This window comes from Pinus tabuliformis, chromosome 5_1 (genome assembly GCF_031772625.1).
Source record: "Pinus tabuliformis cultivar Carrire ecotype Pingquan chromosome 5_1, CPIR1, whole genome shotgun sequence".
Taxonomy (NCBI): domain Eukaryota; kingdom Viridiplantae; phylum Streptophyta; class Pinopsida; order Pinales; family Pinaceae; genus Pinus; species Pinus tabuliformis.
Genome location: NC_142305.1, coordinates 246,003,787 through 246,075,875, shown reverse-complemented (window position 1 = coordinate 246,075,875; position 72,089 = coordinate 246,003,787). Strand labels below are relative to the sequence as shown.

The 72,089-nt window shown below is 37.3% G+C and overlaps 1 protein-coding gene across 1 annotated transcript; it reads right to left on the bottom strand.

Moving 5' to 3' along the window:
• Positions 1–12,885: 12,885 nt before the first annotated feature.
• Positions 12,886–65,912, bottom strand: AREB3 (ABA-responsive element binding protein 3). Its single transcript, XM_089432052.1, has 3 exons — positions 64,070–65,912; positions 63,821–63,892; positions 12,886–13,212 (listed from the first exon to the last, which is right to left on the bottom strand). Exons 1-3 carry the CDS (start codon positions 65,009–65,011, stop codon positions 13,132–13,134), a joined length of 1,095 nt encoding a protein of 364 aa, XP_089288178.1. The 5' UTR covers positions 65,012–65,912; the 3' UTR covers positions 12,886–13,131.
• Positions 65,913–72,089: the final 6,177 nt, after the last annotated feature.

Here is a 72,089-nt window from a genome sequence, read left to right as displayed (position 1 = left end):
ATTTTCAACAATAGTTTTATGGAATTTTGTATCAAAGACCAAGTAATTTATGTAGCAAAAGTCTGGTAAGCAAACTCTCTCAATACTAATCTATCAAGACAAACTTTCGGAAACATTTGAGGAATTGCACGACAACCATATATTCTGATGTATGAAAAATTTTCATGTAAAGACCAATCAATTTCACTGAAGCTACTTTGGCAGTTTTCTGCATTGATAATTTCTTTGTTTAAACAAGCCCAGAGGCTCTACTTTGTTCACTTTCTAAAAATAACCAGAAACATATTTTGAAATTAAATTTTATATTGTGTTCTTCTTTGCATTACCTTCCAATGATCCATGCTCAATTTTTGTCTTGAAGCTAAAAGCTATAGCTCTTAAAAGTTACTTCTACTCATTTTTTACATCTTTCTCACTAGTATTGTCAAGCCCAAAATCCAAATTCACCCACCTATAAAAAAAAATATATAGTGATAATCAAGAAAGAATTTATATCAAGCATTGATAATGCTTTTAGTTGTAAGTACATAGCAACTTTTATATCAGGTACCCAAGGGAAGCAGTGCAATTGGTGATGGTCATGTTATGAAGTACTATGTAAAGTATGATATCCAAGATTCAAATCCGCCCATTTAGCTCATGAGCCATGTGTTGGGGCACGTGTGCTTTCACATAGGGGTTAGAGTGGTAGCAATCGGAATCATCCCCATGTCAAGTGATTACAAGCCTAACCTAGTTGTTGATTCCTCTAGTCAACAAAAATTAAAAATTAAAAACCAAGATAAAATTATAAATAAATACTTTTATATTAGCAATTAAATACACCAATCATTTTATACATCAATTTGGAATTGTCAACTTTAACATTTTTTAAAAATTGCCAAAATGCCTCGAGAAAGAGTCAATTTAACCATATTTTTACACTTCCACTTCAAACCCCTTCGAATCTCATTAAATAGCCAATTGGCACTATTCATAATCTTGACTATTCAAAATTCACCAACAACAAAGATGCTAGCAATTAGTACCATCATCTTTGAAAATTGTTAATTGTCTTTTTTAAGGATTCCATAACAAAATATATATTATTAATCTCACTAACACTATTGTGGTCCTCACCACTACTGACTTACTCTAAAATTTTAACTCATTATGACCATTTATGCTCGTTATTGGCAAAAAGAGATTTTTTTCTCCAATGTTTTTTAAAGCAAAATTTTCTCCTACTGATGTGGAATCTTAATGGTATGGAACTAATGATATGATAAGAGCTCTTACATGCCAATGTCTAATCTAGCCACATCAACCATTACTCCTACAATGTCACTTTACCTTTCTCACACTCAATCTCTTTATATGTTGTGGTGGTTACTTTAGATATATATATATGTGTGTGTGTGTGTGTGTGGTTACTATATATATATATATATATATATATATATCATGTGGGGGGAGCGAGGATCCTTAAGCCTTATTGTGCCTTTGAATTCTTCAAGGTGGAAAAAATCTCAAGAAAAAAGTGACTATGGGGCTCCCTTTTTTATCCTTAGTGCACATGTAGAACCAATGGAAATGCAAATTGGACACATGGCACACATCCATTAGTTGTAGAGCGTGAACATGTCGATTTTTAACACCATGTCATGCCTTCACAATTTCAAAACCACCTAGGGTGCATGGGGCATGCTTAGCAATTATAGAGGGAAAAATGTGGTTTCAAATCCCACTCTTCAAGCCTCCACAATACTATTACCACCATTTAAAAATTGCCTTTAACTCTTCCACTAGGAATTTACCTTTTGTTGCATGGCTACCACCTACATGCCCAACTCCACCTTGGCTCCACAATGTTGGATCTCGGTGTCCACATTGAAGTTATAGGTTTTATCCATAGTTTCAAAGGTCACTTGACCTCAAACCACCTCATTAATAGTGTGAAAATAATAACCATCATAATTTTTTGTCATATCCTTCCAATCATAACATAGTTTATGAGAACCCTTGCAAGTTCTAACTTTTTAGAAGTCATATTTAATGGTTGTTTTTACCTTGTTTCAACAACTTTCTTTTGGAATGTAGTTAGAACCCTTACAAGTTCTAACTTTTTAGAAGTCATATTTAGTGGTTGTTTTTACCTCATTTCAACAACTTTCTTTCGGAATGTAGTTAAAAGTACAAATTTTTTAGAACAATGACCTTGCCAACTGATACATTGTGGACAGAAACCTTGTGGTCACCTACTAAATCAAAAAGTGATGCTTCTAATGGCACCCATTTTTTTGAAGTTATAATTATCACTTGATTGAAACCTTAGCCTTGATAACTTCAATCGTTGTAAACAAAAACCTTAAAATTGACTTTCGAATCAAATAGTTGGGTTTTTTTCAATGTTTAAATTACACCATATTTGAAATCATTGTTTTAAAATCATTATTGTTGTAAATAAATACCTTAAAAATATGCATTATTATAACTAGAAACATTTTAAAAAATGAAAATTGCAATTCAAAAATAGGATATATATATATATATATATATATATATATATATATATATATATATATATATATATATATATATATATATATATAGCCTGAGGCTTTGATCAATCACTAGTAACAGAGGCAAATAAGGAAGGGAATTGCTCCGAAATATATCTCAACAGGAACATCGAGCCTCTTTATGACGTCACTCTGGCACCCAGAGTAGCAATTTAAGAACCAGTGGATGAAGCGGTAGTTACTTTCGATAAACTGCCTTCGACCTCCAGGTAAGCGAGTGCTTATATGTCCTCTTCCTTTCACCCATATCTTGCTTGTTGCGAGTGCTTATCCAAAAGTGGGTCCGTGAACGTACCTCAACCTATCGAGTGGATCGGTTGTTGGCTCCGCAGTACACCTTCATTAAGGGTGTGAATGGATTTAAAACATTCTTTCCTCCATATATATATATATATATATATATATACACACATTAAAAACAAATTAAAAATATATAATATAAGTAAATGCATAAACAAATTAGAATAAAAGCAATGACAAAAAAATTACACAATACAAATTCAAAAAATAAAAATAGACAAACCAAACAAATTGATAAGGGTTTTGATTCCCAAAATCACCCCTCCCACAGTGCTCACTCTCTGCACCTCTCTATCTCCTCCCCTACCACCCGACTATTCCCTCATCCTCCTCTCTCTCCCCCCCCCCAGCCTCCAAATTGTTTATCAAAAATGTTAAGTGTATATCAAAAATATTGAATCACATAGAGGCATGTTTGCTCAACATTTTACAAGTTATGGGTGCGCTATGGACACCTTCACTAGAGTGGACTTATGCAAAGCAAATCCTAAAATTAGAGCTAGTTTTTAGAACATGGTCAAGATTGTTTATAGAAAATCAAAATTATTGTGGGTGTATGCAACTAACAGTGGTTAAAATATGACAACCTAGACTAAATCCATGGGATCCATGTACCCTAGTAATGCCTTCTCTACTAGGCTAAGCAGCTAGAAGGCATATCTCAATTGTTTGTATATGTTATCTGCAAACATTCAACTATTATCTTGGCAACACAATGGCATGCCGGAGCAACAAGATCTAGGGCACTCTCTATTTCGGTTCCAATTCATTAAAGGATGAAGTCTGATCCAAGACATCTCACATAGCTTAATCACTTGTCACACCTAGTTTGTATATAATGAAGAAATATGACAAGGTGCTAGTTATGAAAATCTCTTATCTCAAGGTTAATGAAAGCATATAAGTTTATAAATAATTGTAGTAGTTTATATTTGTTGTGTTCTACCTTGCACAACAGATATATACTAATAGATTTATTTGACACAATTTTTTAATGTATCAAACCAATTATCAAACAACCCACCATGAACTTGTCCTAAAACAAGAGCTCATTCGAAGAGGAAAATGGAACATAATTTCAAATCCAAATGTTGGCAACCATATGAGCTCCCACTCTTGGATGATGAATATGATCAATGTTCAAAAGATTCACCCACAACAAAGGTAGAGAAAAGTAACAATCAATAATTAGAAAATGATAGTGATTACTTAAATTAGACATCAAAGGTCCAAGAAAAGAATGAATTCAACCCTGAACACCAAATTGGTTTACCCTTTCATAGAAGATGGCTAATAATGAAGTCTCATTAGGAGGAATGGAATGAAATGGATCAACAAATATTTTTACCTTCCATCTTCTTTATATTAACGGATCAACAAATAGTTGTACCTTCCATCTTATATTAATTATCTAACAAAATTGTCTAAATCTTATTGTAAAATTATGATATTAGTATCTTCTCCACATCCTCGCGCACTTAATGGAGCAGTGGGACAAAAAGTAAACTCGTTTCCAACCTTTTGCGAAGTTTTTGATTCCCAAAATTAAGATTAAGCTTCGTATTTGAGACCATTGTATAACCTCCACAATACTTTTTGATATTTGTAATGGATTCGCATATGGTACTAACTACTCATATTTGAATTATCATGCACTAACAATTTTCATTAAGGTTACAATCACAAGGATTAATGGAAGGAACAATTTCCATCAAAGTTACAATCACAAGGTCAAAAAAAGGATTGTTTAAAACCCAAAAAAATAGATGTCCTAAATACATATAAAATCAAAACCATATGTAAGATATCCAAACTTTAATCTCCCTAATCTAAAACATCAAAAAATTCATATGCCGCCTCTATATCTCTTTTGGAAATCTCTGACTTATGTTCCATGTGTTGAAATATGTAACTAGGTTTTGTCTTCATAATGACGTGTAATCATGATTTCGTGTAATTGATGTAAAGAAGAAAAATAAACTTATTTTGTAATGCTTGAGTCATGGGTTTCATGATCAAGGAATTTTATTTTATAGGTGAAGCTCCCATTGTGAGCTATTAGGTTTGGTTATAAAGTGATAAAGTCCATTAAGTCAATGTCAAGTATTGTAGACCCATTTGGGCATGTTACATGTGTATTTGAGTCATTGCAAAAAGTCTAAAGATCCTCCAAGACCAAGTCAAAGCACCTCCAACAAGTCGACCTTCAATAAAGCAATCAACCATCACTAAAGATCAAGTCAACCTAGAAGCATTATCAAGTCAGCCTCAAGTCATGGTCAAGAAGCCTATATAAGGAGGCACTCGGCCTCTCTTAAGGACACACACTCACTTGTCACTCGAGCACAAAGAAGAAGAAAGGATGTGAGATAAAGGAGGACGAAAGAAGACAAGAAGATCGAAGTTTTGGGATCAATTTTGGGTTGCTTCTCTCCACACGTGTGAAGAGATCTAGGGTCTCCATCTGCTGCAGAAAGGCCGAGTTGCAGTCACACCAAAGTGTCAAAGATTGGTGTCAACAAGGTCTAGTTTGAAGGACAAATTCACCAGGAAAGAGGAGGAGGCATAGCAAAGGCAAAGGAAGATAGATCTCTCCATTATCTTCTCTTTAATGTGATCTAGGGTTTCTGAAGCTAGGTCTGAAAGTCACAGAAATTGCAAGTAAGCCAAAATTTCAGTACGGAAGGACGAAGTTGCAGTGCCAATGTCCTTGAGATCGAAGTTAAAGTCAAGGAAGAAGTTGCTTTGACTTGAGGATTGATTTGGGTATTGGAGGATTCTTGGTCAACGGTTTAGGTCTTGGAATTCATCAATTGAAGGTTCTATAAGAAGAAGAATTAGTTTGGATTTTCCTCTCATGTTTGGAGAGGTTTTGGCCCTCGTTGATCACCTGTGTCTTGTGTCCTTTGTCTCGTTGTTCTTTATGATTTTGGTAGTTGTTTAATGAAGAATAACACATAATACTAATCAAGTTAAGAATAACATAATTTAAAAAAAAAAAAAGTAAAAAGGCTTCACAAGCAGTTATCATTACTAGAGAAATCCCCTCTTGACTCTGCCCCAGATTTCTCAAAATGGTATCAGAGCTAAGGTGACAAAAGCAAGGAAGAGAAGTTCAACAAGGGACATTGAAACATTCAAGCACTGAAATTCTCGCAGATCTAGAAGATCATCTCATCCTAAAAGCACTTTAAAATCAAGATCTACTAGGAAGTTTCAAAACCATTAAAGTGATTTCGAGGTCTAAAATGTGTCTCCTAAGAAAAATGTACAACCAAAATAAACTTTATAAGAACCAATAAGATTCAAAATGATGATGTCAACCATGGGGGATGATTCACCATATTTGGAGTAAAAAAGTAAGAAGATTAAAAAATAATGCAATAATAAAACAACTTTTTCAGCTTGTATTTTCAACTTATCTCTCCAAGGTTTTACTCAAATTTCGAGCTAATTCTTCATCCAAGGAGTATCCATGTTACATACTTTCGATGGACCCTTCTACACTAAAAATAAGAAATACATAAAAAAACGTTATTGCGATCACATTTTTCATGTATTTCTCATTTTTCATGTGGCAGGGTCCATCAAAAGTATGCAACATGGGTACTCATTGGATGAGGAATCAAAATTTACATCCAATGAGTTTTGTCACTTGAAATTTGAGAAACCCATAGGGAGATAAGTTGAAAATACGAGTTGAAAAAAATAGTTTTTTATTTTTTCCTTCTAAAATCTGATGATGTAATCTAATATTATTTTATTATTTTCACTATTATTTTATAATTTCCTTAGGAGACTCATTTTAAACCTCAAAACTCCCCTAATGCCTAAATCAAGGAAGAAGTCTACACCTGAAGAAGTCTTGGGATCCTCACTCAAGTCATCATCAAAGAAAAGACTGCAAAGACCCTACCTCTACTCAAGTTGAAGAATCTTAAAATCAAAGTAACTTGAAGTATACTCATCCAAGAAAAGCAAGATCAAGGCCATTGTCAGAATCATCAAGAAGGACATTGTCATCGTCATCAAAAGTTTGAAGGTGATCTCCCTCTCTTTGGAGTCAAGGATCACTCTTTGAAGAAAACTATCTTCATCAAGGAGAAGGTTTATATTATCTATATCATCATCAAATTCAAGAAGTAACAAGTTGAAGGAGCATCTTCACAAGTAAGTATATTTATGTCTACATCTGAATTTGTCAAAATATTTTTTTGCAAGGAAAGCAACAAGTTGGTTGGGGTTTCAAACTTTCTTGCATGGAAGAAGAGGACAGATTTGAATCTCATTGAAAATGAGGTCATGGAACATGTTAAGGGCTCAATCACCAAACCTCCAAAAGAAAATGTTCAAGCACTTGCAAGATATATGAAAGGGGAAGTAAGAGCTCAAAGGATTCTCATAGAATCCATCAAAGATCCCCTCATTCCATATGTATCTAAACTCAAAACTTCAAAAGAAATATATGACAAATTGGTAGAGTTGTTTTCCGTAAGCACTGCGGGAGAAGTAGTCTCGCTAAGACAAGAAATTTACAAGCTAGAGATATCAAAAGAAAAAGGAGCAGCCTCATATTTTATGAGGATATTTGAAATGAGGGATCAACTTCAAAATCTAGGAGAAATAACATTTGACAAAGAGATAACCACCATAGTACTAAATGCACTGCCGAAGGAATGGGGTAACTTTATATCAAGCATTTATGGGAAAAAGGAAGCTACTTCATTTAGGGATCTATGGTCACTATGCAAGATTGAAGAAACCAGGTTGAAGGCAAAAATTGATGTAGGATCAAAAGAGCAAACTCAAGCATATGTTGTTATGGCAAAGAGAAAGGGAAGTTTGGGAAATTTGGTCCTCATAAAAGAAAGAACATAGCAAAGGTTCAGTGTTATGGACGTCAAGAATATGGGCATTACAAGAGAGATGTCAAAAATATGGACATTACAAGAGAGATTGTCATAAGCTCAAGAATACCAATAACAAAAAGGGAAGAGAAGAAACTCGTATCACCAAAGAAGTAGAGAAAGTTGAAAAGAAGAAATCCAAGAAAGATGAAGTAAAAGATCTCTACTATGATTGAAATAGTCTTCCTCACCTAGTTGTTTTCAAATTTTCATGTTGTAACATATGGCTAGTATAAGTCACTAAAGAGCATAATAGGATGCATCATGGCATCATAGAAGCATTAAAAGCAAGAGCTCGTGACGTCATCATAGAGAAGCATGAAACATCGCTAAAATAGAAGTCTATGAAAGGATATAGCTCTTGGTAACCTCATTAGTAGCACAAGTGGTACTTATGAGAAGAAGAAAAAGACATCTAGTACAAAATTCATCATACATCAATCAAAATGAAACATTTGGTGGATAAGGTACTCGAGATCCTCTATTAGAATCTCCATTGTAAGGTTCACCAATTAAAAGGAAGCAAGTGTTTCATTAAGAATTCCAACTTGTAAGAATTCATGGGATGGTGGAACGATGTCAAAATAAGTGAAGCGAGTCAAGGAATTAGAGTTCTTTCAATCAAGGAAGTCTATATGACCTAAAGTAAAATGAGGTATGTAAGCTTGTATTTAAACTAAAGTCATCTCATATGGTTGCAAGTAACTTGGATAAATGCTCTATCTCGAGAGCATTATCAAAAGAAATGATCTCCTCCTTTGAAAGGATGCAGCAAGGCATGGTTCACATATTGACAAGATGAAATCAACATAATATGTACTCATATGAAATATGAGGTGGTTAACAAAATTGGAGGAACTCTGGTTGGAAGTTCCTGGACAGGAAATATGTGAAGAAAGAAAGTATGCAACTGTGGAAAAGGCAATCAAAATCAAAGCACAAAAAGATTTGAAAAAGAAAAAGACCCTCGACAATATATATATCTTTTGGGGATGCATTAATATGTATGCAAGACGCTGATGCAAACAGAGATATGTCATGATGAAAGACCATCACAAAGGTAATTTTGATTTATTGTTCATTTCTTAATTTTTTTAATAATATATGGATGGGCTTATGCAAGGTTGTTAAGCGAAGAATTGTGGATGCCTTCCACAACTAATGCCCATGTGGCAAGATGAAAGATCCTTAAGGAGACATGGCATGAAGAAAGCCCAGATATGGACTAATAGATCACTTTCCAATGAAAGAAATGATGACATGACTAACATGACTCATGGATGAAAGTGATGGATGAATTGTGCCCTGCAAAGAAGTCTTAAAAGATGTAGACTCTATGACAAAGAAGTAATTCATGACATCAAAGGAAGGAGTTCTACAAGCGACTAGTGATGCCATAATCTCCACCTGAGGAGTTGTTGGAAGCACGTCCCTGGTCAAGAGGGAGCTTAGTCAAGTCCCTAGTTAAGAGGGAGCTTGGGTACATTCCTTTTATGGAATGGGTTGGTCTTCCCTACTCTACTTCATGTGTCATGCACTAGACCAAGACTAACAGCAATAAATCTTAGTGAAGGCCATGCGGAGAGATAGACACGTCATTCTTCTCTCCACCTGTGAAGATAGAATGGAGGTTTGGCTAAGCATATAGAATCCAATACTCTTTGAAGATGTGGTAGGGCATCCAAGATAAGAGTAGTCGTAGACGACTGATATTCTTTGAGGACGGGGAATCCAAGATAAGAATAGTACTAGTGTAACATACTCTGAGAGAACCCGGATAGAGTATCTTCTAAGAGAGACAATGATGGTGTCTATAAATCATTAGTCTCACCAACATTGTGCTCTGATCTTGTGGAGAGAGAGAGTTGTTACTCAAGGCCTTGCAATGTGACAATGTTGGAAGATATGATGCTAACCAAATGGGTTACCAATCTGACTCTTCTTATGAGAATTCTTCAGATTGAGGAGTGTTGAAATATGTAACTAGGCTCGGTCTTCATAATGACGTGTAATCATGATTTTATGTAACTGATATAAAGAAAAAAAATAAAATTATTTTGTAATGTTTGAGTCATGGGTTTCATGATCAAAGAATTTTACTTTTTAGGTGAAGCTCCCATTGTGAACTATTAGGTCTGGTCATAAAGTCTATTGAGTCAATGTCAAGTGTTGTAGACCCATTTGGGCATGTTACATATATTTTTGAGTCATTGCAAAAAGTCTAAAGATCCTCCAAGACCAAGTCAAAGCACCTCCAACAAGTTGGCCTTCAATAAAGCAATCAACCATCACTAAAGATCAAGTCGGCCTAAAAGCATTGCCAAGTGGGCCTCAAGTCATGGTCAAGAAACCTATACAAGCAGGGACTCGGCCTCTCTCAAGGACACACACTCACTTGTCACTCGAGCACAAGGGAAGAAGAAAGGATGGGAGATAGAGGAAGAAAGAAGCCTCTCTCAAGGACACACACTCACTTGTCACTCGAGCACAAAGGAAGAAGAAAGGATGGGAGATAGAGGAGTATGAAAGAAGACAAGATAATCAAAGGTCGCAGATCAGTTTTGGGTTGCTTCTCTCCACATGTGCAAAGGGATCTAGAGTCTCCATTTGCTGCAGAAAGGTCGAGTTGCAGTCACACCAAAGTGTCAAAGATTGGTGTCAAAAATGTCTAGTTTGAAGGACGAATTCACCAAGAAAGGGAAGGAGGCATAGCGAAGTCAAAGGAAAATAGATCTCTCCATTATCTCCTCTCTTATGTGATCTAGGGTTTCTAAAGCTAGGGCCGAAAGTTGCAGAAATTGCAGGGAAGCCAAAATTGCAACAAGGAAGAAGTAAGTCAAGGAAGAAGTTGCTTTGACTTGAGGATTGATTTGGTCTTGGAATATTCTTGGTCAATGTTATAGGTCTTCGAATTTGTCAACTGAAGTTTCTATAAGAAGAAAAATTCATTTGGGTTTTCCTTTCAAGATTTGAGGTTTTGGCTATGGCTGATTTCCTACACCTTGTGAACTTTGTCTCATTGTTCATGATTTTGGTAGTTATTTGATGAAAAAGAACATATAGTAATAATCAAATTAAGAAAAACATAATTAAGAAAAGTCAAAAGACTTCACAAGCGATTATCATTACTAAAGAAATCACCTCTTAACTTTGCCCTAGATTTCTCAACACCATATACCCATATGTATTATAAAAAACTCAACACCATATGCCCATATGTATTATCAAAAACCTCAACACCATATGCCCATATGTATTATCAAAAACCTCCCACCATATATATTATCAAAAAAACTCAACACCATATTACCCACATATACTATTAAAAAATTCATATTTCTCAACACCATATGCCGATTTGTATTATCAAAAACCTCAACACCATATGTATTATCAAAAACCTCAACACCATATGCCCATATGTATTATCAAAAAAACTCAAAACCATATTGCCCACATGTATTATCAAATAATTCATACCACTTTGGAAATCTCTAACTACGACTATCTTCCATATGCCCATACATATTAACTTTCATACACGATATAAACTCTAACAATGTGATCAAAAATCTTTTCTAATAATATTACAATTCAGTTTTTAATATATTTTATAGACATAAAAAGGCCGACTTAAAAACAATTAAAAATATATCTAAAGCTAAAAGCATGGACAACTTTATTGTAAAGCGTAATCCCTAACTAAATAGGGAATATAACAATTGCACATAATTCCCTAATAAAGTAAATTTAATTTAATCTAGTCTCATCTAATTTAGATTGTCCTTTCGACAAAATGGTAAAGATTTTTTCGACTATCCAACCAAACCCAAGGGTTTTGTTTGCTAGATGAAATCTTCCAGGGACGCAGCTTTGCTGATCCCAGCATGGTTTCCACGGAGTTACCATATTTAAGGAGATCATCCAGTGCAAACTAGACGCCCTTGATTGGTCTTTAATCCCTAACAGTTATATATGTATAAGCATGTAGGTTTTTCTGGAACCCAAGTTATTATGCACTTAATCCGAAGCCACAAGGATGTTTAATTCTTAAACAGGTACATATTTTGTTTTCGTATCTAGGTCACTATGCACTTTTTCCAATCTCACAGGGTGCTGCAACAGGCAGTGAATAGCTGCCAAAGCAATCGGAGGCAATCATGTAACAATCCCAATTCCGCTTGCAATATGAACCGAATCATGGCAGTCTCATTGAAATACACACGATCTTTAAAATTGCCTGCCACCAAATAACCTAGAAGATTCTTCCATCTTTGAAAACTAGAAAAGCATGAATCGTGAGGCCCGCAAACTCACAGAATTCCTAATTAATACAATGGAAATATGAACCCAGAAGCATCGCAGCATGATATATTCCATAGACTCAAATTCCAGAAAAGATGCATATTATTTATTGCTTCAAAGACAATATGCCTAATTTTGTAATTGTTATTGCTTCGAAAACAATAGGCCTATTTTCGTAATTGTGGAAATATAACATCTCCGGCATGAATTATTGACCGTCTAATCTTAATATATGATCTTCAATCTTCCACTGTTTCGGCCGAAGATAGTTATCAAAGAAAGAAAATAATATATTTACGAATCTTTCATCATTCTAATTATCACTCTAATTTCGCAAACATACTAGTGTAGCATGCAGGCTAATAATTAACAGCATGCAAACAAACAAATTCCAAGTCACAAAACAATGTTCACTGAGATATGAGATAATACTTGAAATGCCCGATAGCCACACAAAGAACGAACAAGAATAACTTTCCCGTCTGTACAAATTTGAGTTTCAATGAATACATGAGACTAAACTAAAAAAAAGAAGGTTATCACAACAAACGGAAGTCGAACCATTCAAAATGCTACAAAGTACACACAATAATGTGTGCTTACAAACAACTTTATTTAGTTTTCATAAAAACATAAAAAGAGCCATGACCGATCAATCTGTGGCCACAAAATTTCCTGAAACGTCACGCTGAATTACCCCAATGTAGGTCATTCTGGACCACAGCAGACCCGAAAACAAATTTACAGTGGCACGCAAGGCCTTCGTAGCTATATACTTCATGGCTTCAAAACCAAAGGCTCCTCTTACTTGATGAAAACTGACAACGTATAGCTTTCTTTGGATGTGCTATCCTAAACTGTATGTCTCCACAATTGTCTTCAATATAGAAGCAGCTAAGCCCCTCCTAAGTCATCATAAGTTAAAAACCTCATCTTCCAATACACTAAACTATCTAGCTTATCAGTTTGGAATAGAGATACAAAATTACAGATAGATTAGCGAAACTGTGCCACAAAACCTCTTCAAAATTAGAAGCATGATTGTCTACAACTCCACTTCAAAAAGGAGCTGAACCAGTCCTTCGAAGGGTGTGCTTTGGTTGTGGTGGAGGTACAGAAGGCAGCAATTTCTCCAAGAACTGTCACAACAAAGACAAATTCATTAGTTGCAAGTAACAACCGGACTTAGAAAAACATGCAAAAGGAATAAAAAGGAAAGAAAAGAAGAAAGATAGAATGATAATTTCCTCCTAAACCGATAAACGTTAATGTTTCCAATTAACCGGAGAGGAAAAAAAACATGACAGAAAGCGAGAGTGTAGGCTTCCACTTCAACAGGCCCGTAAGGATTCTAACAAGAAAGCCAGATGTTAGAAGTGTAACCATGCACAATTGCATCTATATCACCAATTTGTAGGTTTCAAATAATAATAGCGCACCTATATCACTAGTTTGTAAGTTCAACCAATTTATTTCTCTGCCTTGAATACATAATAAACAATGAAGTCAAAGATTTTATTTATGTTCAGAACTCATCTGGCAAGCTGACCCGGCATGTGGAATCTCTCTAATTCCAAAAGTTACTTCACCACCCGACTAGTGTGTTTCCAATTCCTAGACAAAAATTCGTTTCAACAACTATCTTTTCACTTTCTGCGTGCACATGTCCCAACATGAAATTTTGAATGAAGCTGGCATAAAAATAGGTTAAAGAGCCAATTTGTGGCATTTTTATATTAATCAAGACACAGCTGTTTTTGACATTGGCATATATTTACTTGATATGTAGCCATAGAAATAGAGGAAATATCAAATATCTCCATTTCATAGGCTGGGTTACACTCTTCTAAAGATGGAGATTCTGTCAGAAAATGCATTTAAGGGAGGAGGAGAATAATGAAACGACTTTCTTGATGTTTTAAAAAGTTCATCATCCAGATTGTGGGTGTTTTTTTTACAATTGAACTGCACAGGATTCTGACGTTTTTGTTCCATGCCTAAAGTTTAAACACTAATTGGTGAGGGTTGTTCAATCATGAAAATGATTATGGAACTTTGAAGTTTGAACCCTTCAAAACCAATGTCTTTAGTTGGGAATTATCTTCTCAAACAGAGACTTTGGAACCTCTTTAGATACTTTATTGGGACCCCTTCATATACTTGACTAAACAGAGGCTTTGGAACCTCTTTAGATACTTTATTGGGACCCCTTCATATACTTGATTAAGCCAAACAAATGTCTTCCAAGTTTTGTAGTGATGACTCCAGAAATACAACGACCTCTTGTAGACTATATAATGCCCATACTTATCATGTTTGCACACAATCACTAATAAAGATAATCGGTGTATAAAGTATAGACATGGAATTATTACTGAGGAAATGAAACGATTGCCTCAATATTTCAAAAAGTTTATCCTCACCATTGTAGATGTTTGGTTTATGACTGAACTGCACAGGATTCTCTTCTTGTTTTTGTTCCATCCCCAAGCACTGATTGAAGGTTGTTCAATCATGAGAATAATAATAGAGTCTAGAACCCTTCAAACCAATCTATACTCATCAAACATGGAATGTTTAAGAGCCAGATGCTATGTAGAAACACTTTATTGACCGTTAGACAATAGATGTAACTAACTTTGATAAGGCCCAATAATGCTTATAGCCAAGTCTAAATGGTCTATAGATTGGAACTACCTTCTCAAATAGGCTTTATTATCCCTTTATATACTTGATTAAGTCAAACAAATGTCTTCCAAGATTAGAAGAGATAACTCTACACTAATGCGACCTCTTGTAGCCTATATAAAGCCCATTCATATCATGTTTGCAAAACAATGATTAATAAAGATAACCGGCATATAAGCTATAGGAAAGGAAGTGTTACTAAGGAAATGAAATGCCTGTCTCGAGGATTGAGAAAGTTATCCCCAATATTGAGGATGTTTTGTTTACGAAATTATAATTGAGGTTCACAGGGTTCTGCTGTTTTTGTCATCAGCCTAAACAGTGACCGGTGAAGGTTGTTCAATTGCAAAAATAATTATGGAGCTTTGAAACCTTCAAATCCAAAGTATACCCATCACACATGAGATTTGTAAGAGCCAAATGATATGTAAAAATACTTGACTGGCCATCATATATTTGAATGAATGTAACTAACCTTGCTGTGCTCAACAATGCTCGGGTAGGGCTATATGGTCTTTACCTTCTCAAGCAGGCTTTTGCAGTCCTTTATATAATTGATTAAGGCAAACATATGTCTTCCAAGTGATGACTCTAGACTTACGGTGACATCTTACAGGCTATAAAAAGTTCATTCTCATCATGTGTGCCACTCAATCATTAATAAAGATAATCAGCATATAAGGTATAAACAGTGAAGTGTGTTACGAAGGCAGTCTTGATGAGGAGGGAGTTGAAGACGTTGAAGTCATTCAATAATTGAATGGTGCTAAAGTATAATACTAAGGTTCAAGGTTAAATTTTATAATGATATCGTTGAAGTTGTTCAAGGAAACTCTGTCATAGAAGTGCCCTCTGCAGTTAGAACCTCCATGAGGAATGACAACACACAACTGCACTCACACCTGGAACTCCCAAATGGATAATTGTTTTTCCTCAAGAATGGAAGGCAATCCTCATTCTTGTTTTTCTTAGATGATGTAGGCACCATTGCCACACCAACATTGGCATCTCTTTCTAATTCTTTCCTCTTAGATGCAGTCACTCCTAAACATGCTCCAACTCCACGAGATGGTATGTCCAACAAATGTGCTTTCACACAGAAATAGGTGCTTCTGAATTGGGTGTTGCAAAAGTTGCATGTCCAAAGAACATTGCCTCCTCCCTTTAACTTGATATCTGACCCTTGATCTCTTGTAATATACTTCCACAAGGGATATTTACTTTCTTGAGCTTGTTGTCTTGCTAAATTGATGTTTCTCTCAACATTTGAAGTTGTTGTTGCAGCCCCACTTCCAACAGATGGAACACTGGCAGACCCTGATGAAATTTAAAGAGGGTAGGGGCAGTACCAAAGGGGACATTCCTCCCCTTCTTTTGCCCCTTCCCTGCTGCACTTGATTGAGCCATGACTGCTGTGAAAATAAAGAAAAAAGCACCGCTGTAAAGTTGTGCATATTAGCTAAATGAACAGGAAAACTGTTGAAGCAAAATCAAAAAAAAAAAAAAATCCACTTGTAGCTTGAATCACCTCCAAAACATGTCTATCTCTTTTGTTGGTCGCTCCCACGGTCCCACAACACCCAAACAGTGAATGCAAATGGACAAATGCAGCCCAATTCGGCTTTTATCAAGCCCGTGGGTCGCTTTTTGGCTAACACATGTCTGGAAATCATGATTCATTGTGGGCACGAATCCCCAAACTCTAACACACATCAAATCGTGTCCTACACGATGGATTCGCAACACGCGAGGGGGGGGCCCAAATCCGCTGACTTAGCCTCTCACAGGATTACTTTTACTTCAAGGAGGAAGTTGTGAACACCAAAGCTCATACTTGGGGGTTCAAATTTTACGTAAAGCTCTACAACATCGAATCAATAAGGGATACAACTCCCTCGCCCCCCTCAAAAAACAATGTTTATGTCACCATCTATCAAGCCTATAGACATGCATGGTTTGGAGGTTTAAGGGCCTAGCCTGCTCGATTTGAATTGGACCTAGACAGACAAAGTTCAGCCCCTCATGCTTTACCACATTATTAGAAGCAAGAGGACAATACCACAACCCCTCATTCACGCAGTGTTTGTAGCCCACCCATTCAGGATCAAGGTTGTCTCCAAATTGGTCGAGCTTTTGCATGGTCACTAGAGCTTAGTTGGCTCAACAATATGTAAGGACTAAAATCCATCCCTGCATACTTACTCATTAAAGAACATTACTCAATCCACACCTCTCGTGCAAACATATTGTTGGTTTTTAAAGGTATCATGTTTCCTTCGATTTCCTTCGATTGGTATATTGATTGGACCAATTCCCCACCCCCCTCAAGTACTCCTTTAGATGTTATCAATCATCTTATGTCAATTAAGCAACAATTGAACAATATTATGAAAGGGGATATATACAAGCTTGAAGTAATACATCTAATAACTTGGATCAACCCCCTAACCTGGCCCCAAGGCAGGGTGTGTTGAAACTCGAGATGGCCTTCTACACAAAGCAATCCATGGACCTAAGGGTTAAACACCCTACATGCTTCAATATTAGATTCATGGGTTGAAGATCCTTTTGTGCTAGTTTCAAGTTGGCTCCCATCAACTCCAAGTGGACATCAGCATTAAAGTAAACTGCAGATAGAACATAAACATAAATCGCAGAAGACAAGCCAAGACAAGAGGACACAATATGTGGCGCTAGCCAGGGACAAACCCCAATGTGGGGAAACCCTTGATCAATTCTTCTTATATGTTCTTCAATAGTTTAGCAGAGATAGAGAGAGATAGTACATTTACAACAAAAGTCAACACTTTGACTTATCTAGATAAGAGCATACATCATCTCTAAGAAGATGATACATGAGATCAGTTGAAGACATGTTGCTTCAACTAATTCTCCAAGGTGACTCCTTCACCTATCATTGTGCTGCATCTCGTCATCATGTTGCACCTCACCGTGCTGCACCATGTTGCACCCATCATCACAATGTTGGACATTATGACCATGTTGTACGCATCATACTGTTGCACCTTATGATGCACTGTTGTCCCAGTGTTTAGCACTATTGTACCTTGTGCCACTGTTGCACCATGTTGTCACCCATGTGCTTGCTACACCATTGTTGCTTCGTGTACTTGTTGCACCAAGTACCATATTATTGTCCCAATGTGCTTGCAGCACTATGCTTGATGCACTTGGTTGTTGTTGTTGTCCCATGTACCATACTATTATAGCACCATGAACTTGTTGCACTAAATACTAGCTGTCCCATGTACCATACCACTATGTACAGCCACCAATTTGGCTCCCACAAACTGCCCAAAAATCTGGTCCAAATTGATCCTCAACACCTACAAGAAATGTCATAGACAACATACCTTAGCTCACTGATTTGAGGTCTGATTTGTTTGTTGCAACTTAGGTTTCGTTAGGGCATATCACAATCCCTTTGCCAACCTTCTTTTCCACCCAAATTTGCTCCAAGGTAATGTGGTTGCCCTTCTTGGTGGGGATGACACCCTTCACAATAGTCCTGGGCGGTTCTAGCCTTTACAAGGTCCACGGCCAGCCCTCACAGCAAGCTTCCATAGATTTGCAACAAACTAGTTAAGGGTTTGCCAATCCTCTAAACAATTGATGTCGCTGGCCTTCCTTGCAATAATTCGGTCACCTGAGATGGCCTAAGACAGCCCTTCAAACCTTCCCTGGAATGCTGCTTTAGCTACAGCCTAGTCATCCCTTTACTCGGCCTGTTACAAGAGAGAACAGTCCTCAAATACATCCATTGCTTGGCCTCCTTCATCTCCTCCTCATCACGCTGTCCAGAATCTCCTCGGCCTTCTTAATAGCCTCCAAAAACCACGCTATTCAGTCCTCTTTTTGCTATGACTAAAACAGAAAATGTTTAGGGTGGTTGAACAACATTTAGGGCAGCTTCGATCTAGACAGCGTATAGCCTTGTGTACCATAAGGGTTGCCCTCCATGTAACCTACCACATTAGGATGTAGAGCCTTCTCTTCATTGCATGCATCTAGATCTAGGGCATGCCTTCTCTATGACAGCGTTGAGCTAGGGCATCCTCTCCTTAGGGCTGCATAGATTCTTAAGCTCTTCCTCCCACCAAAACCCAAAGACAAGTGGAGAGGAAGAGAACATAAGAAGTGTGTGTGAGAAATGACTCTCAAGTCATCTCCTTTTATACAAAAACGTTGAGCACATGTGGGGTTTATTTGGTTGTTGGCCAACCTTGAAGAATTCTCTTATAACACAAATAAATTCATAACTCCATGAATACTTATCGGAATCAGATGATCTTTAGATCAATCCTACACCTCTCGATGAAAGGGATCCAAAAAAAATATCAGTTGCCATAAATAAGATGACCCACATGGAGTTTGGCCCTAGTTGCCAATTTTAACACAAGATCTACTACCTATGCCACTTGTAGGACACCGAGACAAATTCTTACCTTGTAGTTGCACGCCCTTAGTACTATGACATACACAAATGATACAACTATTTTTTCAATGTCTCAAAATTCCTTCCCCATTTTCTTTAGAGTACCCAAGCCAACTATGTCTAGCCCTACATGCCAAAGGCTCTTAGACCAAGGATTATTCTTACTTTACCCACCCCTCAATTGGATATTTTCCAAAGGATCACATCCTCTCTTTTATGCACCCAATAGACAAGGGAACCAAGAGGCATGTGGACAGCAACACCACATCAATTCCAAATATGTCAATCCATGAGGAGACATCAACCCTCTATTTGACAAGGTGTTTGTGTCTAAGCAAATCCTAAGTAAGATCACAAAAAACCAACAAACAATCTACCTCTTTTAAATCTCAACAGCAAGAAACCACTTCTAGATAATGAGATGCTCCATGAACCCACTCTGCCAACATCACTAACCCTTCCAAATCCTCAAGCCAATGCTCTATCAAAATAGTTTCTCCTCAACCTCAAAGATTAGGAGAAATACACACACGACAATGGATGACTCAACAAGAAGCTACCTCCCCTTCTTAAACTTGTTGGAAAATTAGAAAGGCATTAAAGATTTTCTAGATCTTGATAATTACTTGTGATGTTTTTTATTATTACGATTTTTTATAACTTCTTTCTTTAGATCTGTTAGCTCTGCTACATATTTCATCGTTTGGAGGACCAAATATCAGCTCGTCTGTGTGTTTTTGCACAAAAGGGGCTCACGGCAGTCTGTTTCCTTCTTCCCCCGCATTTTCCTCATAATCTCTCAGTCCTCGCTATCTCTGTTTTCCTCTAAAGCCTGGTCAAACCCGCTTTCCCTCAGGTCCCCGGGCGCAAAGTTTCGATCCATGAGACCGTGACCACGCACTTTTCCTAAGCCTTTTTTCCCTCATCGCAGCTTGCCGCAGGTCTTTCATAAGCCATGTCTTAACAATCGTTGATTTCCGATCACCGATTTCCCCTTCGGACACGATATGACTTTAAATGGCAGCTATTTCTTTTATCGGGTCCGTGGCCTAATCGCTTATCGCGATATCGCATTATCACAGATCGGGGTGATCAAAGGGGTAAGGCCTTCACATTTTGCGATATGAGATTGCAATCGCATCGCATCGCTGCATCACAATTTAACATCGGCGCAGACAGTATGTATTGCGATAGCGATATAGCGATGCAATGTGGACCGTCGATCGTGCGCACGGATCGACGGCCCACATCGCATCTCTGTATCACATCGATGAAACCAAAGGGAGCCTTGATGCCTTGCGATGCGATAAGACCCGAACCCGATATCATTCATTGCTCCTATTTATAAACTTTCAAGTCCACAAGTCCGCCTCCGATAGTGTATTTGCCTTTTAACTCAGTCTTTCTGCCTTCTGCGTTTCCCGACAGTGTTTTCCTTCATCCGCCGTCTATCCACGCGATCCAACGGCTGAGAATTGTTCCCCTTTCTTGCCATCCATCCGCCTCGCAGTCTCCGCGTCCAGTGCCTGCCCTGTGCATTTCCACGCAGTTATTCTTCAACCGCTGCCTTCAATTCACAATATGGCCAAGAAGGAAACAGGACACCGCCGATCAGTTCAGAGCATTCAATGGTTACGGTTTCATTTGTATTTCACGCCACCTGCTCAAAGGAGGACCACAGAGCACCAGAGAGGGTCAAATCCATTTAAACACAGCCAGATTTGTATCAGAGGCCCATTTTCAAATATAAATGAGATTGGTGACCATTTATGGGCTCCTCCACACAGGGGTAGCAGAGATATTTTGTAATGTAACACCATATATACCCAGAACAGAGATGTAATAGATTGATGAGTGTTAGATGAAGAGAACCCTGTTGTAAGGTTCAACTTCTGGAGACTGTAACTACTTTGTAACCTGCAGTGTCTGGTCTTCATTGCCAGCTAATACAAGATGGGCTCCTCCACACAGGGGTAGCAGAGATATTTTGTAATGTAACACCATATATACCCAGAACAAAGATGTAATAGATTGATGAGTGTTAGATGAAGAGAACCCTGTTGTAAGGTTCAACTTCTGGAGACTGTAACTACTTTGTAACCTGCAGCGTCTGGTCTTCATTGCCAGCTAATACAAGCTTCTTTTGCTATTTATTGCTCACTTTCCACTTCTCTTTCTTGTTCCAGGCTGTGCCTGTTTGCATTTGTTCTATTGCTGTGAATGTTTAGCATCAGAGGGGCTGTCATCCCACCTCTGTGTTAGGATTTAGCATGTATCATAGAACATGTGTGCAGGTTTCTGTTGCTTAATGCATAGAGAGCTGTCATCCTATCTGTGCATTAGAAACTAGATTTACAGACCTCTTAACTGGTTGCAGCCGGCCATCACAAGGTCCTGTGCATCTGCTGGTGTGGTCAGTCTTCTCCATTATCACCTTATCCTCAAACTGTGAGTAATAGTTGGTTAAAAGCCTTGTAGTCTGGAGGTGTTCACCCACGTCTGGGGTCAATCATAGTAGAAGTGGTTATCTGGCTTGAATATGCATCGTTTGTTTCATTCATCCACCATTTATCCAACTATATTTGGTTGAATTTGTAATGTTCCCGAGCATCACTGATATGCAACCTAGGTGAGTTTCTTGGGGTGATAACAAGATTATCCAGCAATTACCAAGAGCAGTAGCACATAAAACAATGAATACAAGATGTAGGCACATGCTAGGGCAAAACACCCCTAGAGGGGAAAACACAATCAAAGTAATTCTTCCTTTCAATAGTATTTTTTGAGACTCTTCACCCTAGACCTTGACCAGACCTTCCCTCCACACCAAGTCAACCTTCAGAAGAGTGACCTCTTTCCCAACGACTTCGACAATGCAGCAACTTGCAACAGCGAACAACTTCCGGCAACAATTCAACTTGGAAGACTTCGGTCTCCCAATCCAGAGCACGAAACAGAGAGAGACCACCACCAAAATTTCGATTTTCCTTGACTCCTTAGACTTCCCCAAACTTGCAGTCACTTTGGCTTCTCGGCAACAGAGTTTCCCAGCTTCCCACTTTGCACTTCTTCCCAGCAAACAGATTTTCGCACTTCTGCCCAGTAGAGAGAGAATGAGAAGTGATGCACCAAATGAATTCGATGTCCTTCCTTTTATAAACTTCTTGTGGGGTCTATTAGAGTCTTAGGCCGACTTGATCTTCCCTTAGGCCGACATGGTGTGGAGATTCCATAATTCATATTTTACTCAATACTAAACCTTTTTACATGATTCAAAAGCCCAAGAAGGGTCTCTTTAAATGTACAATAATTCTATAGACTCAAAATAAATCCTAGAAGTCCTCAATGGGGACTTTGAACTAAAACATGGTGACCCAAGCATAAAACCCATGCTTTAATAAGTCACAACAATAATAATAATAATTGTTTTCTTTATTCTTTTGACAAGTACATTACATTAATGACTCAAGTACATTATTGAAGACCGAACATAGTTACTTTTTCCAACAAAACCTTCATTGAAAGCATCTTTCCTCCTCTTCCAGAACTTTGGTTCCTAGCAATAATGGTGTCTACATTCCAACCTTCTATCTGCTTTTAGTCGTTAGATCTTAGACTATGTTGCCAGGAAATGTTGGTTTGGGGACGGGTGCCTCACTTTTTGAAACAAGGTACGTGGGTTCGTCGAGACTCGAGGGTATATTATATAATATATACAGATAATGAAATCTTTTGACTTACAACAAGAAAAATAAATCATTTAAAGACTTAAACATGAACATTCACTTTGAAATTTCAAATTTGATATCAAGTGGAAATTGCAATTTACATATTGATGTGAATCATGATAATAGATATTAGAATCATAAGTATATGTCCATTGTCATACTACATTCAAAATTTGCCCTAAGGCATTTCCAAACATGAAATAGAAATTTCAAATTTTCAAAATTCCAAAAAAAGTGAAACTGAACAATGAACAAGATTAGGCTTCCTTAAGCCATGTCATCAGTATCCATGTCATCAACATCACTAAGATCTTCAGTCAACAGGCTCTCTAGGGAGGGATCACTCTCATTTGGAGCCTCCTGCTCATCCATTGTAACTGGAAATCAACTTATATCATTTTAAAATCTCTTAACAAGTAAAATGCAAGTGTACAAGAAACCCTATCAAATTAAGGCAAGTCAAAGGCAACACTTAAACTAGGAGGATCAGTGTATATAATGTTTAAACTTTAACAAATATGGAGGAAAGTCAGTAGATAGACAAAAGCAAGGATGATGAAGAAGGAAAAAGACATGACTTAACATCCATGGCAATAAACAGTCTAAAACATGAAAACAATCACTGCCAAAAACTCAACTATTAACAAGAAATTGAAAGGGTTATCACAATCCAACTCTGAAAATTTTAAATAAGCATACAGCTAAATTCAAAGCATGATATGGTAAAATATAACAAAATGAACCCTTCAAGCTTTCTTAGTCACTGCTTTTGGCAAATATTTCCAATTACTTTGATATGTGCCTAATCTCAAGCATTGATGAATTTGATCGTTCATATCGAATTTAATACAAATTTTAGCATTGTGGTCAAGAACTATTTTCACCATGCTCAACAACCGTTGTCCATTGGCCTTCCATTAGGGGAAAAAAAGTTGGCCTTTATTCAAACACAGTTGAGTTTGAAAATTCCAGCTAATTTTAAGCAAACAAACCCAAGCTCCAATTATTTTAAGCAAAATTTCAGCACCCATTTTCGAGGATCAACGAACCCATTTAAGCAAATGAACCCAACCCATAGTTATTGAGTATCGGATTCTTATGAGAAGAACCTGGTTCGTATGGGAAGTACCGGCTCCAACGCCCAATTCATGGGGACAAGAACCCGGGACGGATTCGTGAACCCCACCCCCAAGTTCGCGAACTCGTGCTTCATAGATCTTAGATCTTATAGATTAGTTTTGCTTTTATTCTAATAGGAGTGACATTCGCACTACAACATTTTATCAATGTGAATGTATTTCATAGTCGCATTGACCTATTTTTGGTCATTTGTTGGACTGTAATAATCTTGTCTTATCTCATCTTGTAAGAGATCCAAATGTGGAAAATATGTACAACATAAGGAAAATGAGGGTTGGGAAAGATGATAATAATATTGTTATAAACTTTTTTACCATTTTGAAGAAACTGAGAATAGCTATGACATAAGTTGAGACGGTGGCAATAAAGAAATTAAGAAACTAACTATAAGCACAATCTCAAATTAGCAGAGCAATATACTGCAAGCTAAGTCACAAAGCATGTCCTTAGGGGTTTTGTTTCTCGTATTTCGCATATCAGACACAACACAACCCATAAAACATGTTTGACAAATTTTTCAACGTATTCAAAAATCAAGACACGTGTTTGGGTCATGTCAGACACATGCCCTATTTTGTCCTGATTTTAGGATGTGTCCTACTAAAATCACAAAGTTAAAAGCATCGCGTCTTGATATTTTTTCATTTTTTCTATCAATTTTGTGTTTGATCGAGAGGCATTAGCCAACATGGATCTTTATGACCCAGGGTTAGAGCTAGTCACTTTTGATAATGAGTTCCTTGAGGGGTCATCCTCCAACAAATGCAGTAGGAGATCTTGGATTAGGCATAGAGGAGGATGGAGCACAGTCAAATGGCAATGGTAGTGATGGTGATTATGACATAGAGGAGAACCTGGACTATTGATAGAGTCATGACTAGTGAGTTATGACCAATTCCACTGACAAGCTATGATATTTCTACCTATTTTGTATCTACTATATTTTTCATTTCTAGTGGCATTCCCTCAATATCTATGTAATACATTTTGACTTTGATGACTTAATGAAAAATCTGCAATTTATGGTTTTAATATCTAAGTTCTACTGCTAAATTTCCAGTTTCTTAAGTGCTTGAACAGTTGTTAATAACATGAACAATGAACATTGAACCGTGAACATCATTGTAGTAAATTAATAAATAAACTAGTTCGAAAATTGTAAAATTGTAAATACTAAATAGATATCATCACGATTCATATATGTAGATGTTCTAATTTCTAAAAAATATGGATCATGCACTATATTTCAGTATTTTTTTAATATATATGTGTGTGTGTGTGTGTGTGTCCCCCGTGTCCTATTTCCGAGGTTGATGTGTCTCATGTCAAATACTAATATTTTCGTGTCCTCACGTTATGTGACTTAGACTGCAAATTAGAAAAAGGGTCAATGGCTATTGTCCTCTGAGCCGAGAATGGTAACCTCTGCCTTAAGAACCTGAGTACGGACATGAGTGAGAAGGAGTCGATATTCTACTCAATGTAAAAATAAGATAGAAGACTCATATGTCTCATGAAAGAGACAATCACTTCTACAACCAACAATTAATCACTGATTAGATGGAAAGCCCCTTGATCAAGTGACACTAGATTTTATGTCCTCGAACACTTTATAACTTAATACTAGCACCCAGAATGCAATGACATGACCATTAGATTCCATTAACTTCATCAGAAAACAGGCAAGGAGGAATCCTTAATGGGGGGGCTGAACTCTCAATGGTGGTTACCAGCAGATTCTGGCGGAGGGAAGGAGACTGTCGAATGGCTCAGATTCAGTTATAAAAGACCTTGGACAAAAAGAAATGTCTTCATTTTAACAACATCCATGACGTTTTAAAAGAATTGAAGGATAGGAAGCCCTTAAGTTGTGCAGATGAGCGATTGCTACACAGGAAAATGATTTTGAACATGAAAGGAGATCAGGAGTTGACCAAGACCTCGGTATTTAAAATTCAGAAATATATAGTGGATAAAAGAATCAGTTTGGAGAGCTTGAAGGTTGGTAGCCAATAAACAAGCCAGTTTTCATCAAGAAGTGGGAACCATGGCAGCCAGTCCAAGACAACAGAAAACTTATTATTGCACCCTCCAGCTCCAGAAGGACTTCCAATTTCCGTGAAGTTCTGAATCTAAAGATTCCTTTGGTCAAAACAGGCAGTAGTATGGTCTTTCTGTAATTTGGATACAGCTCACAAGAAAAAAAATAATCAAAAAATAAACTCATCAGAATCCTAGTAGATATATGCCAGCATAATAAGTTCCAGAGTATGCAGCCTGTTACTCAAGTTGTAGATGAGGCTTAACAAGTGTGATCTTCATCATACAGGTGGATGGTTTTTGTGGGTGACATATTGAGGTGCTTATAATCTTTTGCAGGTCATCTTACTTCATCATAGTTGCTTAGGATGTTGCATATTGGTTCAGTGGCTTATTTTAATGGTTGCACTTGATGATCATGATATCAGAGACCTAGTTGTCAGCATAATAAGTTCTGAGCATGCAGCCTGTTACTCAAGTTGCAGATGAGGGTTAACAAGTGTGATGTTAATCACAGATATGAATGGTTGTCATAGGTGACATATGGATATGCTTATAATTGTTTGCTTGCAATGGTGCATGGATCATCTTACTTCATCATGGTTGCTTAGGATGTCACGCATCAGTTCAGTGGCTTATTTTAATGGTTGCACTTGATGATCATGCGGGTAGTAGTGACACTCTTTGATGATATGATGACCTATCTATTGACACTTTTCTCTTCATGTTCATGGATCTACTTATTTGGTGATGATACTTACAACTTGCCTCAAATGTATATGTAATATCCCAGGGGTAACTTTGCCCTCAGGTTATTTATTTTGACTAGGGATTTCAATAAATTAGAAAGAATTATACAACAGCAGTGCCCCTTCATCCATTCATATAACAGTAGGTATGCACGAATAATATAAAAGACTTTCAACAGCAATATTATTCTTCACAAACCATAACAAGTTGGGGCTGATTGCCCAATGAACAGTAGGTCTATTCAACCAATAATCCACCAGTATAATTCTGATTGCAAAGTCAATATTTAGTAAACTAACTCCAATAATAACACTATCTAATTCTACTGTTACTAGACTATTGACAACTCAGTGTCTAATGTCCCTTGTCTAGCTGTGATAGTATTTGCTGTTCCAGGGGGGATCCAACTTCACTGCCACGCAGATCTGAATTTCCTGTTTTCCTTCAATGATTCACAACATGCCTCTGTATTTGATTCACTGTCACATCAAACCAGAATTAGGTCTGACCGCAGTCAACCTATACCGTCATTTGTCCTTAGGATGATCCGATCTGTCCAGCTATAGGTGACCGCAACCTTAGAAGAGGGCCGCTGTCCTCAGGGGAATAAGCAGACCCAGACTTGTCTTTTGCTGCCTTTAACAGTCTCCAAGCAACCGCAGGATAGCGAACCAACCTCGGATCCTTAGCATTGACCTCACAGTGCCTCGGGAGGATTTCTCCTGTGCAAATTACATGCCCTAAATGTGCCTTGCTACCACAGGAATGATTCAATGTGACTCAGAACCCTTGACATCAGCTTCAAGGGCAATTCGGAAGGGTTTCCTCCAGAATAAACCTCTATTGGGCTTGAAACAAAGTTTGTTGACCAATATGATAACCACAGAAAGCCTCTCCCTTGCTAATCAAGACAGAACCGGGCTGCTCCAAGTGAATAGACTGTAACAGAACAGAGAATAGAGACAACTAGCTAGGGCAGGATCACCTCCACTGAAACTAGACAAGAGAAAAAGGGGTCTTAAAAGTTAAAAGTTAAAACCCTTAGAGCCGCAGCTCAAAGAAACAGAGATATGCCAATCCAAATCCAATGATCAAAAAATGATTCCATCTCTCCTTTGTTCATAGATTCCTCATGGAGCTCTTTCTTACTTAATATAATATGAGGGGTTACAAATGCAACCCCCAATTTGGGCTTTTTGCCCCAGCTATCCCAAACTTTACCCAATGTTGGCCCAAAACATTCGATAATGAGTTTCCCCTTTTATCAATGACTATACCCTACGGGGTTGGATAGGCTATTTCTTCCTCCTTTGGGCAATTAATCAATAGGGGACATTACAGTATATCAGGATAATGAGTTTCCCCTTTTATCATTGACTATACCCTATGGGGTTGGATAGGCTATTTCTTCCTCCTTTGGGCAATTAATCAATAGGGGGCATTACAGTATATCATGACATGGAGGCCTACTTAATGCATCAATAATATTATATGATGAGGTATAATCCTTGAGAAGGAGAATCCTTCCTTGTATGAATTGCTATGCAGCTTACTTCTACTTATTGATCACTCCAGCACCTTTGGGCTTTGAAAATTTCACTGTAAAAGCTGCTTTTGCTTGATGAAGACAGTAGGTGTCCTAGCAATAATGGCTGCATAACAAGCATCATATTTCCAAATCTAATCAGTAGTCCAATGGAAACAACTGTCATTACGATGTAGTTGGTGCTATTAAGTTACTTGCAAGCACACATGTAATAACTCAGAAACAAGTTGGCATGCATCAAGGTTTTCATGTTCTTCAAATAAGATCCTTAATGTTTCTGTCTTGCAATAAGGCTTTGAAGTTTTCTACTGTGGAGCGAAAAGAGAGATAAAGCTTAGTTTGTAAAATGGTAGAGACAAGTTCTGGCTTATACCTCTCCTATCAGATTCTTAATGCCCACCTCAGAAATTACATGGACCAATGGAAGCATTGAAAGAAAAACAAGCAGGCTCCTAATTCGTATGTCTTTGACTATGAAGGAGCAGCCAGTGCAGAAGGTAAATTAAAGGAAATTACAAGAAAGTTTTTCAGGCATTTGGGTGAAATATCAAGCATGATTTTAGCAGCATGCACCTCTACCACAAGGGTTCTATGATGTCTGATTGATATAGGCATAGGATATGTATTATGATCAAACATCACAAATTTGTTGATGCCACCAGAATTTATTTCTCCATTTGTTACCTACTTCAAATATGCTAGGGGAATGTAATTTGTTCCAAGGGAAGCTTGAAGAGGTCTTTATCATCTAATCAGCTGTGACAAATTTTTCAATACTGTTTGACAAGTAGGTAGTGTTGTTGAAAACCCCTATGTAAAAAACAGAAAAAAGGAGTATATTTGATGCTATAATTTTCAGAGCATTGAAAGACATAGGCAATGAAGGGTTTGATATTTGCATGGACAATAAGACTGAAGCTCATGGGCTTGTTCAGCTGGGCTTACAGAATGATATAAAAGGTCATAATTTTGAATCTTCTGTACTGTCCAGGAAGGGAGTAAGGAAAGTTGTTAAATGCTATAAAAATACTTCTAAAATTGATCCAAATGGCAAATACATTCAAACCCTATGCAACCTGTCTCTTTAAGAGGCACCAATCACTGTCTAAACCCGATTGGATTAGCTGTTGAAACAAGAAAATCTGAAGAAATTTTGACTATGTGATCCATATACTGGAAATATCTTCAGCTCAGATTCCTGCCTTCAAGCCTTGTGCCAGATCTATCCAAATCTTCATGCCCCTCTTGTGAATGAAGGCTGTAGCACCGATTTTGATGGATACTGTAGTGTCTGTGACCATTTTACCCACAGGCCAAGTGGACAGACTGCAGGGAAATTTCCACTGGAGAGAACACTTGTACATGATGTAGGCAATTCCTCTAACCATACAGGTCAAATAGGCCTCACTCTGCTCAAATTTGTCTCATTTGCTGGTATGATGATGCAGAAATTGGGGGATTGAGACTGTAATGGATTCTAGGGAAAGCACAAGAGGACCATGACAAAAGACAGGAAGAGGTGGTGCACGAGGAAAAACTTTGTGGGTTTCAGGACAATGAGGAACTATTTTTCCCAAGTAACTGGACTCTTCCTTGCACTCAAAGATACTTGTAAAAGCGCGCCCTGAATTTAAGAAGAGCATATTGCATCTTTGGGTGGTTGAGGAGTTACTTTACAGAAAGGCATCAATGTAACTCTCCCTACAGGAAGGTACCTGTTAGAAAATCGAAAGGCAGAGAGATTTTTTTATATTGATAATTACTTGTGATATTATTATGTTCTTATTAACTTCTTTGAGTTCTTCCTTTTATCTTCTTCTCATCAAGCAATAATCAAAACAAAAACATGAAGATCATGGACACCACCCCTATATGGGGAAAAACCCAGTCAAAAAACTCTTCCTTCAGTAGATTCAAAAGGAGATAAACTAAGACCTTAGACCAATAGACCTTCCTCCTCCACCAAGTCAGCTTTCCAAGATGATTTAGCAAACTTCAATAGTCTCTTCTAGTCCAGCAGCAACAGCCCAGCAACAACTAAGAAATTTTGGTCCCAATTTCGGTACCTGATAGAAAATCGAAAGGCAGAAAGATTTTCTTATATTGATAATTACTTGTGATATTATTATGTTCTTATTAACTTCTTTGAGTTCTTCCTTTTATCTTCTTCTCATCAAGCAATTATCAAACAAAAACATGAAGATCATGGACACCACCCCTATATGGGGAAAAACCCAGTCAAAGAACTCTTCCTTCAGTAGATTCAAAAGGATATAAACTAAGACCTTAGACCAATAGACCTTCCTCCTCCACCAAGTCAGCTTTCCAAGATGATTCAGCAAACTTCAATAGTCACTTCTAGTCCAGCAGCAACAGCCCAGCGACAACTAAGAAATTTCGGTCCCAATTTCACTAGCAGCTTCAGTATTTCGGCCTCCCCAGCAACTGCAGAATTTTGGCCCACAGCAGCAATCCAGAACTTTGCACATGTGAGATATGAGAAAAAATTTGGCCTCTTTACCAAGATGTTGGCCTCTTTTGCTAGATTTTGCTCTTCTCCACTTGAAATTCACACTTTTTCTTAGCCCAGAAACGGTAGATCGAACTTGTTGAATTGGTGCTTCAAATGAGGTTGAGTTGCTCCAATATATAGGGGCTTCTTGTGAGGTCAAATTCTTCACTGTTTGAGGCCGACTTGGTGGAAGAGGCCTAGAAGACCTAAAATACAATAAAATAAATTTCTTCTTTGACAAATAGATCCCAAGAAGGGTTTGTTACAATATGGACAATGACACTTGACATAAACCCTAGAAGCCTGCAATGGAGGCTTTGACCTAAAACCAATTGATCCACACATGAAGCCCATGCTTTAATAAGTCAATTTCTTTAATAATAAGTTTCTTTTTCTTTCGTTTCACAAATATATTTCATCATGACTCAAATACAATTATGAAGACTGACACTAGTTACAATCTTCAACTGTACATGGTATATGTCTCGAACAGCTGATTCTTTTGTCTGCAATATACTCAGAATTACTATCTCTTTTCTTCAATGAACGTGTGGATCTTGAGCTGGTTAATTTTCTTCATTGTAGAGACTGGATATATTGTCCAAAAGAGAATTATTTATTCTAAATGCACAGAGAATCCCCAAGCTACATCTGGAAGAAGTAACCCAGTTTGTGAGCACAGAGAAGATAAGATTCCCAAGCATCCAATACTATCGAAACCATCCTTTCATTAGAATCAGTTGATGACTACGAAGCGACAAAAGATTAATGTTGCTGAGTGCCACCATGTAGGTTGTTCCTATGCACATTATTTAAGATTTAATGAGACCTTTCATTATTTGAGAAGGTCAACCAACCACTCATGAGGAGCACTCTATGCCCTTGCACATTTCTCAAAGGTTGTTCTAATAGCCATTGGGTTACCTTTCGCATCTATTCCGATGTGAATCCACTTTTCAGAGGTTTGTTATAAATACAAACCTTGACTCCAGCTCATCCAACCACAAAAACAGCAAGAGAGACGTTTTTGAGGTGACAACGGTGGTTGATATCATCATTACCATAAGACCTAAATTTCCTAGTCAGGCTTTGCACTAGACCTACTAGATTTCGAATTAACAAATAGCCCAACAGGTTGCAAATGTTTCAAGAGGAACATGTTGACATCGTTTTGACAATCACAATTTTGAATTCATATATATATAGAGAGAGAGAGACAGAGACAGAGAGAGAGAAAGAAAGAGATGTTTCCCTTGAGAATGGGCATGGGAAGAAGGAACGAAAACAAAGTCATTCAAAGAAATGCAACTTGGAAAATTGTGGATTTGCTAAAATAGATAGTGCAATAGATGGCAAATGTGTCAACTGGACCATTCATTAGATGGATACGAAAAATTAAAATGCCTTTGCCTTCCCAAATAGAGAAATGGAATAAGAAGTCCACACACAACAACTTCATGTTTCTGTGCAAATGGAAAAGCTACATCTAGAGTGTTGTAAGTTGCGAAAGGCATTATATAGACTCAAACAATATCCTAGAGCTGTTGAAAAATTGTTAAGAGATATCTAGTTAGTAATAGCCATCCAGTCTAAATAATTAAGCATATGATTAAAGTCACTTACTTAGTCTGAACCATGCTTTAGTGTTGTATTAATAGCTTAGATAATATTTATATCATTTTAAGGTCCATGCACTTGGGGATTATGGACTTGAGAATTTTTGCCATTCCTTTGCTATAGAAAGATATGCACTCTCTATGTTTGGTATATTTTGTTATATTGTATCAGAAGCCACAGTAAAGGGGAAGTCAAAGTAAGTGACAGGCCACGCAATACATAGCTCAATGACCAACGAGGTACTCTTGTTCAATACAAAATGGGAAACAGAAAGTTTCTCGAAGAAATAAGGTAAGTATATTTTGTTTACAGTTTTTCAACCAAGTTTGTTTTTCTTTCAAAAAAACAGAAATACGAGGATACTCTTTCTAATTTTAAAGGACGGTGAGGCTCTTTTTGTCCCATTTAAAGCTAGGCCTAGTTTTCTTAAAAAAATAACAATAAAATAAACTAAAAAAAACATAAAAGAGGAAAGAACAACTTTCACTGTCTCATTCCAATAGATCTGGGAGTTTTTAAGATGCATCTCAGGCAGATCTAAGCATTTTTTCAGTAGATTTAGGAAATTTTCTGCCACATTTGAAGCAGATATATTTTTCGGCGGATATGAGAGTTTTGCAGCTAGATCTGAAGCAGATTTAAGCATTTTTCAACAGATCTGGGAGTTTTCCAGCTATATGAAGCAGATCTACATATCTTTCAACAGATTTGAACGTTTTGCAACTAGAATTGTAGCACATCTAAACGTTTTTCAGATGGACTGAGAGCTTTTCAACTAGATCTAAAACAGATCAAAGTATTTTTCAGCTAGATCTGGAGTAGATCTAAGCATTCTTCAACAGATCTGACAGGTTTTCAGCCCTATCTGAACCAGATCTTACAGATTTTTTCCCTGCAGATCTAAAGCACCTATGTGCATTTTCCAACCAAATTTATTTTGTTTTCTAATAAGAATATTCTTTCTTTTTCAGTTTGGGGGAGGAAAAATTTATCCTGACCGCAAGTCTATTTCAGTTGCATATTTGATTTTATGCAACATTTAGGCTATTTTTTTCAATGTTCCACCAAGTTTCCAGGACTGGGGGCCACAGGAATGGGGAGATGCGCAAGAGGGGACATGTGGGAGCAGCCCCAAATTTTATGGAAATTCATGGGGGACGGGCGGATATCAAGACATAATGTGTGTGTGTTTCAATATATATATGAAATACACCCAGGTCCAATTCCCTGTGAGTGATATGATGATGAGAAATCAATATATATATATGAAATACACCCAGGTCCAATTCCCTGTGAGTAACATGATGATGAGAAATATATATATATATATATATATGAAAAACACCCAGGTTCAATTACCTGTGAGTAGTATGATGAGAAATATTGTTGTAATGGCTATGTGCCTATGAAAATTGTTGTATTGACTCTCACTCACCCTTGGGCTGAGAGAGGATGCTTTCCTTGAATAAACTACATTCATCTCATTCTGACAAGCAGAAGTGGTATTTTGAGTTTATTCTCTCTCATGCACAAATTGTCGAAGTCAGTCTTAGTCAAATAAAGCCCAAGAGATATGTCTCCAAACCCTCAACGATTTGCATAAATAGGAGTGACCTCTCTCCTCATTTGGACATCACTCATCCCATCACACATCTCTCTCTCCTCTCTTGATTGGTTAGTACAGCTTGGAGGTCGCCTCTCTCTACGATTTGCATAAATAGGAGTGACCTCTCTCCTCATTTGGACATCACTCATCCCATCACACATCTCTCTCTCCTCTCTTGATTGGTTAGTACAGCTTGGAGGTCGCCTCTCTCTACTTCGCACGTGTGGCAAGAGGTTGAATTCTTTTGGGGTAGAACAGGTTGAATTTCAGGAAAACATACCAACATTAACCAGGGCTCATTCGACCTCCATTGACTTCAATTTTGAGGGCAAAAATTCGATCTTTGGAGGCCGCATTTATAAGCACAAATATCGAGGAGTTTGGGACAGTTTGAACAGCGTTGACTTCAAGTTTGCCCACAAATTACACCAGTGTTTTCTCTCTCCTTTGACTGGGTTTGACCAAACTGTTTTGGGCTGACTTTGACTCTCCTAGAAGGCCAAATTGGAATGCTCTTGACCAAGCTGCTTGGAGCACATTTTGTTGTTTCTTTGATCAGCGTTGACTTTTTGGTTGGGGCTATAGTTGACTATTGTTGACTGCTGATTTTGACAGAACTGATTTGGGCAAGTAAATTTGATATTTGTACTCTCTCTCCCTATTGAACTATTGAATAATAAGAAAAAGATTTGATCAAAGGGTTTTCCCCACATTGGGGTTTTTCCCTGGCATCCGCCAAATCTTGTGTCCTCTTATCTTGGTTTGTCTTCTGCACATGTTTTTATGTTCTATCTGCATTTACTATCAATGTGTTTAAGTTAATGTGATTGTTACTAGAAATAATTGGAAATTGTCATTGGGCTGATAAGGAAACATACCATCATTATCTAAAATTAACATGGTATCGGAGCTTAGGTGAAGACAAAGCCCAAGCAAGAGTGAGGAAGAGCAATCACTAAGGGAAGTTGTTGGACAAGAACTTGGAACTAGTCCCAATGACGACTACTTTTTGCTTCAAATCTGAGGACAAGCTTCAAGACAATTCCGACTATCATGCATGGAAGATGTCTCTAGATTTGACATTGGAAGAAAATGATGCCATGGACTATGTGAAAGGAAGAGTAGTGGAGCATCCTTCAAATGCATCTGCAACTACACAAACAAAATACAAGAAAGATGAGGTTAAAGCTAAGAAAATTATTGTTGATTCTATTTACAAGCCTTTGGTTGCCTATATTTCTGATTTGGAAACATCCAAAGAGATGTATGGCAAGATGGTTGGGATGTTCAAAGTAAATAATGCAAATCAAGTTCTCTTTCTCAAGAACAAGTTGAACGACATCGAGATGGATAGAGGAGAATCCATTCAATCCTACTTCATGAGGATTACCGAGATCAAGCATGACCTTCTATCTATTGGAGAAGTCATTGGTGATAAGGAGCTCACTCTCATTACACTTGGAGGTCTTACAAGAGAATGGGATATGTTTAACACCACCATCCTCAACAATGACAGAATTTCGGGATTTGATGAATTATTGGCTAAATGCACTCAAGAAGAAATAAGGATGATGGAAAGAGACAAGCCCTCCAATGGAAACAATCATATTGCCTTCTCCGCTCTCATGCTAAGAGGAAGAACAATTTTGGTCTAAGAAAACAAGGTAAAGGGTTCAAGTCGAGATTCAAAGAAGGAAGAAAAGGAAGATGCTTCAATTGTAACAAGTTTTGCCACTTCGCTAGAGAGTGTCCTCACAAGAAGGATACTCCAAGAGATAATGACAACCATAACAACAACTACAACGGAAATGGCAATCGAAGGAACAACAGGTTCAACAACAAAGGAAAGAGAAATGCTCCCGCTGCTCGAAATGGAAATGGTCGTCATCCCAAGAAGTCGAGAAACTCCAGGTATGAAGAAGTTAATGTAGGCGATAAGCAAAAGGAATTTTATCTTATTTCTGCCCTCACCACCGCCTCTCCTCTAGTGCCTCAAGGCACTTCACTAGATACAAAGAGGCTCTCTCAAACTTGATTGAAAAGAAGACGAATATGGATATTATACCTGGGGATAATGCCACTTATCCCGTGAAAGGAATTAGGATTGTTACTCTTCACTTAAAGGAACCCAAGAGATGCATTCAATCTTGGATTCAGGGTTGAAGGTCTCTATCAGGTTGAAAGAATTTCACTGGGAGTAATGACTTGTGATACTTCTCTTCAATCTGAATTATGGCATCGAAGATTTGCTCACCTTCACTTCAAAGCCTTACCTAATGTAAGGAAGATGGTCACAGGTATGCCTAAACTTATCTTAAATCATGAAGGTGTTTGTCAGGGTTGTGAAGCTGGAAAATGTACAAGGGGACCATTCCCCTCAAGTGAAACTCAAACTATTGATATTCTTCAATTGGTTCATTCTGATATATCAGGTATGTTGCCCGTGACATCTTTGGGTGGATATTTGTACTATGTTATTTTTGAGGATGACTTCTCTCGCAAAACATGGATCTATTTCTTAAAGAAGAAGGACGAAGTGTTCAAATGGTTCACTCTTTCAAAGCCTTGGTCGAGAATCAGACAAGGAAGAAGATCAAAATATTGAGGATCGATAATGGGACCAAATATGAGTCGAATGAATTCAATTACCATTGTAGAGAAGTCGGCATTAAGAGGGAGACCACTACAGCATATACTCCTGAACAAAATGGCGTTCCCGAAAGGAGAATCGAACTATCATAGAAGCCATTCGTGCCATGCTTCATGACCAAGGTCTACTGAAGTTCTTATGAGGAGAAGCTACCAACATTGTTGTGTATGTTCAAAATAGATGCCCACATCAAGCATTAGACTTCAAGACACCTGAAGAAGTTTTCACCAGTAAGAAACATGATGTTTCTCATTTTAGAATTTTTTGTTGTCCCGTATATTTTCATGTGTCGAAAGAGAAAAGAAACAAACTAGATGCATCTAGGAAGAAAGGAACGTTTGTGGGCTACAGTGAAACTTCAAAAGCATATAGAATCTATGTGTCTAGTTAGAGGAGAGTGGAGATAAGTCATGATATCAATTTCGATGAAGATTATGCCCTTAGGAAAGTCTGAGACCTTCCTATCCTTAGGAAGGACAATGATGATGATGATGCAGGAAAGCAGGATGAACCTCTGATTGATGACCTAATGCCCGATGTTGAAGGACCAATGGATCCCATTGATCCTCCTCCTAGGGAGTCTGCTACTTCAAGAAAAAGACCCTTGTGGCTCAAGGATACTCTTGAAGATGTTGATAAACATATTGCACCCAGGGGGACATTTCGTGAAAGCAAGAAGTCGAACGAGTACCAAGGGTACTTAGCAAGGAAAATTTTAAGAAACCCCCCCCAAAGTTACATGTATAATAAATGAGCGAATCTCCATGGTATATAAGAAAAATGGAAGGCGATTTTATCAATAATATGATATGTATATATAATTTTTTGGCAAATCTCTCACCAAGCATGGCGAATATTTTACTCAATTATAAAATCTTGTGTTTATTGAATACACAAATGAAATCATTGCATTTCTTTAAAATATATTTTGAAATCAAAATTACATATCGATAACCTAGTGGGTGTGGGATAAAATTCACCCGTGCCATTCACATAAAACATGAGAAAAAACCTAATACTATATATAAAACCAAGAAATATTCAAATTCATCACTTCTAGGGGCCTCGTAACCACCCTGCCAATACACAAGTATGCTCCTGTTTGCAATTAGAAAAATTACCCAAATTACAATCTGTTTACTCCAGCATATGTTGGAAAGTTATAGAAGGATGACTAGTGCAATCAATCCATTCCTTTTAGCCCTGGATTTGTTTCTGTTTAAAACAGAATTATACAAATATACTTGTCCAATGTCTATTCTTTAACCATTCACCTTAAGATGTTTTTACAATATAATTTCCTAAGTCTATTTAATATCTTCATTATCATAAAAACCAACCTATATCCATCTTAACTCCAGATCTACCACTCTTAGGGGGATGAAATCTATTTATCCCTCTGAGCACTTGGTAGACCCAGAATTAAGATGGATCTAAGATGATAGAATTTCCCCTTTAAATAGTCTATGCTCACATGAATACCATGGGTCAATACCATGGGTTATCATAAACCTGGAGCTTAAAAATTACTATTAGTAATTTATAAAAATTAATATATTTAATAGTTGATTTTTATTTTATTTTTTATTTTAACCAAGCTAAAATGTTTAACATACATTAAATTATAACATCCATTTTTACTCTTGATCAAATCAAATATTTTTTCACTCTATGCTAGTTTGCATATCACGATATTTGATACCTCTCGGGGGTTAGTAGATCCAGAGTAAAGATGGATCTATGCTAGTTTAATTCCCCCATTTAAATAGGCTACATTCCAAGTGAATACCATGGGTCAATACCATGTGCCATTTTGGTGAATACCATGGGTCAATACCATGTGCCATTTTTATTTTTATTAATACTAATATTAGGGTTAATAATGTTTTTTTGCATGGTATTTGTCCCATAGTATTTTTCCCATAGGTTTCACCTAAATATAACACATTTTTTGAGTGTTCATAAATATAAGGTGACTTATGGAGTAAATATAACAACAACAAATATATATATATATATATATATATTATGTTTACCATACCTCTCGTTTATTTATATTTTTATTAATTTACCATACCTCTTTTACAAATATGATATTTGGCCCATAGGATTCACTTAAATAAAACCTCTTTCTTGAGCCTTCATAAATAGAACGAAGGTTATGGACTAAATATAAAAAGAGGTTTTATTTATTTACCATGTGCCTAGTTTATTTATATTTTTATTATTTACCATACCTTTTGAGTAAGTATAAAAAGACGTTTTATTTATTTACCATACCTCTTTTATAAATATGGTATTTGGGCCTTTGGCCCATAGGATTCACTTAAATAAAACCTATTCTTGAAAATGGGCGAATGGATTCACTTAAATAAAACCTATTCTTGAAAATGGGCGAATGGAAGGTTGTAACTCCTAATTTCAAGGGCTAAATTTACCTTTTTTACCCTCTCCCTTAAAATAAGGTGGGCTATTTGAAGTGATTTGTAAAAATGTACTATGATACAAAATATTCGCCCACTAGAAATTTAAAACCCCTTAATTTCGCCAAAGGGCGAACATTCGCCCCTAAAATTTTCTATGGTACTTAGCTGCCATGAGTACCATTGTATAATCTAAGCCTTGTACATTCAAAGAAGTCGTGAAACACCAAGTTTGGAAAGTGATGAACGAGGGTATGAGTTGATCATGAAGAATGATGTCTGGGATGTGGTTCCTAGACCCAAGGACAAGTCAGTGGTCACTTCAAAATAGCTCTACAAGATCACACATGGAACTGATGGGAGTGCTAAAAAATTCAAGGCTAGATTTGATGCTCGAGGCTTCTCTCAAAATGAAGGAGTAGACTATGAGGAGATATATGCACCAGTTTCCTGATATACCACCATTTGTTCGATCATAGCCCTTGCTACCTTGCAAGGATGGAGCCTTCACCAGATGGATGTCAAAATTGCCTTCTTGCATGGTTCGCTTAAGGAGGAAGTTTATGTAGAACAATCTGAGGGGTTTGAAGTTCAAGATCGTAGGACACATGTATGCAAATTGAGGAAAGCCCTCTATGGGTTGAAGCAAGCCCCCAGGGCTTGGTATGAGAGGGTTGATAGATATCTTATGAAGTTGGGATTTACAAGGAGCGATGTTGACCCGAACCTATACTTCAAGGTTGAAAAGGACCAGCCTCTCATTCTGGTCCTTTATGTGAATGATCTCTTTCTCGTAGGTGATGACCCTCTCATTCATCGATGCAAGAGGGAGTTGGCTTCCAAATTCGAGATGAAGGACCTAAGACTGATGCACTACTTCCTAGGGATGGAGGTCTGGCAAAACCCAAGTGAGATTTTCCTTTCTCAAGGAATATGCATTGTGAAGCTACTTGAGAGATGCGGGATGGTGGACTGCAAGCCCGTATCTAACTCCGATGGAACTCAACTTCAAGAAGCTATGTAAAAGTGTTGTTGGGCCTGGATTAGCAAACCCTTCTGAGTATCGTCAACTTGTGGGGGCCCTAATGTTCTTGGTCAACTCCAGTCCTTACATATGCTTCATTGTGAACACGTTGAGTCAATTTATGGTCGAGCTTCATCACATTCACTGGATTTCTGCTAAGAATCTCTTGAGATATCTCCGGGGCACAATCCACTATGGACCAAGATACACTGCCATGAACTTGAGACTACATGGATATTCAGATGTTGACTAGGTTGACAATGTGGTGGATAGTAAGAGCGCATCTGGGTGTTGCTTCTCTTTGGGGTCTACTTCTATATCCTGGATGAGCAAGAAGCGGAATTGGTCGCTTTAAGCACTGCGAAGGCCGAATATATTGTTGTTGAGAAGCTTTTTGGTTGGCAAAGCTCTTCAGTGAGTTATTTGGGTACGTGCTAAATACCACCGTGATCTTCAGCGACAACCAGGGTGGGATTCGCCTATCAGAGAATCTCGTGTTCCACAACCGCTCCAAGCACATTGATATCAGGTACCACTTTATCCAGGATATGGTACAACGGGGAGCAATAAGGCTCCAACACATAAGAACAGATAAGCAGGTCACAGACAATCTCACAAAACCTTTGGGGAAGATCAAATTCTTAACCTTCCAAGAGAGACTTGGATTCGTCGAACAACCCTCCTTTGAGGGTCTCGTATGAGTTGGACACTAAGCTTTGGGAGCTCCTGGGGGCCTAGGGTACTTCTTGGAGCTATGAGCAACCATAGGGTGAGTGGTTCACCTTGCCCTAATGGTGCACTAGATATGGGGTGAGTGGTTCACCTTCCCTTGTGATACCCCATGATGGTTGACATGTGTGTAGGGTGAGCAGTTCACCTTCCCCTACCATTGTGGACACATGTATGTAGGGTGAGTGGTTCACCTTCCCCTACGATTGACATATGTATAAGATGAGTGGTTCACCTTCTCCTATGGCATATGAGCAAGACGAGTGGTTCACCTTCTCTTGTCGATGCCCCAGGTAGGATGGAGTCCGGGTCTCGTGAGAAGTACCTCTCATCTGGCCAATGCGCTGGGAAAAGATGGTTAGGGACCATAGCACTACTGATGGATACATCGTGTATTATCGTACTCCCTATGACTAGGATGCATGGTGTTCAAAAACTTGATTTGGGATCAAGGACTCACTTTTGTCAGTGTAGAGTGGTATGATCTTATGACTCACTCTCAATCACTTCTTCATTATTACTTCATGGTTCGACAGAGCATAACAGGGTAGGGCAGTGATCACAGAGCTCGTACAAGATGACAAGATGGCATGATGACAGGTGGATTGGTAGGTGGAATTCCCCCTAGCTGAGAGGGAGTGTCAAAATTGGCAACTAGGGCCAAATTCGACCTTAGGACAACTCATATGATGGAGATGATTATTGCATTGAATTCCTTTTTTCGAGGGCTCCAATTTTGATATAGATATCATCTAATTTTGACAAGCCAAAGTGGAATTTTGAATTTATTCTCTCTCAAGCACAAATTGTCAAGGTCGACCTCAGTGAAATAAAGCCCAAGAGATGTGTCTCCACACCCTCAACGATTTGTATAAATAGGAGTGACCTCTCTCCTCATTTGGACATCACTCATCACATCACACATCTCTCTCTCCTCTCTTGATTGGTTCGTACAGCTTGGAGGCAGCCTCTCTCTACTTTGCACGTGTGGCAGGAGGTCGAATTCTTCTAGGGCAGAATAGGTCAAATTTCACGAAAACAGACCAGTGTTGACCAGGGCTCATTTGACCTCTGTTGACTTCGATTTTGAGGGCAGAAATCTGATCTTTGGAAGCCACATTTATTGGCACAAATATCGAGGAGTTTGGGACAATTTGACTAGGGTTGACTTCAACGTTGACTTCAGATTTGACCACAAAAATTACAATAATGTGTTCTCTCCCCTTTGACTAGGTTTGATCGAACTGTTTTGGGCCGACTCTGACTCTCCTAAAAGGTTGAATTGGACTGCTCTTGACCGAGCTGCTTGAAGCACATTTTGGTGTTGCTTTGACCAGCATTGACTTTCTGTTTAGGGCTACAATTCACTGTTGTTCACTGTTGATTTTGACAGAACTGTTTTGGGCAAGTAAATTTGATATGTGTACTCTCTCTCTCTCTCTCTCTCTCTCTCTCTCTCTCTCTGTGTGTGTTGAACTATTGAATAATAATAAGAAGATTCGTTTAAAAGGTTTTCCCCACATTGGGGTTTTTCCCTAGCATCCACGAAATCTTGTGTCCTCTTATCTTACCTTCACTTCTGCACATGTTTTTATGTTCTATTTGCATTTACTATCAATGTGTTTAAGTTAATGTGATTGTTACTGGAAATAATTGGAAATTGTCATTGGGCTAAATAAGGAACATTGAAGTAAATTGTGCAAAAGCATAAAACATACCAATGTCATCTAAAATTAACAAATGCCAATTAGAAAAATAGTGATTGAATCGAGATGCCTTTCCAAAGTTAAGCATGCAACTAATGGAACCATTGAAAAGTTAAAAGGCAAGTTTGTTGCCAAAGTGTTCTCCCAAAAAGGAATTCACTATGACAAGACATTTGCTCCAACTCCCAAGTATACCTCTACCAAAACCAAAATGTACTTAGCTTCTGTTAGTTTTTTGTTGGCTTCAAACATGTTCTCTCAATGATTTCCTTCATCTCCAAAAAATTTAAGTATCCTATTTTTTAGGAGCATCTATTTCTAGAATATCAATGGATTAGGGATCAGCCATAGTTTCCTATTTTAGGGTTCTACTTTTAGACACTGATTTTTTTTTATTCTATTTGTACATAACAATTCATAAATTTACTAATGAACAAACATCAATTGGTTATTTGCATTTAAGGAGTTTAAGTGGTCCTCTTAGAAGAATAATCTCTATCATAGTGTGCCCCTCCTCATACATAATGCACCTGTTTTGCGCAAAGTAAATTTGATATTTGTACTCTCTCTCTCTACTGAACTATTGAATAATAATAAGAAGATTTGATCAAAGGGTTTTCCCCACATTGGAGTTTTTCCCTGGCATCCGCCAAATCTTGTGTCCTCTTGTCTTGGCTTGTCTTCTGAACATGTTTTTATGTTCTATCAGCATTTACAATCAATGTGTTTAAGTTAACATGATTGCTACTGGAAATAATTGGAAATTTTCGTTGGGCTGATAAGGAACATTGAAGTAAATTGTGCAAAAACATAGAACATACCATTGTTATCTAAAATTAACATATACCAATTAGAAAAATAGTGATTGAATCAAGATGCCTTTCCAAAGGTAAGCATGCAACTAATGGAACCATTGAAAAGTTAAAAGCCGAGTTTGTTGCCAAAGTGTTCTCCCAAAAGAAGACTTCACTATGACAAGATATTTGCTCCAACTCCCAAGTACACCTCTACCAAAACCAAAATGTACTTGGCTTCTGTTAGTTTTTTGTTGGCTTCAAACATGTTCTCTCAATGATTTCCTTCATCTCCAAAAAATTTAAGTTTCCTATTTTTTAGGAGCATCTATTTCTAGAATGTCAATGGATTACGGATCAGCCGTAGTTTCTTTCATTACCTATTTTTAGGGTTCTACTTTTAGACTCTAATTTTTTCAATTCTATTTTTACATAAAACTTCATAAATTTACTAATGAACAGACATCAATTAGTTATTTGCATTTAATGAGTTTAAGTCACCCTCTTAGAAGAAAAATCTCTCTCCTAGTGTGTCACTCTCCTCATACATAATGCACCTTTTATGAAAGAGAATCTCACATCTATTCAGGATCACTTGACATATGATGATGATTTTTAGTATTTTGATCTCAAGTCATGTGCCCCTTCTAGAATAGTTAATTCCTTGATTTAGAAGTGTTAGGTGCGACTTTTGACTTCTTTACTTGGCCTGCTTTTGTCACTTGGATGCTTGAGATGAGCGCATGGTGAGTTTGCATGCAATTTGATATGAGAGATCTCAAGCAAGTAAAGCATCTAGCTTCCTAAAGCATCTCCCTCTTGTATTGTACCATTCTAATTATGCCTTCAAGGTCAGTGCGAAGTTATGTAATTGTTATTATAGAATTCCCACTTACTAATTTTGCTTTATACTAATAGTAATTTTCATATTCATCTCTCCTTACTTGGCAATCAAATTTGTTGTGTCTTTCCCTGATCCATCGTTCTATTGTAGTTTTGTTTCAAAATTTAGATTAATCTCTAAATTCAAAACTAAATATCATAAATTGAAATGTTAACATTGTATTAGCATTATTTGCTTAAAATGTTTCATCCAATGAGAAAGAGTTGATCCAACAAAGGATTACAATAAGTGTGATTCCTAGTAAGTTCCACTGACTAGAATGATCCTTACTTATGAAAGACATGAGGATTGTGATAGATTAAATTGTTTTACATTACTCTAAAGGGAATATTTAACCAATGCAAGGTTGTTGATTTATTTTGGCTAAAATGTTGTGTTTAAGTTATGATCCAAGGGATTATAGAAACGGCAAACTCCATCATGTTCAGGCTCAAAGAGTGCAAATAATTAGTGAGGGCCTCTAACTTCACCTCTTGAATGAGACATTCAATGCACTAACTACTATTTATTAAAGTATTAATATTTCCCAGAAGATGTTCTTGAAAAATAAGCTTTCACAAACATACATGTGTGATTCCAATAGTGTGGTGAGTTACCTCATAAAGATAACCAAGCCCATAATTCAACATTGCTATTTGTATCAAGACCAAAGATTAGAAATTAGTGCCTACTAAACTCAATGCATCTTGAAGAACAAACTTTCACAAGCATGCATGTGTGATTCCAATAGTGCGGTGAGTTACCTCGTAAAGATAAACCAGGCTCATAATTTAAAACGTCGCTATTAAAATCAAGATCAAATATCAGGAATTAATGCCTACTACACTCAATGGCTTATCTCATGTTTGGAAAGCTTATCTCAGGGTGTTTGTGCTCAAGAAAAGTTAAAACCTCCTGAGATTCAAGAAGAAATTGCCCCATGAATTTGATATGACCATTGCTAAGTTACCGAAAACATCACCCTGAACTGCCAAAAAAGTCGTTTCAGATTTCCAAAATGGAAACAAGTACGATCCTCATCTGAAACGCGTTGGAAATGTTTTTGTGCCATTTCAAAAAATTGGAAATGTTGAATCCGGAAATTGAAACATTTTCAAGGTTTTTTCCTAGGAAAACACATGAGAACACCTTTTTAGTAAGTGACTTTATGAGTTATTAAAGTCATGTGACTAAGTCACTTTATGAGGCACTTTAGTACTATGTACTTTATATTATTAAAGTCACTTTATGTTTTTAAGTTGACTTTATGTGAAAAAGATACAAGGTACAAAAACAACATTAAAGTGATTAGGGAGCTAATTAATGGGAGGAGACAAAAAGAGAGTCAATGGGAGATTAGATCTCCACCCTTGATCTAGGAGGGCTGAGATCTAATCTCAGCCCTTGATCTAAGGGTTAGGTTCTCTCATCATAATGAGACTAAAAAGGAAAGGGAAAAAGGCAAGGAGGCTCATTATTCATGTGCATTTGTTGGAGAAGAGGAGCAAGGAGGAGGAGAGTTGAGTCTGTAGGAACTATTTGGCAGGAGGAGATAACCTACAGCAAGACCATCAAACCCAAGTTTCCAGGCTTGAAGAGCAGCACGTAGGAGAGATTCCAGCACTGAGTTCAAGGCTGACACTGTGCATACCAGGCAGAAAAAGCCGAGTCATCAGGCAGGCAATTAAGCACGCAACCTGAGGAGAGAAGCTGAGTTTCAGCACAAGTTACCAGGCCCAAAAACTTAGGAGCAGCGTAAATTGCAGGTTGATTACTGTCAGGTCGGTGGCATGCTTTTCCAGGAGAGATTCCTGGTCTGTCTGCATTAAATTCAAGGCTGAAATCCGAAAGTCAGTCCAACAAATTTTGCTGGGCATTAATACTGCCTGGGGCACAAGATTCAAGATCTGGGAGTCTGACATTCTGAGCAGAGAAGAGCAGACTGGCACAAAATTCAATGCTGAACTGCGCATATTTCCAGATGTGGTCAAGCTTCTAGAAGCAACAGGGAGAGATAAGTACCCTGTATTTGTAATTAATGATGTAACATTTCTCTGAGATTCGCAAAAATAAAGTCCTCCTTAAGACTGGTTTTCCCCTTGTGGGCTTTTGCCAGGTCAGAGTTTGACCAAAAAATAAGTGTCTTCAATTTGAGTGTGCTTGTCTAATTTTTATCAGCTGAACAGTGAAAAGTGAAAGAAAAGTAGAGGTAATCCTGTAGTGTTCTATTTCAATTTGCATTTCAGTTTTACATGCAATGAACTATGGGGTTAGGCATTAAACTTCTATGCAAAACAAACTGAAACCAGGGAGGGCTACAGCAGAACCTAAAATTTCTACAGAAAAGGGGTGCTTCTGGGCATCCCACCACTATGTAACATACAATGTAAGCCTCATACACAATAAGCTTTCTCAGCTCATATTTCACGTAAGCATCAAGTACAGTTGTTACTGCAAAGTAACCATATATGCCTCTAGACAGCTTCTTCATTTGTACCTTGTGTCATAGCTTGTTTCACTTCCCGATACATTTTATCTTGAATGAACTTCATCAAATTTTCATCCATCAACTCCGTTTGTGCAGAACTAATAGATGACAAGTGTCTTTTTCAAATGAAAGCATTAGTAACATTGTTTCCTTTTACCTTTGTGTGTGTGATATCAAAATTATATGCATTGAGCACACCAGACATTTACTTTGGTGCACATTAACATACGCCAGGTTCTAAATCTGAAACTGGCTCAAACTCAGTGCCTAAAAAAAAATCTGGAAGTCTCCTTAACTCATGCACTTTTCTAAATACAGAAACTTCTGCTTTAAACACTACTGAAAGCAATTTTTAAGAATAGGAAGTAAGTCACTTCCTAAATCTGGAAAAGAAAAATCTTATCAAAGCAAGAGACCAAAAATAGAAACCTTCAAGGATAGCACATGTATGTTATATCACTCTCTAAGACTAGAAATGCATCACTTTCTAAATCTGGAAAAGCAAAATCTTAATAAAGCAACAGTCCAAAAGTGGAAACTTTCAAGGTTGGCACATCCATGTTGTAGCCATGCATGTGTCCTACATAACTGTCATGTTGTAACCATGCATGCTGCACAGAATTGCTTAGTGCACCAATGCAGTTGCACTTCCATCCATACTCAGCAATCTGCAAAAAATAACATAGAAAGTAAAAGTTTGTTGTTCACACTCCTTTGTTGAACATGCTCAAGATGTTGCAACTGAGTATGTTGCTATAGCAGAACACCTCTAGGCAACAGACAAAAACTAAGACTCCCACTTTGCAAGAGAGGTGTTGTCTACCAAACCAAGATACTGTCTCAACAGCTTGAACTTCCCCTCTTCAAAATGTTGACCGCCTATGGATCTAAAGAAATAAATCCTTGGATCACTGCTCCCTTCTGTACTCTAAAATCTCTTCAGAATCTTCAAGGTGTGTAAATCCCCTGTACAAAGAAACTTTCATCAGCAACCTGCCATGCCAACCCCAAACGTCCTTCATGCCAACTGCATGGATCGAAATCTTCTTACACCACAACATGAGTTGTTCTAAACATCCTGCAATGATAACCACATCTACATACAGGGCCAAGATAAGTAGATTTGATCTATCAAATAACAAATTAAAATATGCACTAAACTTGAAAAAGCCCAACTCCAATAAAAACTCATAGATCCTAAAATACCAAACTTGTGGTGCATCCATCAGCCCATACAGAGCCTTATTCAATATGTATTCGTGGTTATCTCACCCGTGCGCCTCAAAAGCTCTGGCAACTAAAGCAAATCCTCAGCAATGTCAACTCCCTCTTTCTAAGACAGTAATTGGCAACTAGAGTAAGGATCTCATTAAGGCTAACTCCCTCTTTCTGAGAGAATCCTGTGGCAATAAACATGTCTTGGTACGTTTCAATACTCTGGTCAGTTTTCTGCATGATGTCAATAGTTGATTCCACTAGAGATTTTGGAATTGTCTCTCAAGCACCATCCTTGAGAACAAACATGCACTCATTTTCATGAAATCCCACTCTACCTACTTCGCATGTACCTCCTCAAAGCTAGAAGAAAACTATTGCATTATGGCATCCCACAACACCATCTCCACATGCAAATGTTGCTTCACTAAATTAGCAAGTAGCCTCTGAAGGCCACATTCTCACACTCCTCTAGCCAAAACTTAGTCAAGTTTGTCACTAACTCTGGCTTGTTGACCATCAAACTTAGTTGTACACTATAGATCTGTCATGCAAGAAATTAAAATCAGCCTCTTTGTTAAACCAAATACATGTATGACATCATCTAGCTCAAGAACATGTTGAGGCCTCACCTCGCAACAATTCAGCCAATTTGGCAACCCAACCCCACCTTTTTCAAATTTTTTTTACATTAAGTTTCATCTTCAAACATGCAATTCTCGACTTATCTGACATGTGATGCATGTCCTTTGAGTTGTATGAGAATGAAAAGTGTTGATCAGTTGCCTTCACTTCTATGTTAATGCATCATGCAGAAACATCATATATCTTAATCATGATCAACTGTTTTGAAGGAAATCTTGCTTGTGCATTGATGATAGCCTTGCTGATTTGGTTTACACATGATTGGATTTCATTTGCATATTGTTTGCATAATCTTGATTTTGCATGAAAATGTCATGGCTTTTCTACGCATATGTTTTATTGATGGCTCATGTTATGATTTTCAAGTTAACATGCTTTCGTGTCTAATGCACAAGTGTTTATGCCGCATTTTCACATGTCACAATGAAGGACAATTCAAAATGACAACAAAAGATTGCACAAGGAACCAATTATCTGATTAACAAGTAAGAAAGAGTTAAGTGGCACATGCATGTAAATGGCACGAAGATGTGACAAACAAGGTATCAAAGCATATGGCAATGATCTCAAGCTGCATCTCTAACAAAGGGATATTATAACCATTGCAACCCACACAATTGTTTCACAAAAGGCACAGTAGCAATACCAAAAATGGAAGTATAAACATCACAAGCATGGCACATAAAGTGACTAAATCAAGGAAACGATTGAAACAGCACCCATGACTTTGGCTGCCAGCTTTGTCTCAAGCTGCATCTCTAACAAAGGGATATTATAACCATGCAACCCACACAATTGTTTCACAAAAAGCACAGTAGCAATACCAAAAATGGAAGTATAACTATAAACATCACAAGCATGGCACATCAAGTGACTAAATCAAGGAAGATTGAAGCAGCACCCATCACTTTGGTTGCCAGCTTCGTCTAAGGTCGTCTTATGCATTCTCGAGAACCACGGTCTCTTAGACAAGTTTCAGGTAATAGCATTCAATATACCATTTGTTTCCCAATAGTTGTTGAGAATTATAGCTCGGAAAGAAACTTCCAAATATGTTCAATATGCACATGCAAGTAGTTCAAAATATTTTTGTAAAAGTTATTTTCGAAAAAGTAATTCTAATTTTTAAAAAGTTATTTTATTTTGTATTTTATGTTAGTAAAAAAGTGAAAGCAATTACCTATGTTTATGAGAAAAAAAGATTGTGTAGGCTTGGCAGTACCTTTCTTTTCTATTAATCATATGTAAAGCAGGTTACAAAATATATGTCCAGTGGCCTCAACCTGCCCAAAGGAAACCAGGTCTGTTGGCCACCAATCAGCATCATATGCCATCCAAAACATAAACAGTTTGAGCATGTCCATCCAGGCTATATAAGCTACTATGTCTACTATATGTTTAAACTTACTACTGACAATGTAAATGCTATCTGACCAAATCATTGTAACAAAAACATCAAAAAACTTTCAGGAGGTTCATAACTTCTCGACAGTCAGTCATCTAACGATTCTATGGGAGTCGATCCTTTGCACTCGACCCTGGAATTTCATTCTGCTACAGGCTTTGTAGCTGTTTTTCCATGCGGCCAAGGCGGACATTCTGGTGGTACTACTGCACTTGTACTGCCTGGATCTCCCGCTGAATATCTTTTAGGCTAGGCCCCTCTTGTTGGGTTTGCGGTGGCTCCTCCAAATTCCTAGTAGTTGTCATTGCTTTTGCCAATAAATTCTTCATGACCCAGTAGAGTTGGACTGACTGTTTGAAGAGAGTCTGCCTACCTCGGGTGTGTCCAGGGTCCAGAAGCAGGGGTTCCCAATCCTCCGTTGGAGGCAACTCAGCCACAGCCTTGGTGTTCAATTCCACTTATCATGAAGAAATTAGGGACTTCACTTGTGCTGGGGTTCCCCCACTGTAAGCATGCATGAGGTTTTGCATGTTCTCCTCCCCAATTTTCCTGCCTCTCTTCCGCTGGGTCTTGCTGGTCAAGGCCAGCTGCATTTTCCTTTTGTTGTTTTGTTTACAGTTGCGGCGGCGCCCTCTTTTCCCCGGCCCCACCTCTGCCTTCACCATGTTGCCTTCAACCAAAATTTCCTTTGACTGCGGAACCTCCCGAGCTCTTGCCTTGGCACGGAGTAGAAGTGCCGGAGTCGGAGGGAGAAGTAATTTAGACAGACCTGAAAGAGTAATGTATGCAGAAGAATTAAAAACAAACATCCAAATGTCGGTATTTCCATCCATCCATTCCCTATGGAACACAGTTACTATGTCGTGTTTCCTGGTCTGAGGAGTGAAACCCAATTTCCCCCCAACCCCCTCATCATTTGCCTTCGTCCTCTCGGTGCCCAGACTTAGGTGAATTCCCTCCCTCTGACTCTCTATTCTCCCCCAGGTCTAGCCAGTCCTCTGGCTCCAAGAATTAAGCCCCGCCATAACAGAATTGACAGACACACAGGTGTTGGGATACTCTGAGTCCCCATTCATGCCCCTTTGGGCCAGGGTTTTGCCTGGAGACCAGACCTTGGCTAAATTGACAGACCCGCCAGTGTTTGGTGACCTCGACTCCCCATTCATGCCCCTCTAAACTAGAAAATTGTCAGAAGACCCGACCATGACGGTATTGATGTACACACTGGTGCCCAGACTTAACTGCATTCCGTCCCTCCGGCTCTCTATTCTACCCTAGGCCTAGCCAGGCCTCTAGCTCCAAGAATTAAACCACGCCGTAACGAAATTGGCAAACACACAGGTATTAGGGTCCCCCGAATCCCCATTCATGCCCCAATGGGCCAAGGGTTTGCCAGGAGACCAAGCTATGGCAGAATTGCCAGACACACCAGTTTTTGGGGGCCTCAACTCCCCATTCCTACCCCACTGGACCAAAAGTTTACCCGAAGACCAGACTATAACAAATTGAACAAACATACTGGTAATATGAACCCCAGACTCCCCATTCTTTCTTCTTTGGCCCAGAAATTTTCCGGGCAACCGCAAGCTCTCAGAACTGCCTCGGTCCCGTCCAGGTCTCAGACACCTAGATTTAAAGGGTGCAAGAACAAAATTTGCAACCTGAATGTCGAGAGCAGACCCAAACCCTCCATGCATGCCCCTTTGAGCCAACAAATTGCCATATAACACTAAAATTGAAATTTCAAACATCAATAGTAGTAAACTCAACCAAATTCTACCAAAAACATGTAGAACCATCACCCATCCCTGCCAATCCAACCTCCTTTCTTGCAGCATAGTCTCCATTTCTAGAACAAAGAAGGCCTGAAATACATATCAGTGACCCTGTCTAGCCAAAGCGTTGTTAGCATCGTCTTGTTGATGGCGTCAGTCTCTACTCCCGCAGGGGAATTCCACCACCCATGCTACCGGTTTCTACTCCCGTCGGCGAGCTCCACCACAGACCATGAATGCATACAATGACTAACCTCACCACCTTTCCCGCTTGTATTCCCTCCTTTGTCGTTTGTCTTCCCAATGCAACTGCCACTTGTTGCCAGTCTCTCCAGATCTTTATTGCCTTACACATGTGGGGATGTTGGGTGGGTCGCCCACCTACCCTGCTCCCCGTCCCTTTACGCATGGCGACGATCCACGCGGGGGTCTCGGATCCCATCGCACCCCGATCAGGGTATGTTTATGAGAAATTAATTGTTATGCTTCCGTTGTATTTTCCAGCCATCTATAGGATTGATGCATGCTCAGATTTGTGTTTGTGTTAGAGTAAATTCAAAACCTGATTTATTTAATAAAAGAGCATAGGACAGAAGTAATCTAGGGTTTGGTAAATTTACAATAGGTAGGTGTCTTGATGTTTGTAGCTCAGGAAGGTACTTTTGCACAGACTTAAGTGTCTAGGCATGCAGAAGTTGCCCAAAGTATCCTTAGACATTTTCTCTAGTGTGAGCAAGTTTCATTTGTTATTAGCCTAAGTTTTAATCTAAGCGCTCGATCTCAAGTGAGACAAGATCTAATCTTGGACATCAATCACTTTAAAGATTAGAATTAGGCATTTAGCTCAACGAAAAATTATAAAAGCGAAGCTAAAGAGAAGGAAGAGACACACCATACAGCAGCACAAGATTGAGTGGGGCATCTCTGAGAAGTGTAATATTGTAGTGTGTTAGGTCCGAGTAAGGGGGCAGTAAGGAGATATAAATCAACCAAACAGGGCTTTTCCAACTAGATCAGATCAATGTTATCAGAATTAGACCAGAATCGGTGGAACTGTCCAATCCGGCCGTTTTTGGCCCAAAATCGCTCTGAACTAGCCCTCCGAACTAAAATAGGTTGATTCCGTACCAAACCGGCCAATTTTGTGCAGTTTTTACCTATGCAACCCAGCATAACAACAACAACAACAATCAAACAAAAACAAAAAAAAATTTGCCTTTTTTTCCAATTGGTTGGCCCGCTTCTAATACTCCCCTAGGCTAGCCTGATATTCAAGCCTATGGCCCTCAGCCTAATAATCAAGCATACGGCCCTAGTATTGCTATGAAATTCATGGTAATGTTAAATTCTTAAAGTAAAAGGATGAAAATGAAATGACTCAGGATGTTTGATTGTGGTTCCAACCTCATTGGATTCCATATGGAGAAAGTAGAAATTTATATTTCACTCAAAATCCAACAGTCTTAACAATTTATCAGGATTGGGGGTATTGCAACGTTTCCATTGGATTTTGTCATGTACGAGGGTATGGAACTAGTATTTAATAAAGAGCACCAAGCCCTCTATGTACTTTGATGTTAGTGGCACTGGTTATCGAACTCCTCTATCATGACTCTACTAAAAATGTACCTATCACTCAAACAAAATCTTGACATTACATGCTATGTTTTTTCTATCTTATTTTAATGCCTAAATGGTTATATTGATGATGAAGACCCCAATATAGCCAATGATTTTGATTAATGTAGGCATTTGTTGTGGCATGATTTTTTTTGGATGCCAGAGGCCACTAGAGCCTATTTGTTGATGTATTTTTGGTTCAGAGATGGATTGCACTCTATGCTATTTTGATTATGTGCACCCTTACATGCTATGTAAATGAGAAATTTTCCATATTTGTGTTTAAATGGTTTGGATTCATATGGATGCACGTGAATATATATGTTTTTCTTTAAAATATGAATATTTTGTGTGTTTTTGGTAAACCGGTTTTTTTCTAGTTTTTTACTAGTTCCAATCAATTCCCGGTCCAAAAGGTTTTTCAATTCGATCATTGGTTCGGTTCTGATATGTTAATTTTAGGTATGTTCTATGCTTAGAGCAATTTATTTCAAATTTCACACTTAGCTCAATATATTTTCCAAATTAGCAATCACATTAGCATTAAAGTAAACTGCAAATTGAACATAAACATAAATTGCAAAAGACAAGCCAAGACAAGAGGACACAAGATGTGGCGCTAGCCAAGGACAAACCCCAATGTGGGGAAACCCTTGATCAATTCTTCTTATATGTTCTTCAATAGTTCAGCAGAGAGAGAGAGAGATAGTACATTTACAACAAAAGTCAAAACTTTGACTTGACAAGATAAGAACATAGATCTTCTCTAAGAAGATGTCTCGTGACGTAACTAATATGGACTCATGTGATTCCATCACCCTATCATAGTGTTGCACCATGATGCACCATCATACCATGTCCATCATCACAGAGCTGCACCATGTTGCATCACTGTTGAGTTGTACCTCATCATGTTGTACCCACATTGCTGCTCTTCATCATCATGTTGCACACATCATGTTATTGCACCATATCATCATGCTACACCTCCTTGCGCTGCATCTTCAAATTGTACCTTACTGTGCCCATCATACTGCATCCCCTTGTGCTACGCATCTTGATACACTTATGTTGCACCTTGATTATGCTACACCTTGATACATCATGTCGCGCCTTGATTATGCTACACCTTGATACATCATGTCGCACCTTGATACACTTGTGTTGCACACCCTGATACACATATGTTGCACCTTGATACACTCGTGATGCACACCCTAATACACATATGTTGCACCATAACTTTTGTCATGTTGCCACACACAGCCTTAGCAGCTGCCACACAATGTTAGTAGCTAGATAGACTATGATCCCACAGTCCTAGGAAACACACAATGTTGATCTGTGTGTTATAGGAGCTAGGTATGGGTAGCAGTTCCTTTATCTAGACTGTTGATAAGAACCTTTTGTGACAGCACATAGGATCTCCTCATCTGAAGAGACCTCTCTCTTTAGTTTGACTGGTCTTTAGGACAGCGGACAAGATGTGCACCTAAACCACAACAATGACTCTTTCTTACAGCAGATAGGAGGTGTAGAAGACTGTGTTTGTTGTTGTTCCTTACTATGACTGGTTAGGGCACCCATGTGCTACAACAACCCTCAAACAATCACCTAAAACATCCCTCAAAAACTACGGCCTTGTCAAGGGAGGGTCTCCTCCATTTGTGTCGTTGTTCTGGTTACTTTTCAGCCCAAGAAGCCTCCACGTTATCCCTATTTTAGTTCGGCAAGGCCTGCAGCCTGCCACAAGGATTGTTGTCACCTATTAGCCAACCAAACAGTGTCACCCTTACCTTAAAGCTACCCACAAACAATCTGCAATTCTCCTTACTTAACTCAGCCTCTTTGTAGCATGGAACAACCCTTCACGCAGTCACCAGGAGGTACTAACAACCCTAAACCACCCACGATGTCCCTACCTTCTTTACTAGTTAGGGCAACGAGTTTACTGCCTCTTTTCCAGCATCTAAGGGTTGTCTCAAACAGTGTATAGATTAGGGCATCTAGGGTATGATAAGACTACGTTTAGGGTCAGCTGTTAGGCCTCCTTCACCGTGCTAGATCTCCCATTGAACTGCGGCCAAACCTTCACAAGACCTGCAGCTAGGGCATCCTCCTTTTACAGTGAATAGGGTCTCCTTCTTGACCTGCGTTTAAGGCTTCCTCCTCTTAGACTTCTCTTCCACTAAAACCCAAACAAGTGGAGAGAAATCAAGAGTGAAGTGTGTGTATAAATGACAATGAAGTCACCTCTTTTTATACTAAAACGTTGAGCACATGTGGGGTTTATTTGGTTGTTGGCCAACCTTGACGAATTGTCTTATAACACAAATAAATTCATAACTCCATGAATACTTATCGGAATCAGATCTTTAGATCAATCCTACACCTCTTGATGAGAGGGATCCAAGAAAAATATCAGCTGCCATAAATAAGATGACCCATATGGAGTTTGGCCCTAGTTTCCAATTTTAACATGATAACATTGGATCAAATACAAATATTGTACATTAATTTCCTTAGTAGGTTCCCAATATAGGAGCCCAAGTAGATTCTGATTGCTTGTACTAATAAACTGATTTGATTGGGCAAAATCTATTGTGTCATTTTTGTGAGATTGGTTATATTTTGCTTCCGCTAATTTAATGTTAATAGCCTAGTTGTGCATTCATTCAGTAGATCAATAATTTGCTAGGTCAATGGATTGTCAAGTGCAAGGATTGCAGGAGAATTAACCTGGTATCAGAGCAATAAACTCTGAGAATTGTTCTTAAGGTGCCAAGTTCCGTTGTGATCGTACAAGAGAAAAAATAGGGGCGCTGAGATCGCAAGCAGCACACTATAAGATGTGGTTGGCTAAAGAGAAAAACGACCAAATCTTTTTTTTGTGGTTGAGTTTTAAAATATGTGTATGTATATATAAGGGTCAAAGGTTGTGGTGGTCGACAGCCCTGAGTGGGTTGTCAAACCCACCCAATCATCGGCAACCCACCTAACATCCCACACAGGAATAAGTCACCGAATCAGCCAACCGAGAAATAGCAGACGAACACGTTGAGACAACGGTGCGGTGATGGCAGCCAAATACCAAGGCATTTGGGGGCTAACCATAGCCACTAAAGACAACTGCAACGAAGGAATCAAGGGGAAACAATAAAAATCAAGGACAATCAAGAAGCAACAAGTATAATGGCAACCAAAGTCACCGTGTTCGTGTTCGGCAACCTTGAAATTCGAATAAAGTTCAGCACCTAAAATTTTGGTGATACAATTCGGCATAAAATTCAACATATAAAGTTAAAAATATTATTTACAATTTAAGTTTAAGCAGGTTGAAAAGCACATTTAGCCACCGTTGTTCACAAATAAATCATGTAGATTACCCCATAAAAAGCAAAAAATCACCATTAACTTTCACTAAATCCATATAGACAATTACAAATTATTCCACCAACCAGCCACGATATATCACAATGGAATTATATGCTGATTAACAGAACTATAAATTGACAAAAAAAAAATTGTTGTTTTAGATAGTGAATTCTATTAACTGAATTGCACAAAAATTCATTATTCATCTTGATGATTCAACCCTCTCGATGGGTTGGTTGACAGAAACATTACTTGAAGAAGATTGATTATTGTTCCCATTAAAAAAGTATGTCAATCGGATCAAAAACCTTTCTCGTTTTCTCAATTATTCCAAATGCCCCAATGGCCCAGCCGCCTATTTATCCAACTTCCCGGTGGCTAGTTATCCAACTCCCAAAGGCCCAATTGTCTCACCGTCGCTAGTAGAGTGAGCGAGTGTGACTGTGAGTGAGATAGATTTTCGCGTGGTGCCAAGTTTTAGCCTCAAATTCATTAGGGTTACCAAACTTACCAATTTAATTTATTTATTTTAATTATAAATGATAGAAAAATGCCGAACCACAAAATGTTGAAATGAACCTCAACAAATTTTTGGCAAATTTCATCGAATTTGTTCTTGTTCGTGTTCGGCATAAAGTTTGTGTTCGTGTTTGCCATAAAGTTCGACGAACATAAACAAATTTGTTCGAATTGTTTTGAGGTTCGGCGAATTTCGAATTCAAAAGATTAAATTCGTCAAACCCGGTGTCTTAGGTGGCAGCAGCAAGAGCCAGAACTAAACAAACTTGTTGCGGCACAGGGAACAGACTGGGATAGAAGGTTGTAGCGACAATGTGAGGTGACTAGGGAAGCAACATTAGCTAGCAAAGGGTTAACTTAAGGTGGCAGCGACAGCAAATAGCCACCAAGTCTACAAGCCACACTTAGTAGCACCAAGAGAAAGAGACCGGGGTGGCACAGGATCTCAGCAACGACATAGGCAGAGGAACAAGAAGTGACAAGGACATAGAGAGTTTTGCAAGCCACGACAAGGAAAAGACCAACTAACTTGAGATGTGCACAAAGAAGGAAGGTAGAAGGCAAAGACCTCACTTGCCACAAGAAAGGAGCCCACAAGTTTTCTTGGCAAGAATGGCAAAGGTAACCCTCAAAGGGAGAGAGGGAGACCATAAAAATCAGGGGATAATAAGACCAAGATTTTCTTATTTCGAGATGGCAACAACCAATCTGAGGTTTGGGGGCATGTTGGATGGTGCTTACATCTTCAGTCCATGGAAGGAGAGGATAACGTTGGTTCTCATTGATAACAACCTATGGGATTTTGTTAACACCCAAATTACAACTCTAGAAGCTACACCTCTGACAACTCACAGATCAAAAGATATAAAAGCTAGACATATCATCATGGATGAGGTGAAGGATCATGTGATCCCTCATATATCAAGGAAGAATAGTGCCCATGAAATGTAGACCACTCTAATGAACCTATATCAGAGTGATAATCAAAATAAAAAACAGTGTTGGCGAAGAAGCTCAAGAACACCAAGATGACTGAATCAAACACAATGGCATCATACCTCACTAGGATTGTGCAAGTTCAAGATGAGCATTGGGTTGTCGGGGTAATTGTGCCAGATGAGGATCTTGTAAGGACGGCCCTAAGCAAGTTCTCAAAACCTTGGGCTACCTTTGTGACAGGTGTTCTAGCATGAGAAAAACTACTAGATTGGAACAAACTATGGGATGACTTCACTCAAAAGGAGATTTGGGAGAAATTGTTCTTTGGGGGATAACAAAAAGGTGGGGATGATGAGAGCCTTGCTCTTTCCAGTTGGGCAATGTGGAGCAAGCATTCAGGCAACAAGGATGAGGAGTCATCCTAACAACCGAAGAAGAAGTACTTGAATAGAGTCAAGTGTTGTTCCTATCATAAGAAAGGCATTATGCTTCACAGTGTCCAGAGAGGAAGAACGGGGGGGAGGGCACACAGTCAATTGTAGTTGTGTTGACAGAAGCTCAAGAATTTGCCAAGAAGTTTGAAACCAGGGTCACACTTGTTTCCTACCTTACCTCGAGCACATTAACAATGGGTGTGTGGCTACTAGACAATGGAAAGCCACAAGACACATGACAGGAGCAAAGACACAGTTTGACAACTTGACCGAGTGGGACTCAAAACTACATGTAGAGTTTGGTGATAATGCCAAACATGCAATAAAAAGGGGTTGGAATAGTGGTATTTCAACTTCCATTAGGAGGCAAGATAAAATTGAAAGACGTGTTATGTGTGCCATAACTCAAGCAGAGTTTTCTCTAAGTCTCTATTGATGGAGAAGAAGGGGTTCTATGTAGCATTCTAGGATGGGAAGGTACTAATGAAACCCGAGGAATATATTGTTTTGAGGGACATGTTATTAGAGTTAGAGAAGGCAACATGTATAAGTGTGCTAGCATATTCGAGCAATGGGAAGAAGCAAAGCAGTAACAGAGGACAAGGAGCAGGAAGCTTCTAGAGTTGAGCAACTCAGAGGGAGCCAACCTTCAAGTTTAGGAGGGGAGGAGCAATCAATAGATTCCTCCAAAACTATCAAGAAGGTCTCTTGGTATGAGATGGACCTTACAAGACGTTCAAAAGCAAGAGGCTTCTAGTTCAGAGGGAGCAACCATGGCAGCGAATGCAATTTCAGGATCGAGTTCAAGTCCAGGGGGCAAAACTTAAAAGTACCACCTTGCTTAGAGGAAATGTTTATGTTTATAGCTTGGGTAGGTACTTCTACACAGACCTAAGTATCTAGGCACGCAGAAGTTGCCCAAAGTCTCCTTAGACACTTGCTCTAATGTGAGCAAATTACATTTGAAACTTAGCCTAAATTTTGACCTCATAAAAGCACATAATTGTTATGTTGGCTTACTGAACTAAGGAAACATTAGAAAAAGTAAAGTATTTACTTTAGTAATTATGTTTTAATATCGGCCCTTGATCTCAAGCGTGGCAAGATCTAACCTCAATCATCAATCACTCTAGAGATTAGGGTTAGGGATTTAGCTCAATGAAAAGTTATTACGCGTGGCGAAGGAGAAGGAGAAGACACATCATACAACAACACAAGATTGAGAGAGGCATCTCAATGAAGAGTGTAATACTCTAGTGTGTTGGGTCTGAGGAAGGGGGCAGCAAGGATATCCAAATTAGCCAAGGAGGGCTTCATCAGCTGGATCAGATCCATTTGTTTTACATGTACTTTCAACTTTCAAGTTTCCTCAAATGGGCCATTATTGCATGACAAGAGCCCAAGTAGGTTCTAAGTATTTTTAATGGTGAACCGATCCAATTCAGCAAAGTTTGTTCTACCATTTTTGTGAGATTGGTTATATCTTGCTTCCACTAATTTAATCTCAATAACCTAGTTGTGTGTTCTTAACTTCTTTCAGTAAATCAATAATCTGCTAGAAAATGGATTGTTGGGTGCTACGTTCATAAGAGAATTAACAAGGTACATTTGGCACCCAAAGGCCTCCTTTGCAGTTTAATATCCCATCAACATTAGGGACCTGGATCAAAATTATATGAAAAGGATGAAATGAAAGACACAGAGAGTTATCCACACAAGATTTGTACTTAAGCCTCCAGAGGCCTTTACACACGTTTTTGGGTGAATTTTAATGTCAAAAGAAGTTACCTAGATATATTTTTGGATGTACAAACTCGAGCAATCAACAAAATTCAATTCTTAGGCCTACAACTATGAAAATGTGAATTAAAAACAAGCAAACAAAAAACTCCCACAAGTAAGGCAGCTTTGGCTCCTCAATCTATGAAATTGATGAGACTGGGACCAAATGGGGCTTCTAACCACAAGATGGAGAGCTCTCAATTTCAAATACACTAAAGAAGAAGTGATTCATCAATCCAAGATCAAATGGAAGAGTAATGAGTTTAATAAGAGGTGAAAAAAAAAATCAAGGGATTTTACCAACACTCAACTTAATTAATTTTTAATAGTTTGTAAGCTACTCTAAGGTTGTTTTTTATCTCCATCTTGCATGCGAAGCTTTGTGATGGATATAAGGTTGAACATAAAAGTTTCAAGTCTTGTCTCAAGGAGTACTGAGCCATGAAGTTGCCATAGCCCAAATGACTCCCAACTACACCTCTTAGAGGGAGGAATCCAATAAAAATATCAGTTGCCTCATATGAGCTGTCCAAGGTGAAGTTTGGCTCTAGTTGCCAAAATTAACACTTTGACAACTGGCAAAGAAAATTGTGGTTTGCAAATCAATTAAGAGAATTGCCATAGCTCCAAAATCAATTTCGTCGAGTGCGGAGGGAAATCACTCGCTTGGGAAGCTCATTGGGCTTCCCAAGCCAAAAAATTGCCTCATGGGGGATAATCACTATAGACCAACAAGTCTCCAAGGTAAGTAATTAAACTTTACCACTTGATGTCGGTAAATTTTCCTTTCCAAGGCAAAGAAAGAGATAAAATTTTATTATTTACCCAAAGATTAGGCCAGAGAATTGCAATTTGCAATCCTAAGAGGCCGGCAATTGAGTGTTCTTGTCATCATATGTCGACAATTTGCTCCCAAGAGGTCAATTGTTCCCTTGAGAATTCTAGCCCAGTGACTATCCTCATTGACCCCAGAACTCGGCAATTTTCACAACTTTGGATGACCCAAAACTAAGTAATTCAGCATATGGAATCAAACTCAATTTTTGCAATAGTAATTAGGCTACTTATTAAGTATAACAGTCATTCTTGGCTGGAAGATGAAGTGTAGAACCTATTAAAGGATAAGCATTGCCCTTGCTTCCTCATTTTCTCATTTTCTGTAATGCAGAATTCATATTTCTCCTTGTTGGTTGCTCTCGGCATTTTCCACTGCATTTTGCAAGGCTGAGCTCATCCAAACCATTGCAGAAAGCAAACAATGTTTTTTCCACCTTTGAAGCATTAGGCAACCCTGAAAAGCTGCAAGGGTAGTGTACTCTCCTTCAGAAATCAGTTAACAAACTTAATGGTTGAACCTATCAAAGGTTAAGCATTGACATAAATTCCTCATTTTCTCATTTTCTGCATTGCAGAATTCATATTTCTCTTTGTTGGTTGCTCTCAGCCTTTTTTATTGCATTCTGTAAGGCTGAACTCACAATTCCAAATGCCTATATCACTCATGGATCAGCTTCAATCACTTAAGCTAGGGCATCACACCTGCTACGATAAATCAGTCAATGATCTCAAGTTCATTATGCCTATGTCAAGCAACAAATCAACTCCAATCACTAGAGCAACTAGGGCATCACATGTAACAACCTACAGACTCAATGCCTATCTTAGGCACAAATCAAGAGCACCCATGAAGCTTTAGGTGGCAGCCACAAATGTGCTTCCAAATGCATGCCAAACTTTGCTGCAGGATGGATGTGCCAAACTCCCTTTAGCCATCTGCAGTTTTGTAAACAGTAGACAAAAATACAATTCACTGCAAACACCATCTCCTCATACTATGTTAGATAGACATTTTTCCTGGTTCAAACGCAATGTTTGACTACCTGATGAGGGCCTTAGCAAGAAAAAAGTCAATCCATTCCCTGTTATTGAACAAGATCCTCTCAAGTTGGAACAATGCTAATTAAGACTTCTATGGGCAAATATCGAATTGGGAACCCATCTAGAGACAGAAAAAACATTAATTCTTCGAACAGTTCAATGTGTTTATTAAGCACATTCTAACAACCACAAAACGTGGTACAGCAATCTCAAGAGCCAAATAGTTTACATGATATCAATTTTTGTAGCATCTTATGATTAGTATTAAGAATAGAATTTCACAAATTCCTATAATAATAATAATAAAAGTGCGTACTGAATGCTATAACAATTCCCAGAAATGGAGATTGAGAAATTAGAAATATGGGACTGTGCTGAATGAAGAGTTGACGTTGGAAAAAATGCAGAAACTCTCTCCCTTTCGAATTTTAATCCCCTTACTGTGGTATTTACTGAGTGAAGAGTTGATGTTGGAAAAAATGCAGAAGCTCTCTCCCTTTCGAATTTTAATCCCCTTACTGTGGTATTTACATAGCAACGATTTATGTTAAAGGAGCTTGAAATTAAAATTTCTCAAAACTAATAATAAAAAAGTGTGTACTGAATGCTATAACAATTCCCAGAAATGGAGATCGAGAAATTAGAAATATGGGACTGTACTGAATGAAGAGTTGATGTTGGAAAAAATGCAGAAGCTCTCTCCCTTTCGAATTTTAATCCCCTTACTGTGGTATTTACTGAGTGAAGAGTTGATGTTGGAAAAAATGCAGAAGCTCTCTTCCTTTCGAATTTTAATCCCCTTACTGTGGTATTTACATAGCAACGATTTATGTTAAAAAGGCTTGAAATTAAAATTTCTCAAAACTAATAATAAAAAAGTGTGTACTGAATGCTATAACAATTCCCAGAAATGGAGATCGAGAAATTAGAAATATGGGACTGTACTGAATGAAGAGTTGATGTTGGAAAAAATGCAGAAGCTCTCTCCCTTTCGAATTTTAATCCCCTTACTGTGGTATTTACTGAGTGAAGAGTTGATGTTGGAAAAAATGCAGAAGCTCTCTTCCTTTCGAATTTTAATCCCCTTACTGTGGTATTTACATAGCAACGATTTATGTTAAAAAGGCTTGAAATTAAAATTTCTCAAAACTCCCTTTCCATACTTTAAAGGGGCAAGAAAGTTTCACACCAGGCGTTCCTACTTTACAAGCATGTGAAGTGCCATGCCTATTTGGCCATATTCTTTAGAATTATTGAGTATTCTAGCTAAAAATCATTTTCAAATTCCTATCCCTGATTATTGTTTCATTGCAGACATATTGGACTCTTTCTTTTCATAAATAGAAACACGTTTTCAAAAAGCAATAAAAGAAATCTCACCTGCTGTTTTTTTAGTCTCTCATTCTCCTCTTTAAGCTGCATCACTTCATTCTCTAGCTCATTTGTGTATGCCTGCAAAGCAGTAAAAAATGCGGCAATTAGTTCATGTGAAAAGAAGATCAAATGCCAGATAAACAGAGCGAAATGGGAAAAGGGCTAACAGCACAAAATGGAGAGAATCAAATGCCACAGCTTCCGTTAAGTAAAAATATCAGGGCCACATAAAGAAGAAAAAGAAAAGCAACGTGCCTGCTTTCTTGCCCTGGATCGTGCAGCTGACTCACGGTTCTTAATCATCCTTTTCTGACGCCGCTCAACGGTTTTCTCAATAATGCTCTCTGGTGCTCCCCGCTTTCTGCCCGGAGTCTGAGAATCAGACGACGTGCAGCCCATCAAAGGCGATGATAGAGCGAGTTGATTGTCCCCATACCCACCTTCCAAGAGGGGATTGCCAGGGATCCCTAATGGACCATTCTGTGGAACGGGACGCTTGGTGCCGTAAGCTACCATCATATTTTGTTGTTGTTGCTGCTGCTGCTGCTGCTGTTGCTGCTGCTGCTGCTGGGCAGTGTTGAGTTGATACTGGTACCACTCTGCCTGTTGCTGCAAATTTTGTGCTGCTATTGCATCCATCCCTATCCCAGCAGTGGGCACGCCGCAAACCGAGACTGGTTGGGGACTCTCTGCAATACCGACAGTAACAGCACTACTGTTATTATTATTACTATTGCCATTGTTGTCCTCCCTGACTACCCCGGCTTTCACTAAGAAATCCTCCAGGGTCATTTCACCAAAGGTGGATTGCCTCTGCTGCGGCTTCTTCTCTTCGTTACTCTTTCCCTGGCTCTGCTGAATATCTCTCCACACCTCGTCCACAGTCTTGCGGCTGAGAGTTCTGGGAATTGTAAGGCTCCCTTGACGCTGCAAACCACCGCTGGCAGGGGCAGAGTTGGGAGGAACGCCATTCATGGGACCGTTGCCGATCGCCATGGATATAGCCTGGCTTTCCTCTTGTGTCCAAATGTTCTTCAGGAGCTCGTCCATGTTCATGCTGCTAAGCGGCTTGCTGGCGTCCCCGAGCTGGTTCTGGACCTCCTCCAGCGTTAAATTGTATAAAGAATTCTGACGAACGAGTGGTTGGAACTGAGGTGTCCGGCCGCCATTAGAGGACAGCATTGTGCGGGAACCCATTCCCTGAGAGCTTAGCTTTTTCCCCAACTTTAGCTCGAAGACGAGACCGATAGGTTTTAATTTTGTGACTGGAACCTACAGGCCCAATTCATGAAATTTTCTTTCTTTTTTCCTTATCTTGGGATCGAACCCGCGGCCTGCTCCCGTAACCCCCTCTTTGTCTTGACTCTTTAATATTTTTGCCGACTAAGAAATGCAATTCAGTCGATGTCAGTCGAACTTGCGACAAGCGAGCTTCACGGTATTTTCCCTTGATGGGGTTTGAACACACGACCTACGCGGCTACTCCTATGATGTATTATTGTCGTGTGTGCATCTGAGCCCAAACCCGAGGCTTGCGTTTTATTTTGAAATTCTTCCCCAGCTGTGTATCGAACCCGAGACCTACCAATGCTGCTGTGCTCTCTTTTCTCGGACGAGGGTCGCACACGGATCGACCCAGGTATCGAAATTTACAGTTATAGATGCCCTGAAGATGGGTTGTAGTCATTCAGCTTAGGGAAAACAGTGATTTGGCCATGTGGGCCTCGTCATTTCGAGCCAGAAAAGCTCCTCAAAACATCATTTGATACAGAGGCCGAAACCCTGATCAGTTAATTCGCGGAAAACTCACACAATGAATCGGTTTCAGGATCGGAAAGGAAACAAAATCCAAGGAAGTGAAATGAGAAAGATAAAACTAAAACCTTGAAGCCAGCGTTCGTTGGTTCACTGACCCAAATGCCGAGAGGCGTTTCGCTCCAATGAGAAGCCTTCTCGAAGCGACAGACAGAGCCCAAAAAGCCTATACCCCTGCCTTCTACCGGCTACTTCCCGTGGCTCTCGCTCCACCGTCATTTCATATATAAATAGCATTTGAAAATTTGTTCAAGGGATTTGTCCCTTCACATCACTTTGACGTGGGTGCCTGGGGTTTTGGAAATTTGCAAACTTCTCTGAGCAATAAGGTTGGTTGGTTGTGTTATTTTAATGCTTGGCTTGTGGTTTAGCAGCCGGATGTTACGTGTAGTTTACTCCATGGTTAGATTCTGAGCATATTCTATATCGTTCTATTGCAGAATTTGTGAAGCGACATGTCCTGCGAAATTGACATGATTCAAGTGAAAAGATTGAAATGCGAAATTGACATGATTCAAGTGAAAAGATTGAAATGTTGCTATGAACGAACAAAAAATTGAGTCGTTATCATAAGAGATTTTATGAGATACAAGTATAGTCTTTCTGTCCCCTTCTTTGTGAAAATTCAAGTACCAAGACTGTCATAATTGAAAAAAAAACTCCATTGATAAAGAATCAATATACACAAAGTGTAACTAGGTGATAGTGATGTTTCAAATTTGTAAAAGTCTGTGGTAATGATTTAACATTATTTCATTATTGTATATAAAATATTTATATCAAATTTTATAATAAGAAATTTATAAAATGATTTTTTTAAAGAGGTAATTAAGTGGAGTGTTCAACACATCACTTATTTAACATTATTCATATTTTATCAAATTTCTTTTAGAAAATTGCAGCATGAAGAGTGTTACGCTTTAGAAAAATCTCAAGTTCTGCTTCATATGGATAAGTGACAATGATGTTTCAATTTTGCAAAGGTTTTTTAGAAATAAGGTAATAACTTTTGATGGGAGAGCCTTAACTCATATCTTTATTAATATATAATATAACAAATTTTGTGTTTTTAATATTATAATAATGGAGTAATAGATATAATATTAATTTTTCAAGATTCACTGTGTGATGCATTTAATGCTCGACTTATTTTTCATGAGTGTTATTTAGTAGTCACTATTCACCATTTCCTCATGAGCTTCAATAGCTCAAAAAGCATTAATTACATCTTTTACTTTGACTAATTTTTTATATGCTTCATTAGTGAATATAACACACTTTACATCAAGTGATTCACAAGGATGAAGATTTTGGATTGAAACTAGTAAAACAAATTAAATTCTGCTAATCAATACATTGGAGTATTGCACCCTGTAACCAAAATTTCCCAAGAAAGTTATCCCATCATGCTTGCGGTAGCTCAAAAATGAAGTCTCACCGAACCTGAAGTCTTAGGTTCAAATCTTGTGCTACCCCCTATGCTGTGAGAAGTTGGACATGATAAAGATGTAGTCTTACCAACTTACAAAAAAAAATGAGCTTAACAATGCAATTTTTATCCATAGTCTAGCTCACTTGGCTTCCTACCTTAACTTTCTTCTCTTATTGAATTTTTTTGTTCATTACTCTAACTATTTAAAATTTTGATATCTTTCTCTCTTTCTCTCTATAACTTATATCATATTAACTTTTCTTTACATATTGTTTTGAGATTAAAAATGCAATTTTTATCCCTCACTTGGCTTGCTGCCTTAACTTTCTTCTCTTTATTGGTTTTTTTTGTTCATTACTCTAACTATTTAAAATTTTGATATCTTTCTCTCTATAACTTTATACCCTCTTAACTTTCCTTTACATATTGTTTTCATTCCCTACACTCAAATATATTCTTATCTTTGCATTATTCTCTATACTATTTGCATGTACTTTTAGTTTTCTTAGCTTATTTTTACAATATATTTTCTTATTTAAAGAAACAAAAAAAAAATTATATATATATATATATATATATCTAATTGATTTGAGGTTATGCTTTCTGTGATGTTATTTTCTGGTGTCATCCATTCAGGTTTTTGGAATCCACGTTTCGAACCATTCTCTGTGATTCATCATCAGAATAGATCCATGAGTGAATAAGTCAGAACTCACTAAGATAAATAAATAATTGTGAGAGTAGGGTTGGGAATGAATGGTAGTCGATAAAAATAGTGATGCTTTAACACAATTTTGTTTTTTGTTTTTTAATTTTAATTTTAGATTATTTAATTTAATGTTTTTCTTTTAGAGTTTAAAAAAATTTCTTATTACTTTGTTGTATTTCTTGGTTTTTAATTGAATGATTAAAATAAATAAGTATTATTTGTTCCTAATATTTATTAATGTTGATAAATTAACATATTATTTTTCTTTCCCTTCTTCTTTAGATAGTTAATTTTATTAATTTCAAGATTAAAATGAATATAATTATTTTTATTTAATAAGTTGTATAAAATTATATTTTTTTTGTTTCAATTGAATAAATAAAATAATTAATATTTAATACATACTATTTATTAACCTATTATTTTCCTGATTAATTAATTGAAATTTGATTTTTAAATTGAAAAATTTATTGATTTTTAATTTTGTTTGAAATAAATTAAATTTGATATGTTTTTAAATTTTAATAGAATGATTAACATGAATAAGTATTACTATTTTCTAATATTTATTAATGTTGATAAATTAAACTATTATTTTTCTTTACTTTCTTCTATAAATAATTAATTATATTAATTTTTAAGATTAAAATGAATTTAATTACTTTTATTTATAATAAATTGTATAAAATAATTTTGATTTCAATATTGTATATTTTGTATTTTCATTAATTCTATATAAATATATATTTCATTTATAATAATATATTTAAATTTTATTATATTTTTAAAAGTTTATTTTAATATTTATTAAACTTTAAGAAAAAGAAAAACCCAAATTTTCTATAAATACTCAAACATCAACTTGGACTTGTAACACCCAAGCTAGAATTTCCTTAAATACTCTTGCATCAACTTGAACTCAAAAAGCAGCAATCTCAAAAATGTAAGTTAGAATGTCAAACATTGAAAAAGGAGAAGGTGGAAGATGAAAGCAAGTTGGAAAGGACAGAATATTTTATAAGTAAATAGAGAAATATGGTACAAGGAATATTCAAACTTGAGTTGTTACATTTCCTCATGAGGAAGATAACATTTACAAATAAGTTTGCAGCCTCTACTTGTAGCATTTAAAGGATGTTTGTCCAAGTATAGGTTCCATACATGCCACTAAATTGGATGTGGTTTATTATTTATCTAAATATAGGGAATGAATCCAAATGTGGATTACCTTAAACTTGATTGTTTTCTATTTTGCATTAACTTGTTGGATTAAGCTTTTGATATGCTTAGGCGAGATATTTTTTAAAACCTTACCTTTATAATGAAAAAAGTCATGGCCTTTCTTGAGCTATACATCAGGTTAATCATAACTTACATTATTTTTTAAAACCTTACCTTTATGAATGAAAAAAAAGCATGACTTTACTTGAATTATACATCACGTTAATCATAGTTTACATAAACTTTTAAAGGATTTTAGTATCATCTAAGTTTTAGTTGAGGTTAGTATTTATTTTGTTTTTTATTTTTTATTTTATGTTTAAAGTTTAAGTGAGGTTGATGTAAAATAAAAATAGTTGTGATTTTTATTTTGAGTAAGATAAACAATGATTTTTTGAAATTATATAAAATAATTTGGTGGGTTAATCTAAATGGTTAAAAATTATGAATAGTAAGTAAGATTGTTCAAAGATTTCTGGATGATGTATTTTACCAGGGAAAAAAAATTGTATAAAATTTAAATCGTGAAAAGCTCTAAACATCACATGCAATATTTGAAGTATTCATGTTTATGTTTAACAATTTTATATATTATTTAGAAAATTTAGAGGATTTTTTTTAAGTAAAATAATTTTATTTTATAAAATTTGGACAAATTATTTTTAAATATAATAGAAATTGGTGAATCTTTAAAAAAAAATTGAAAAAATTAACCTAATGGTAAAGTTTAGCCCTTTCTTTCTTATTTCTTTAAAAAAACTTATTCATACTTAAACTCTAAGTAAAGTTATTACTTATCTTTATTTACAAGTAAAACATATTAGTTAAAACTACTAGCAATTGCCCCTAAAGATGAAAAGATACATCGAAGGAATCAAACATGCATATGATGTTACTGCAAAAATGTTGCAATAAAGGAAAGATAATGTGTTCAGGCTTGCAATAGTCTCACACTTGTGTCAATGTCAAACCTATGATATTACTGCAAAAATGTTGCAGCAAAGGAAAGATAATGTGTTCAGGCTTGCAATAGTCTCACACTTGTCGATGTCTGTTTGACAGATGTTGCTCGAACCACCTGGCTAAATCATTTTTTCCAATCATACCACTATGTCAAAATCTTATATACATAGTATATCCAAGATATAACGTGCAAGGTAATGAGGCATTTACAATCATACCACTATGTCAAAATCTTATATACATAGTATATCCAAGCTATAACATGCAAGGTAATGAGGCATTACCATAGGTCCTCATGGCCACTTGCGCACAAAATATAATTTCACAGAGCAAAAGACTAAAGTCAATGTGTGTTGATAATGAGATTAAATCAAGAGCATCTTTCACTGGAGTGACCTTCAGATTCCATTATATCCATTTATGCATTCAAAAATACAGTTTTAAAAATGAAAAGTTACAAATGCTATATGCATATGTAGAACCAATATAGATCCATTTTGAAGAGGATTAAATGGCTTGGGGTGCATACATTTTTTCAAGTTTTGCACTCTAAAATAGGTCTCATAAGTCTTGTGGACCTTAAAATTTTCTCTTTCTTTCTCATCTTGAAGTAATTACGGTTGCCTTTGCACAACTCGTGCTAGTCCAACAATAATGAGTGACCATGTAAGTTAGTCGTAGTTAAAAAGTCTTTATGTCAAGGATGGTCATTCCTAAAAAAAATACTCAATAAAGTCTCAAGTTGAACACGAATTATGGTGGGACTTTATCATAATTAGTTAAATCACTTTTGTGTGGGAGTTATCTTAAGCATCCCCAAAGCCATTATTTGTATACGAACTTTCCCAAAAATTTAGATATTTTCTTTTAAATAAAAAAGATTGGTTAGGTTATGATCTAACTGTAAATTGGTTGAAAAAAGGTAAAATTAAGCCCATTTAATTTTTCAATTAAACATTTTATATCTTTATACCTAAAAAAATCTCTTAAACACCTAAAGGAAATCTTTAAAATTACACAATTTAATGTAAATCTTATCATAATCATTAATATGCTAGCATCAAAAATAGTGTATAACCTCATGCCGGAAATGGATTGTTTAAATCAAATTTAATTTAAGGCGTATGTTCCCCAGTACATTTTAGGTATCATGGATTTTGAACATGAAGCTTCATAACCACAAACTAAAAATGAGTATATTTAGTTTTTATTTATGATATATAAATAAATATTCGACCTATGTAAAACCCTTGTACCTTTCCTAGTTCCAAGACGAAGATAACTCATTATATTTTAATAAAATAAGAATTTTTTTACGTAAAAGCTTTTCATGACTTTGGTAATTGATCTGTTGCATAAACCTGCTTATTTATATTTTATTTTCATGTCATATTACAGTGATGCATTTTTATTTATTATTTCTTAGTAATTTAAATATGTAATATAATTGTAAAAAGTATTGTTATCAAGTTTTTATTAATATAAAGATTTAAATGTAAATTTTTCAAAATAATGCTAATTAAAAAGTTGTGTGTTTTGTTAAGACGCTCCTTGATGTGAAGTCACTCTTTCAATTCCTCGCCTCCTATCTAGGTGATATACTACACATGATGAAGATATAATCCTGCAAAGCTTACAAAAAAAAAGTGAATTTGATTAACTAGAAACTTCTTATAAATAACTTAAAAAGTAATTATATTTAAAAAATAAAATAATTATAATATTTTTTAAATGGAAATATTTAGTTTAAATGAAAGTGAGTTATTTAATGACATAGTCTAACTAATAAAATAATTATATTTTTTTATATGGAAATATTTAGGTTAAATGAAAGTGAGTTATATAATGACATAGTCTAACTTATAGACAAAATAACTTTTTTTCACAACGCTTTTTTTTTTGTTAATTTAATAACTTAAAAATTATTTATATTAAAAAAATAAAATAATTATAATATATTTTTTAAATGGAAATAGTTAGTTTAAATGAAAGTGAGTTATTTAATGGCATAGTCTAACTTATAGACAAAATAACTGTTTGGCAACATTTTTTCTGGTTAATTTTAATCAAAATCCCACATAGATTTTTAAAAACTTGAGTTTAGGGGTTTTTTAGGGTGTGAATCTATTTACGCA

Bases quoted from the DNA above. Each gene is read 5' to 3' on its own strand.
- AREB3 (XM_089432052.1), bottom strand. From the start codon at position 65,011: ATGGGTTCCCGCACAATGCTGTCCTCTAATGGCGGCCGGACACCTCAG. The intron at 63,893-64,069 runs GCACGTTGCTTT...ACTGCTTTGCAG, and splicing joins GATCCAGGGCAAGAAAGCAG to GCATACACAAATGAGCTAGA. The intron at 13,213-63,820 runs GTGAGATTTCTT...TTGTTGTGACAG, and splicing joins AGAGACTAAAAAAACAGCAG to TTCTTGGAGAAATTGCTGCC.